Source organism: Tachyglossus aculeatus, chromosome 6, assembly GCF_015852505.1.
Source record: "Tachyglossus aculeatus isolate mTacAcu1 chromosome 6, mTacAcu1.pri, whole genome shotgun sequence".
NCBI classification, from domain to species: domain Eukaryota; kingdom Metazoa; phylum Chordata; class Mammalia; order Monotremata; family Tachyglossidae; genus Tachyglossus; species Tachyglossus aculeatus.
Window position 1 is genome coordinate 60,080,818 of NC_052071.1, and position 60,948 is coordinate 60,141,765.

Here is a 60,948-nt window from a genome sequence, read left to right on the forward strand (position 1 = left end):
TGTTGCCACCTTGTACTTCCTAAGCGCTTAGTACAGTGCTCTGCACACAGTAAGTGCTCAATAAATACGACTGACTGATTGATTGATTGGCTCCAAAGCCTGAGCTCTTTCCACTGAGCCACGCTGCTTCTCATACTTATGTACATATCTTTAAATTATGCATGATATATTATCAACTATTCATTTATTCATATTAATGTCTGCCCCCTCCTCTAGACTGTAGGCTCGTTATGGTGTCTGCCACTTCTCCTGTATTGTACTCTCCCAAGTGCTCAGTACAGCGCTCTGCACATAGCAAGCGCTCAATAAAAACTATTGATTGTTTAATGGACTGATCCCATCCAAATCCCAGCCGGAAAAGGGAACTCCAGCTGGGAGACTGACATCGGGGTGGGGTGGGCTCTTTTGCAACATAGCTTGCGTAAACATCCAAATTCACCCCGCCGTATGGAGCCCGGCTTTCTTTCCGTTTATGCAAATGTTTCAAACCGAGTCCAATTCTCCTTTTGCTTGTCCAGATTTTTCCTCCACGCCCTGGGAACTTCCACACGCTGTGCCCGGGCCCAATCTGACAGGCTTGTCCGGGGGCCAAGATGATCGAAATCCCTGTTTCCCAACAGGGCCCAGGGCAGAGTTCGGAGTAGAGGCAGCTTGGATTTCTCAGGAAGACCCCAGCCTCCTTTCCTAAAAGTCCAGGCCGGAGAACACTTAATTGACTGGTCAGTCGGTGGTATTTATTAATAATAATAATGGCATTTATTAAGCGCTTACTATGTGCAGAGCACTGTTCTAAGCGCTGGGGAAGTTACAAGGTGATCAGGTTGTCCCACGGGGGGCTCACAGTCTTCATCACCATTTTGCAGATGAGGGAACTGAGGCCCAGAGAAGTGAAGTGACTTGCCCAAAGTCACACAGTTGACAAGTGGTGGAGCCGGGATTTGAACCCGTGACCTCTGACTCCAAAGCCCGGGCTTTTTCCACTGAGCCACGCTGCTTCTCTAATTTATTGAGCGCTTACTGTGCGCAGAGCACTGTGCTTGGGGCTGGGGAGAGTACAGCAGTGGTAGCAGACCGGACCCGTGCTCTCGAGGAGCTGACCGTCAAATGGAGCGTGGCTCAGTGGAAAAAGAGCCCGGGCTTTGGAGTCAGAGGTCGTGGGTTCAAATCCCGGCTCCGCCACTTGTCCGCTGTGTGACTTTGGGCAAGTCACTTCACTTCTCTGGGCCTCGGTTCCCCCATCTGTAAAATGGGGATGAAGACTGTGAGCCCCACGTGGGACAACCCGATTACCTTGGATCTACCCCAGCGCTTAGAACAGTGCTTTGTACATAGTAAGCGCTTAACAAATACCAACATTATTATTATTATTAAATGGAGGGAAATATCCCTCGGGAAAGCCCTCGTTTCTCTAACTCACAGAGGAGGCCGAGGCTGGAAAGGGCTGGCAGTTAATCAATCGATCGATGGCATTTCCTGACCCTGAGCCCCATGCGGGACGGGGGGGACTGTGTCCGACTTAACTTGTAACTACTCCAGTGTTTAGAATGCCGCTTTATACATAGTAAGCACTTAACAAATGCCAGAATAATAATAATAATAATAATAATAATTATGGCATTTGTTAAGCGCTTACTACGTGCAAAGCACTGTTCTAAGCGCTGGGCGGGGTTTATTTATTTATTTATTTTGCTTGTACATAGCTATTCTATTTTATTTTGTTAGTATGTTTGGTTTTGATCTCTGTCTCCCCCTTTTAGACTGTGAGCCCACCGTTGGGTAGGGACTGTCTCTAGATGTTGCCAATTTGTACTTCCCAAGCGCTTAGTACAGTGCTCTGCACATAGTAAGCGCTCAATAAATACGATTGATGATGATGATGATCAAGTTGTCCCACGTGGGGCTCCCAGTCTTAATCCCCATTTTTACAGACGAGGTAACTGAGGCTCCGAGAAGTTAAGCGACTTGCCCGTGGTCACACAGCAGACTGGTGGTGGAGCCGGGATTCGAACCCACGACCTCTGACTCCAAAGCCCGGGCTCTTTCCACCGAGCCACGCTACTTTTCTAGAAGAATATTGAGCGCTTGCTATAGAGGGCTGGACTGAGAGATGGAGACAGCGCAGTCCGACAGGATCGGAAGACCCGTCCCCTGCCCGCAGTGTAGTTGGGGGGTCCTGACTTACCCTTCCGATGGTGTTTTTGGGGGGTGGGGGGCACCCACCAGCTCCAAGCTCACCCCACCGCCTCCGCCTCCTTCAGGGAAGACCACCCGAGGCCTGTCGTCTCCTCAGTTGACCCCGCTAGCCCTAGGCCTGCGGCCGCCGCGGATCTGAGCGGGCACCCGGTTCCCCTTCCGCCGGCCCGGCCCCCGGCAGTCCCTCGTCCGGGCCCCAGGATGTGGGGAGGGACGGACGGAGGGAAGTGTGGAGACGGACCCGGTTTCGGGGGGAAGAGAAAAGCAGCCCTGTGGCTGCGGCCTGGAGTGGGAACTTCTCATTTTGAGTGTCGGCCCAAACGGGGTGGGATGTTAGCTCCCGCAGTGGTGGCATAGGCCATCAATCGGTCAGTCAGTCGTTACTGCGTGCGGAGCGATAACCATAATCATAATATTAATTGCGGTGTTGGTTAAAGGCTTACTATGTGCCAATCACTATTCTAAGTACTGCGAAGCAGCGTGGCTCAGTGGAAAGAGCCCGGGCTTTGGAGTCAGAGGTCACAGGTTCAAATCCCAGCTCTGCCAATTGTCGGCTGGGTGACTTTGGGCAAGTCACTTTACTTCTCTCTGCCTCAGTTCCCTCATCTGGAAAATGAGGATTAAGACTGTGAGCCCCCCGTGGGACAACTTGATTAACATGTAACCTCCCCAGAGCTTAAAACAGTGCTTTGCACATAGTAAGCGCTTAATAAATGCCATCATCATTGTCACTGGGGTAGATACAGGATAATGGGGTTGGACAGAGTTCATGTCCCCCATGGGGCTCACATTCTTAATCCCCATTTTACAGGTGAGGTAACTGAGGCACAGAGAAGTTAAGCGACTTGCCCAAGGTCACGCAGCAGACAAGTGGCGGAGAAGGGATTAAAACCCTCGTCCTCCAACTCCCAGGCCTGGGCTCTTTCCTCTAGGCCATGCTGCTTCCTGGACTAAGTGCTGGGGAGAGTGCAATATAACAGACACAATCCCTGCCCACATCCCAAGAGCTTGGTACAGTGCTCTGCACACAGTAAGCGCTCAATAAATACAATTGATTGATTGATTCTCTGTCTCCCCCTTCTAGACTGTGAGCCCACTGTTGGGTAGGGACCGTCTCTATATGTTGCCACCTTGTACTTCCCAAGCGCTTAGTACAGTGCTCTGCACACAGTAAGCGCTCAATAAATACGATTGAATGAATGAATGAATGAACGAGCTTACAGTCTAGAGGGGGAGACAGGCAGTGATATAACTAAATAAAATTACAAATATTTCCATAAGGACTGTGGGCTGCGGGTGGGGGGACTAAAGTGAACAAGTCAACCAATCAATCATATTTTTTGAGAGCTTACTGTGTGCAGGGCACTATACTAAGCGCTTGAGAGGGTACAATATAATAAAGTTGGTAGACACATTTCCTGCCCACAGAGAGCTTATAGTCTAAAGGGCAATAGCTCTACCAATCAAGAGAAGCAGCGTGGCTCTGTGGAAAGAGCCCGGGCTTTGGAGTCAGAGGTCATGGGTTCAAATCCCGGCTCTGCCAATTGTCAGCTGGGTGACTTTGGGCAAGTCACTTCACTTCTCTGGGCCTCAGTTACCTCATCTGTAAAATGGGGATGAAGACCGTGAGCTCCTCCTGGGACAACCTGATCACCATGTAACCTCCCCAGAGCTTAGAACAGTGTTTTGCACATAGTAAGCGCTTAATAAATGCCATAAAAAATTAAAAAATCAATCAATTAATGATATTTATTGAATGCTTATTGTCTGCGGAGCCTGTACTAAGTGCTTGGGAGAGTACAACAGAGCACAACAATACAGTCTAGAGGAGGAGACAGGCATTACTATAAATATTGATATAAATATCAGCATGTTTAATAAGTGAATTTATTTATATTAATGACTCCTTGCTCACCCCCTCCCTTCTGCCCCCAGGAAGCCTGGAGAGGAAACAACGTGGCTCAATGGAAAAGAGCACGGGCTTTGGAGTCAGAGGTCATGAGTTCAAATCCTGGCTCCACCAATTGTCAGCTGTGTGCCTTTGGGCAAGTCACTTAACTTCTCTGTGCCTCAGTTCCCTCATCTGTAAAATGGGGATTAAGACTGTGAGCCCCCCGTGGGACAACCTGATCACCTTGTAACCCCCCCAACGCTTAGAACAGTGCTTTGCATATAGTAAGCGCTTAATAAATGCCATCATTATTATTATTATTATTATTACTGAAACTACTGAGGGCCTGCCTGGGAGTCAGGAGATATGGGTTCTAATTCTGACTCTGGCCCGTGCCTGCTGTATGACCTTGGACAAGTCACTTTGCTGTGCCTCAGATACCTCATCTGTAAGATGGGGATGAAACACTTCATTCATTCATTCATTCATGCATATTTATTGAGCTCTTACTGTGTACAGAGCACTGTACTAAGTGCTTTGGAAATACAAATCAGCAACATATCGAGACGGTCCCTACCCAACAACGGGCTCCCATCTCATCCTCATCTGTCAGGTGAACATAGCTCATCTTACGGCAGCGTGGCTTAGTGGGAAGAGCACGGGCTTGGGGGGCAGAGGTCATGGGTTCTAATCCGGCCTCTGCCACTTTGAGCTGTGCGACTTTGGGCAAGTCACTTAACTTCTCTGTGCCTCAGTTACCGCATCTAGAAAATGGGAATTAAGACTGTGAGCCCCATCTGGGGCAACCTGATAACTTTGTATCTCCCCCAGCACTTAGAACAGTGCTTAGCACATAGTAAGAGTTTAACAAAAACCATTATTATTATTATTAAACACTTGTTCTCCCTCTGCCTTGGACTGTGGGATTGGACTGTGTCCATTCTGCTTGTATTGTATCTATGTCTGTACCTTTCACATAGTGCTTAAGAAATGCTATTATCATTATTATTACTATTATTATTATTGAGCCTTCCCTGTCTAATCTCTCACCTCCTCACCCTATTCTCACTCCCTCTGTGTAATTTATGCTCTTGTCAGCCCCATTGAGCACTGTGATACTCACCCCTCCCTCACAGCACTTAAAAACAGCCTGGCTTAGTGGCCTGGACTGTGAGCCCGCTGTTGGGTAGGGACCGTCTCTAGATGTTGCCAACTTGGACTTCCCAAGAGCTTAGTCCAGTGCTCTGCACACCGGAAGCGCTCAATACATCCGATTGAATGAATGAAGCGTTTGGGAGAGGATATATAACAATGTATCGGACATTCCCTGTCCTTCCATCCCCTCCCCCGCCCTCAACTGTCCACTGAGCGAAGCGATTCATTCATTCATTCATTCAATCGTATTTAATGAGCGCTTACTATGTGCAGAGCACTGTACTAAGCGCTTGGAAAGTACAATTCAGCAACAGATAGAGACAGTCCCTACCCAACAACGGGCTCACAGTCTAGAAGGGGGAGACAGACAAAACAAAATAATAATAACAGTATCAAAATAGATTAGAGTTATAGATATAAACACATCATTAATAAAATAAATAGAATAATAAATATGTACAAATATACATAATCTGCGGGGTGGAGAAGGGGGTAGAGCAGAGGAAGGGAGTAGGGGAGATGGGGAGGGGAGGAGGAGCAGAGGTAAAGGGGCTCAATCTGGAAAGGCATCTGCTGTGTGACCTTGGGCAAGTCACCTCACCTCTCTGGGCCTCAGTTCCCTCATCTGTAACTCGATACTGTGTCCATCCTGATTAAACCGTATCTACCCCTGCATTTAGAACAGTGATTGGCACATAGTAGGCTCTTAACAAGTACCACTATTATTACTATTATCGTCATTATCATTATTATTATATTCATTTAGTGATTTGTGAATCATTGGTATCGATTTCAAATTCCAAAACCTGGAATAGACGCGAGCGGCCCGCCCCCTCGCAAAAGCGATGCGCGGGCGGGGCTCTCATCACCGCCCACTGTTGGGTAGGGACCGTCTCTAGATGTTGCCAATTTGTACTTCCCAAGCGCTTAGTACAGTGCTCTGCGCACAGTAAGCGCTCAATAGATACGATTGATTGATTGATTGATTGATTGATCACCGCCCCATCCCTCCTCCCAGATTTTTAGCCAATGAGCGGCTGCCTTCCCCTTCGGCCAATCGGGAGCTTCGGTTGGTTTCCCTTAGCAACCAGCTGGGTTTCCCGGAGCGGTCCTGCCGTTGCCCTGGCAACGGGAGGAGGGAGGAAGGGGAGGAGGAGGGGAAGGGAAGGAGGGGGAGAGGTCGTCACCCCACGACCCCCACCCCCACCCAGAGCTGGACCATGAGCCTTCGTGGCGGCGGCGACGACCCCAGCCACGGCATCAGGGTCTATTACAGCAGCGTGAGCGGCTCCCGGGAGGTGATGCTGATCATCATCATCACTCGTATTTATTGAGCGCTTACTATGTGCAGAGCACTGTACTAAGCGCTTGGGAAGTACAAATTGGCAACGGATGATGATGATGGTATTTGTTAAGCGCTTACTATGAGCCAAGCACTGTTCTAAGCGCTGGGGGGAGAGCCAAGGTAATCAGCCTGCCCCACGTGGGGCTCACAGTCTCAATCCCCATTTTCCAGATGAGGGAACTGAGGCACAGAGAATAATAATATAATAATGGTATTTGTTAAGCGCTTACTATGTGTAAAGCACTGTTCTAAGCACTGGGGGGAAACAAGGTGATCAGGTTGTGCCACGGGGGGCTCACAGTCTTAATCCCCATTTTCCAGGTGAGGGAACTGAGGCACAGAGAATAATAATATAATAATGGTTTTTGTTAAGCGCTTACTATGTGCAAAGCACTGTTCTAAGCACTGGGGGGCTACAAGGTGATCAGGTTGTGCCACGGGGGGGCTCACAGCCTTAATCCCCATTTTCCAGATGAGGGAACTGAGGCACAGAGAATAATAATATAATAATGGTTTTTGTTAAGCGCTTACTATGTGCAAAGCACTGTTCTAAGCACTGGGGGGATGCAAGGTGATCAGGTTGTCCCACGGGGGGCTCACAGTCTTAATCCCCATTTTCCAGATGAGGGAACTGAGGCCCAGAGAAGTGAAGTGACTTGCCCAAAGTCGCACAGCACACAAGTGGCGGAGCTGGGATTAGAACCCACGACCCCTGATTCCCAAACCCGGGATCTTTCCACTGAGTCACGCTGCTCAGGTGAGGGCCGGGGGGCGGATGGAAGCCCCCAGCCCCAATTTCCAAGCTTCTGAGCCTGGTGAAAAGGCCTCCCCCCCACCCCAGATCACCACCATCATCAGCAATCAATCGGGCAGTCAATCGACAGAATGAATGATGGCATTAAGCGCTTACTAGATGTCACACACTGTTCTAAGCGCTGGGGTAGATAGGAGCTAATTAGGTTGGACCCAATCCCCGTCCCACCTGGGGCTCGCAGTCTTGACCCCCATTTTACAGATGAGGGAACTGAGGCCCAGAGAAGTGACTTGTCCAAGGTCACATAGCAGACAAGTGGCAGAGCTGGGATTAGAACCTGGGTCCTTCTGACTCCCGGGCCTGTGTTCTATCCACTAGACCACGCTGCTTCTTGGTCGTATTTACTGAGCGCCTGGACTGTACTGAGCGCTAGCACCGAACTGAGGACTCTCGGGGAAACTGGACACCCCTTTGGCAACCGTGGAGCGAATGAGGCCACCTGCATGTGAACAATTCTTGGCGGACATCAAGATCAAGAGCTATTTGAAGTGTGCTACGTGGCTACTTTCATTCGATCGTATTTATTGAGCGCTTACTGTGTGCAGAGCACTGTCCGAAGCACTTGAAGTAGTCTGTTGAACGCGGGGGTGATGGTTAGAACAATTCAGCGTATTGATCGATCGGTTTGTGCAGAGTCCTGGTCAAATGCTTAGAACCGTGCTCTGGACTGTAAGTGCTCAATAAATACCTTTGATGATGATGAGAAAAGTCTGTAGACTGCAGGGTCGTCACCCACGTCACCTTATTGAGAATCTTACCTCCTTCCCTTCCCCACAGCACCTGTATATATATATACATATATATATATGGTATACAGAAATGCTCTGGGCATGTCACTCCCCTCCTCAAAAATCTCCAGTGGTTACCTATCAACCAATGAATCAAGCAAAAACTCCTCTCAATTTCAAGGCTGTCCATCCCTGTAAACATATATATATATATATAGATATATCTATGTATATATATATATCTATATATATATATGTTTGTACATATTTATTACTCTATTTATTTATTTATTTTACTTGTACCTATCTATTCTATTTATTTTATTTTGTTAGTATGTTTGGTTTTGTTCTCTGTCTCCCACTTCTAGACTGTGAGCCCACTGTTGGGTAGGGACTGTCTCTATATGTTGCCAGCTTGTACTTCCCAAGCGCTTAGTACAGTGCTCTGCACACAGTAAGTGCTCAATAAATACGATTGATTGATTGATTGATTGATTAAGCAGCGAGGGTTAGTGGAAAGAGCCCGGGCTTGGGAGTCAAAGGTCATGGGTTCTAATTCCGGGCCCAACACTTGTAGGCTGTGTGACCTTGGGCAAGTCACTTCGCTTCTCTGGGCCTCAGTTCCCTCATCTGTCAAATGGGGATGAAGACTGTGAGCTCCACGTGGGACAACCTGATCACCTTGCATCCTCCCCAGTGCTTAGAACAGTGCTTGACACCTAGTAAGTGCTTAACAAATACCACCATTATTATTATTATTATTATTATTACACTCTCTGTGGGCAGGGATGATATCCACCAACTCTAGTGTACTCTCCCAAGTGCTCGCTACAGTGCTCTACACACAATAAGCGCTCAGTAAATATCATTGATGATGATGACTGTGAGCCCGTTGTTGGGTAGGGACCGTCTCTATATGTCGCCAACTTGTACTTCCCAAGCGCTTAGTCCAGTGCTCTGCACACAGTAAGCGCTCAATAAATACGATTGAATGAATGGAATGAATGAATGATGATGGGAATGGTCTGTTAAAATGCAGGGTCGTGACCCACTAGACTGTACGCTCTTTGTGGACACGAATTATGTCTACCAACTCTAGCGTACTCTCCCAAGTGTTCACTACAGTGCTCTGCACACAGTAAGCTCTCAGTAAATACCACTGATGAAGGTGATGATGATCATGAGAATGGTCCATAGAATTCAGGGTCATTCATTCGGTCAGTCGTATTTATTGAGCGCTTACTGTGTGCCGAGCACTGTACTACGCCCTTGGAAAGTACCATGAACCACCAAACTGTACAATCTTTGTGGGCAGGGGTTGTGTCTACCAATTCTACCATACTCTCCCAAGCACTTACTACAATGCTCTGCACACAGTAAGCGCTCAGTAAATACTATCGATTGATTGATTGATCTTGAAGCATGGTGTGCTGCAGGGCAAACTTGATCAGTTATATAATGACTGATAAAAACCCTGTGGGGTTGATTATTCCAGGAGTTCTCTGGTTCTCACTTGGAGAACTAACAGACATAAGAAATGTCGAGGCCTCCCCTTTTCCCGGAATCACCCCGGCCCCTACAAGAGCGAGCGTTCCTTGCACCCTGAATTCATTCATTCATTCATTCATTCATTCAATCGTATTTATTGAGTGCTTACTGTGTGCAGAGCACTGTACTAAGCGCTTGGGAAGTACAAGTCGGCAACATGTAGAGACGGTCCCACCCAACAACGGGCTCACAGTCTAGAAGGGGGAGACAGACAACAAAACAAAACATGTAGACAGGTGTCAAAATCGTCAGAACAAATACCATTAAAGCAATATGCACATCATTAACAAAATAAATAGTAAATATGTACAAGTAATTAAATAGAGTAGTAAATCTGTACAAATATATGTACGGGTGCTGTGGAGAGGGGAAGGAGGTAGGGTTGGGGGGATGGAGAGGAGGAGGGGAAAAGGGAGTTTCAGTCTGGGAAGGCCTCCTGGAGGTGGTGAGCTCTCCATAGGACTTTGAAGGAAGGAAGAGAGCTAGCTTGGCGGATGTGTGGAGGGAGGGCATTCCAGGCCAGGGGAAGGACGTGGGGCGGGGGTTGACGGTGGGACAGGCAAGAACAAGACCCCGAGAGGAGGTTAGTGGCGGCAGAGGAGCGGAGGGTGCGGGCTGGGCTGGAGAAGGACAGAAGGGAGGTGAGATAGGAGCGGGTGAAGGGATGGACAGCCTTGAAACTGAGAAGAGTTTCTGCTTGATTTGTTGATTGACAGGCAACCACTGGAGATTTTTGAGGAGGGGAGTGACATGCCCAGAGCATTTCTGTACAAAAATAATCCAGGCAGCAGAGTGAAGTATAGATTGAAGTGGGGAGAGACAAGAGGATGGGAGATCAGAGAGGAGGCCGATGCAGTAATCCCGTCGGGATAGGACGAGAGATTGAACCAGCAAGATAGCGGTTTGGATGGAGAGGAAAGGGCGGATCTTGGCGATGTTGTGGAGGTGAGACCGTCAGGTTTTGGTGATGGATCGGATGTGAGGGGTGAAAGAGAGAGCGGAGTCGAGGATGACACCGAGGTTGCGGGCTTGTGAGACGGGAAGGATGGTAGTGCCGTCTACAGGGATGGGAAAGTCAGGGAGAGGGCAGGGTTTGGGAGGGAAGATAAGGAGTTCAGTCTTGGACATATTGAGTTTTAGTTGGTGGGCAGACATCCAGATGGAGATGTCCTGAAGGCAGGAGGAGACACCAGAGACCATGGCGGGGGTGGCATTGGGAGGAGCAGGTGGGCAGGACCACCAACCCCCCTCTCTCCCGGCTCGGGTAGGTGAAACAGCACCAGACGGAAGTGCTGCGGATCCTGGATGGGAACAGGACGCCGTATGAGCTGGTGGACGTGTCCATCAGCGACCTGGTGCTCCAGGAAATGAGAAAGAAGGCCGGGGACCCGGAGGCCGTGCCGCCACAGATCTTCAACGGAGAACAGTACTGCGGAGTAAGAGCGGCCGCCCGATGCCAGCTGGCACTGCCGAGGGGACGGGCATGGGGACTCCCGGCCGGAATGGCCCAGGCGCCCCGCTGTCTGCTGAGACGTCAGGGCCCAGGCCTCTCGCCCTTCCAGGAGTCGATTCGGGTGCCCCTGCCCAGCCTGTCCCTGCCGGGGCCTGGAGTGCAACGAGGCGGCAGGTGGGCAGGGGCAAGGCATGGGCCAGAAGCTCACAGCCGGTCACTCAGGTCCCTCTGGGGGCTTCTGGGGGGAACCGAGGGGTCAGAAGACTGTCACAGGCCATTCATTCATTGTCATATTTTTCCAGCGCTTTCTGTGTGCAGAGCACTGTACTAAGCGCTTGGGAGAGTTCATTATGACAATATGACAGACACGTTTCCTGCCCACAGTGAGCCTATCTTGCTTCCCTAGCCCCCAACTAGGGGGGCAACCCCTCCTGCATATAGAGAAGCAGCATGGCTCAGTGGAAAGTGCTCTGCACACAGTAAGCGCTCAATAAATACGATTGAATGAATGGAAAGAGCCCGGGCTTTGGAGTCAGAGTTCATGGGTTCAAATCCCAGCTCCACCAATTGTCAGCTGTGTGACTTTGAGCAAGTCATTTCACTTCTCTGGGCCTCAGTTACCTCATCGGTAAAATGGGGATTAAGACCGTGAGCCCCCCGTGGGACAACCTGATCACCTTGTAACCTCTCCAGCGCTTAGAACAGTGCTTTGCACATAGTAAGCACTTAATAAATGCCATTATTATTATCAGGGCTTCACCTCCAACCCATCATTTTCAAGGGAGAGGCCAGTTTTTCCCCCGGGGCCTTGGCTCCCCTTGGGGGAGAGGGGGAGGGTCAGGGGCTGGGGGGGGGACAGGGAGAGGCGTGGACACTTGTACCCCCAAATGGAAGGGGCTTCCCACCCAGGGATCGGTGGGGGCGGAGGGGAGGCCCTGGCCTTGGCTCATCCCAAAGGGTGGGTCCATCTTCCCTGTATCCAGGACTTCCAGAAGCTGTTCGAGGCCACAGAAAACAAAGAGGTCCTGAAGTTTCTGAAGGGGCCGTCAGTCAAGCTGCCCGAGCCCAAGAAATCCAAGAGCCATTTGGCGAGCGGCCCGTAGGAGCCGGACAGTGGGAGAGCTGCCGGTCAAATGCGTGGAATTAGCTTTGTAACGGGTGTCCGGCGGAAAGGCCCTATTAAAGTTGGACACGATCGTGAGGCCGTGGACACCTGTGGGTCATTGCAGGCCACCAAACTGGCTCTGTATGGCCCGGGACCCCTACACTGGTCCTGCCTTGGGTTCTCAGGTTAGGGGGGGGACCCTTCCAGGCCCCACGAGGCCGCAGTTTGAAACCATTCATTCATTCATTCATTCATTCAATCGTATTAATTGAGCACTTCCTCTGTGCAGGGCACCGTACTAAGCACTTGGGAAGTACAAGTTGGCAACCTATAGAGACGGTCCCTACCCAACAACGGGTTCACGGTCTAGAAGGGGGAGACAGACGACAAAACAAAACAAGTAGACAGGTGTCAATACCATCAGAATAAATAGAATTATAGCTATATACACATCATTAATAAAAATAAATAGAATAGTAAATATTCTAAATAAATATAAATATATATAAATTTAAATATAAATATACATTTATATAAATATAAAAATATATTTAGAATATAAATATGCTAAATAAATAGAGCAATAAATCTGTACAAGCATAAATACAGGTGCTGTGGGGAGGGGAAGGAGGTAGGGCGGGGGGATGGGGAGACTTTTAGACTTTTAGACTGTGAGCCCACTGTTGGGTAGGGACTGTCTCTATATGTTGCCAATTTGTACTTCCCAAGCGCTTAGTACAGTGCTCTGCACATAGTAAGCGCTCAATAAATACGATTGATGATGATGGGGAGGAGGAGAGGAAAAAGGGGGCTCAGTCTGGGAAGGCCTCTTGAAGGAGGTGAGCTCTTTTGCCGCCGAGACTGGGACCCAGTAAACGGGGAGGAGGAAGAGGAAGGAGGCCGGCACAGAGTGGCTCAATGGAAAGAGCCCGGGCTTTGGAGTCAGAGGTCATGGGTTCAAATCCCGGCTCCACCAATTGTCAGCTGTGTGACTTTGGGCAAGTCACTTAACTTCTCTGGGCCTCAGTTACCTCATCTGTAAAATGGGGATTAAGACTGTGAGCCCCCCGTGGGACAACCTGATCACCTTGTAACCTCCCCAGCACTTAGAACAGTGCTTTGCACATAGTAAGTGCTTAACAAATGCCATTATTATTCCCCCTCGTCCCCCTCTCCATCCCCCCATCTTACCTCCTTCCCTTCCCCACAGCACCTGTATATATGTCTGTACATATTTATTACTCTATTTATTCATTTATTTATTTTACTTGTACATATCTATTCATTTTATTTTGTTAGTATGCTTGGTTTTGTTCTCTGTCTCCCCCTTTTAGACTGTGAGCCCAATGTTGGGTAGGGACTGTCTCTATATGTTGCCAATTTGTACTTCCCAAGCGCTTAGTACAGTGCTCTGCACATAGTAAGCGCTCAATAAATATGATTGATTGATTGATTGTTAGCCATCAGCGGGGCACTTGGGTATGTCCGGAGGAGTCGGGTGGTGGGGGGGATTCCTAATTTCCCTAATTTCCACTTGCATCCAGGTCTCCCCCTCCCCACCAGCATGTGCTTGGGAAGGGGAAGGGGGCTAGGACCCCCTCTCTCCCCGGGACTAACAGATGGTGGGGCTGAGCCCAACGAGGCTTTGTTAAGCACAGCTGTGTGGGAGAAAACCAAATTTCCATCTGTGCCCTGTCGGGGAAGGGCCGGATGGACAGGAGGACCAGCCAGACCGGGAGGAGGAGGCGGACATCTCCAAGGATTGCCTGGGCAGCAGTGATTTTAGAAACAAAGAAACGCCTGATGGGTCCCTAGCTGGAGGAGGAGGAAGATTTGAGAAGCAGCGTGGCTCAGTGAAAAAGAGCCCGGGCTTTGGAGTCAGAGGTCATGGGATCAAATCCCGGCTCTGCCACTTGTCAGCTGTGTGACTTTGGACAAGTCACTTCACTTCTCTGGGCCTCAGTTCCCTCATCTGTAAAATGGGGGTTAAGACTGTGAGCCCCCCAGGGGACAACCTGATCACCTTGTAACCTCCCGAGCGCTTAGAACAGTGCTTTGCACATAGTAGGCGCTTAATAAAGTGCTTAGTACAGTTTTCTGCACACAGTAAGCGCTCAATAAGTACGATCGATTGATTAATAAATGCCATCGTTATTATTATTATTTGGGAATGGAAGCTTCCCCCGCTCACAGGGCGGTGCCGGCCGGCACCTGCTCCTACAATCCCAGCTATAAATTCTAGCGTCGGGGTCGGGAACCCAAGGCGGGCCCGGGGAATGACCAGTTCCAAGCAGCAGGACTCTGCCTCCCAAGAGACCCCCAGGCCAATAATAATAACAATGGCATTTATTAAGCGCTTACTATGTGCAGAGCACTGTTCTAAGCACTGGGGTGGTTACAAGGTGATCAAGTTATCCCACGGGGGGCTCACAGTCTTCATCCCCATTTTACCTATGGAGTAACTGAGGCACAGAGTAGTTAAGTGACACACAACGCCCACATGGAAGTTACACCTCCCTCACACTGTTCTCCCGGCCTGTAGTTCCCTCTCTCCCATCTGCCAGGACACCATCCCTTCCTTCCTCTCCCCCTCGTCCCCCTCTCCATCCCCCCCATCTTACCTCCTTCCCTTCCCCACAGCACCCGTATATATGTATATATGTTTGTACATATTTATTACTCTATTTATTTATTTATTTTACTTGTACATATCTATTCTATTTATTTTATTTTGTTAGTATGTTTGGTTTTGTCTCCCCCCTTTAGACTGTGAGCCCACTGTTGGGTAGGGACTGTCTCTATATGCTGCCAATTTGTACTTCCCAAGCGCTTAGTACAGTGCTCTGCACACAGTAAGCACTCAATAAATACGATTGATTGATTGATTAAGTGACACACAACGCCCACATGGAAGTTACACCTCCCTCACGCTGTTCTCCTGGCCTGTAGTTCCCTCTCCCCCATCTGCCAGGACACCATCCCTCCTCCACCAGGAAGTCTTCCCAGCTCAATTCCCATTGTACCGACATCCCTCCCCAAGCCTGTGTGTACACACACCCCTGTACAGGCCCCGTGCCTTTGTTCGCGGTTAGTCGGCCGTTTCACCCCGATTCACTTGGGTCACTCTGCTCTCCCGCCAGCCTCCACTGCAAATCATTTCCATCTCACGCAGCGCTTGTGAGTCCCCACTGGGACAACCAATCACCTTGTAACCTCCCCAGAGCTTAGAACAGTGCTTTGCACATAGTAAGTGCTTAATACATGCCATCATTACTAATAAATGCCATCATTACTTGAGGGTTGGGAATGTGCGTCGCTGCTGTTGTAATCTCCCAAGCACTCAGTTCAGTACCTGGCAGCTAGCAGGTGCCCAGTAATAATAAGAATAATGATGGCATTTGTTAAGCGCTTACTATGTGCAACTATGTACAGTGCTCTGCACATAGTAAGCGCTCAATAAATACGATTGATGATGCAAAGCACTGTTCTAAGCGCTGCAGAGGCTACAAGGTGATCAGGTTGTCCCACTTGGGGCTCACAGTCTTAATCCCCATTTTACAGATGAGGTAACTGAGGCCCAGAGAAGTTAAATGACTTGCCCAAAGTCACACAGCTGACAACTGGCGGAGCCGGGATTTGAACCCACGACCTCTGACTCTTTCCAATGAGCCACGCTACTTCTCTAGCAGCGTGTAGGTCCTAGTACAGCGCCTAGGAACCAGCAGGCGACCAATACAGTGTCCGAAAGCCAGATGTTGCCCAGAACGGTACCTGTGAGCCAGGAGGTGTCCAGCACAGTGCCTGAAAGCCAGCAGGTGCCCAGTACAGTGCAGGTTCCCACCTCCTCCAAGAGGCCTTCTTTGACTAAGCCCTCCTTTCCTTTTCTCTTACTCCCTTCTGTGACTTGCTCCTTTAATTCACCTCCCCCAGCACTTCGATACATATCTGTCATTTATTTATTCATTCAATCGTATTTTTCGAGTGCTGTACGGGGAGGGGTGACCACTGCACACCCAGTCCCCCATGACACGCACAGCCATTACAGGACAGACAAGCATCCGGCAAGCGCTTAGTACAGTGCTCTGCACACAGTAAGCGCTCAATAAATACGATTGATTGATTGATTGATTGTGTCTTTTATCATCATCATCATCATCATCAATCATATTTATTGAGCGCTTACTATGTGCAGAGCACTGTACTAAGCCCTTGGGAAGTACAAATTGGCAACATATAGAGACAGTCCCTACCCAACAGTGGGCTCACAGTCTAAAAGGGGGAGACAGAGAACAAAACCAAACATACTAACAAAATAAAATAAATAGAATAGATATGTACAAATAAAATAAATAAATAAATAGATAGAGTAAAAAATATGTACAAACATATATACAGATGCTGTGGGGAAGGGAAGGAGGTAAGATGGGGAGGACTTTTAGACTGTGAGCCCACTGTTGAGTAGGGACTGTCTCTATATGTTGTCAATTCGTACTTCCCAAGCACTTAGTCCAGTGCTCTGCACACAGTAAGCGCTCAATAAATACGATTGATTGATTGAGAGAAGAACCAGGCCAGAATTCAGCCGGTCGATCAGAGAGCCGAGTATCTGACTGCTTCCCTTCCAGTCGTCTGAGCTGTGAATGTTTTTGTTGGTATGTTTGGTTTTGTTCTCTGTCTCCCCCTTCTAGACTGTGAGCCCACTGTTGGGTAGGGACCGTCTCTATGTGTTGCCAATTTGTACTTCCCAAGCGCTTAGTACAGTGCTCTGCACATAGTAAGCGCTCAATAAATACGATTGATGATGATGATGATGAATGTTTCTCCCAAACTGCCACCATGGGTAGGGGCAGCAGGAAGGACGCCGTGTTCTTGGCAGTTGGCATCGCCCGATGGACACAGCACAGGGCTGAGAGTCGGGAGACCCATCTTCTAGTCCCAGTTCCGCTGCTGGCCCGCTGGGTGACCTGGGGCAAGTCACTTAACCTCTCTGTGCCTCCCTATTTATTTTACTTGGATCTGTAGATGAGCAGCGTGGCTCAGTGGAAAGAGCACGGGCTTTGGAGGCAGAGGGCGTGGGTTCAAATCCTGGCTCCGCCAATTATCAGCTGTGTGACTTTGGGCAAGTCACTTCTCTGGGCCTCAGTTACCTTATCTGTAAAATGGGGATTGACTGTGAGCCCCCTGTGGGACAACTTGATCACCTTGTAAATTCCCCAGTGCTTAGAACAGCGCTTTTTCTAGACTGTGAGCCCACTGTTGGGTAGGGACCGTCTCTATATGTTGCCAACTTGTACTTCCCAAGCGCTTAGTACAGTGCTCTGCACACAGTAAGTGCTCAATAAATACGATTGATTGGTTGATTTACTTTTACATATTTACTATTCTATTTATTTTGTTAATGATGTGCAATTAGCTTTAATTCTATTTGTTCTGACGACTTGACACCTGTCCACATGTTTTGTTTTGTTGTCTGTCTCCCCCTTCTAGACTGTGAGCCTGTTGTTGGGTAGGGACTGTCTATATGTTGCCAACTTGTACTTCCCAAGCGCTTAGTACAGTGCTCTGCACACAGTAAGCGCTCAATAGATATGATTGATTGATTTAATTTTACATATTTACTATTCTATTTATTTTGTTAATGATGTGCAATTAGCTTTAATTCTATTTGTTCTAACGACTTGACACCTGTCCACATGTTTCGTTTTGTTGTCTGTCTCCCCCTTCTAGACTGTGAGCCTGTTGTTGGGTAGGGACCGTCTATATGTTGCCAACTTGTACTTCCCAAGCGCTTAGTACAGTGCTCTGCACACAGTAAGCGCTCAATAAATATGATTGATTGATTGATTTACTTTTACATATTTACTATTCTATATATTTTGTTAATGATGTGCAATTAGCTTTAATTCTATTTGTTCTGACAACTTGACACCTGTCCACATGTTTTGTTTTGTTGTCTGTCTCCCCCTTCTAGACTGTGAGCCTGTTGTTGGGTAGGGACCGTCTATATGTTGCCAACTTGTACTTCCCAAGCGCTTAGTACAGTGCTCTGCACACAGTAAGTGCTCAATAAATACGATTGAATGACTGAATGAAAGTAGGGACCGCCTCTATAGGTTGCCGACTTGTACCTCCCAAGTGCTTAGTCCAATCAATCAATCAATCAATCGTATTTATTGAGCGCTTACTGTGTGCAGAGCACTGTACTAAGCGCTTGGGAAGTCCAAGTCGGCAACCTATAGAGGCGGACCCTACTTTCATTCATTCATTCAATCGTATTTATTGAGCACTTACTCAACATATAGAGAGGGTCCCTACCCAACAGTGGGCTCACAGTCTAGAAGGGGGAGACAGAGAACAAAACAGAACATATTAACAAAATAAAATAAACAGAATAGATATGTACAAGTAAAATAAATAAATAAATAGAGTAATAAATGCGTACAAACATATATACATATATACAGGTATATAGTCCAGTGCTCTGCACCCAGTAAGTGCTCAATAAATACGATTGAATGAATGAATGAATGAATGAATGAATGTGCCCCACTTCCCCCATCTTTAAAACGAGGGTAAGATCCTCCCTATTAGTCTTTGAGCCCAGGGGCGACCAGGACTGTGTCCAACCTGACTGCCCTCTCGCTACCCCAGCGCTGGCACCGAACTACTTAATAACTGGTTAATAATGACATTAGTTAGTATCAAAGAGCACTGCACCAGTCTAGAGCCCTGGCAAAGTCACAGAGTGCAACTGGCCGACATGGTGGGTATCCATCACTGGCCTTCCCCTCCTTTCTGCATCACCCCTTTATTCAACCCCTCTCCCAAGCCCCACAGCCTCTATGCCCGTATCTGTAATTGATTTATTTCTAATAATGATAATAATAATAATAATGTTGGTATTTGTTAAGCGCTTACTATACGCCAAGCACTGTTCTAAGCGCTGGGGTAGATACAAGGTAATCAGGTTGTCCCCCGTGGGGCACACAGTCCTCATCCCCATTTTGCAGATGAGGGAACTGAGGCACAGAGAAGTGAAGCGACTTGCCCAAAGTCACCCAGCTGACAAGTGGCAGAGCCGGGATTAGAACCCATGACCTCTGACTCCCAAGCCCGGGCTCTTTCCACTGAGCCACGCCGCTTCCCTATTAATGTCTGTCCCCCACTTTAGACTGCAAGCTCACTATGGGCAGGGAATATGTCTGTTTGCTGTTGTAAAGTACTCTAGCCAGCACTTAGTACAGTTCTCTGCTCACAGGGAGTGCTCAATAAATATAGTGTGGCTTAGTGGATAGAGCACCGGCCTGGAAATCAGAAGGTCTTGGGTTCTAATCCCAACTCCGCCACTCGTCTGCTGAGGTACCTTGGGCAAATCACTTCATTTCTCTGTGCCTCAGTTCCTTCATCTCTAAAATGGGGAAGAAGACTGTGAGCCCCATATGGGGCAACCTGATCACCTTGTATCCCCCCCAGCGCTTAGAACAGGGTTGTGTACATTGTAAACGCTTAATAAATGCCATCATCATCATTCTTTGGGCCTCAGATACCTCACCTCTAAAATAGGGATTAAGAGTGGGAGCTCCATGGGGGACAGGGACTGTATCCAACCTCACTGACTTGAATCCACCCCAGCACATAGAATATTGCCTGGCACCTTGTAAGCTCTTAACGAGTACAATAATAATAATAATAACATTTACTGTATATTTATCTAATTATGAATTTATTAAGTGTAATTTATGAAGTAATTTATTCTAGACTGTGAGCCCACTGTTGGGTAGGGACTGTCTCTATGTGTTGCTGACTTGTACTTCCCAAGCGCTTAGTACAGTGCTCTGCACACAGTAAGCGCTCAATAAATACGATTGATTGATTAATTGATAAGTGCTCACTATGTGCAAAACATTGTTCTAAGCGCTGGGGAGGTTACAAGGTGATCAGGTTGTCCCTCGGGGGGCTCACAGTCTTAATCCCCATTTTCCAGATGAGGTAACCGAGGCCCAGAGAAGTGAAGTGACTTGCCCAAAGTCACACAGCTGACAAGCGGTGGAGCCGGGGTTTGAACCCAGGACCTCTGCCTCCAAAGCCCGGGCTCTTTCCACTGAGCCACGCTGCTTCTCTAATAATAACAACAATAGTAGTAATAATACTACTATTAGTATTAATAGTATTAATACTATTAATACTATTAGTAGTAATAATACTACTATTGGCACTATTAATAGTGCCAATTTGTACTTCCCAAGCGCTTAGTACAGTGCTCTGCACATAGTAAGTGCTCAATAAATACGAATGATGATGATGATGATGATGATAATAATAAATACAATTGACTGCCTTATTCCAGAATGGGAGGCCGACTGTTTAAATATTTTCCCAAAGGGGCACCTGTCGGCTAGGGACACGACGACTCTACAGCCAATGTGTCCCTTTACTGAATTGAACATTGTGGACAGAAAGGAGTGACAGGAGGAATTAAACAGAGTGCGCATGTGTGTGTTTGTGTGAGAGAGAGAGAGGGAGAGAGAGAGTGTGTTAAAAGAACTGGTTTCTCTAGTCCAGCTTTCTCAGAAGGATGTCACCGCAGGCCGGACCTGGCCTATTGACGAGTACTTTTACCCACCAAGATACAAGTGTGTCCCCCTGTCCCCCCCGTGCTGCCCCAAATCCCATCCCCCTTGTCCTGTGAGCCCACTGTTGGGTAGGGACTGTCTCTATATGTTGCCAATTTGTACTTCCCAAGCGCTTAGTACAGTGCTCTGCACACAGTAAGCGCTCAATAAATACGATTGATGATGATCCCCCTTTCCCGCTGCTGCAGTGGTTTACTTGCTTTGATGGCTGCTTTCTCGTTTCTAGACTGTGAGCCTGTTGTTGGGCGGGGATTGTCTCTATCTGTGGCCAAATTGTACTTTCCAAGCGCTTAGTCCAGTGCTCTGCACACAGTAAGCGCTCAATAAATACGATTGATGATGATCCCCCTTTCCCGCTGCTGCAGTGGTTTACTTGCTTTGATGGCTGCTTTCTCGTTTCTAGACTGTGAGCCTGTTGTTGGGCGGGGATTGTCTCTATCTGTGGCCAAATTGTACTTTCCAAGCGCTTAGTCCAGTGCTCTGCACACAGTAAGCGCTCAATAAATACGATTGAATGAATGAATGAATGATGGATGGATGACCCACTGGCCGGCGCCCCCTGGTGGTCGAGACGAGTAAGTGCTGGAGCACCACTCATCATCATCATCATCATCATCAATTGTATTTATTGAGCGCTTACTATGTGCAGAGCACTGTACTAAGCGCTTGGGAAGTACAAATTGGCAACATATAGAGACAGTCCCTACCCAACAGTGGGCTCACAGTCTAAAAGGGGGAGACAGAGAACAAAGCCAAACAGACTAACAAAATAAAATAAATAGAATAGATATGTACAAATAAAATAAAAAAAATAATAAATAGAGTAATAAATATGTACAAACATATATCCATATATACAGGTGCTGTGGGGAAAGGAAGGAGGTAAGATGGGGGGGGATGGAGAGGGGGACGAGGGGGAGAGGAAGGAAGGGTCTCAGTGTGGGAAGGCCTCCTGGAGGAGGTGAGCTCTCAGCAGGGCCTTGAAGGGAGGAAGAGAGCTAGCTTGGCGGATGGGCAGAGGGAGAGTCACTCCCCCAAGAAGACCCGTTTTGAGGGGTTTCTGTGAGGGAAAAACCTGTTAATAATAATAATAATGGCATTTGTTAAGCGCTTACTATGTGCAAAGCACTGTTCTAAGCGCTGGGGGGGGATACAAGGTGATCAGGTTGCCCCACGTGGGGCTCACAGACTTAATCCCCATTTTCCAGGTGAGGGAACTGAGGCTCAGAGAAGTTAAGTGACTTGCCCAAGGTCACACAGCAGAAGCGTGGCGGAGCTGGGATTCGAACCCATGACCTCTGACTCCAAAGCCCCAGTTCTTTCCACCGAGCCACGCTGTTTTTGTTTCCTGGGGCTGTGCCCAGGGACAGCTGTACCTCAGAGCCCAGCCAATCTGTCCGGCAGAGTCAGGCAGGCAGGCAATCGTATTTATTAATTAATTAATAATAATGGTATTTGGGTTCTAATCCCCGCTCTGCCACTTGTCAGCTGGGTGACTCTGGGTAAGTCACTTCTTTTCTCTGGGCCTCAGTTCCCTCATCTGTAAAATGGGAATTAAGACTGTGAGCCCCATGTGGGACAACCTGATGACCTTGTATCTACCCCAGCGCTTAAAACAGTGCTTGGTACGTAGTAAGTGCTTAATAAATACCATCATTATTATTATGATAGTAAGCGCTTAACAAATGCCATTATTATTATTATTATTTGTTAAATGGTTACTACATGCCATGCACTGTTCTAAGCGCTGGGATAGATCCAAGGCAGGTTGTCCCCCGGGAGGCTCACAGTCTTAATCCCCATTTTACAGATCAGATAATTGAGGCCCAGAGAAGTGAAGTGACTTGTCCAAGGTCACACAGCAGACAAATGGCTGAGTTGGGATTAGAACCCACGTCCTCTGATCCCCAAGCCTGGGCTCTTGCCACTAAGAGAAGCAGCGTGGCTCAGTGGAAAGAGCCCGGGCTTTGGAGTCAGAGGTCATGGGTTCAAATCCCACCTCCACCAATTGTCAATTGTGTGACTTTGGGCAAGTCACTTAATTTCTCTGTGCCTCAGTTACCTCATCTGTAAAATGGGGATTAAGACTATGAGCCCCTCATGGGACAACCTGATCACCTTCTATCCTCCCTAGTGCTTAGAACAGTGCTTTGCACATAGTAAGTGCTTAATAAATGCCATCATTATTATTATTTTTATAGGTCATGGGTTCAAATCCCCAGCTCTGCCAATTGTCAGCTGTGTGACTTTGAGCAAGTCACTTAATTTCTCTGTGCCTCAGTTACCTCATCTGTAAAATGGGGATTAAGACTGTGAGCCCCCCGTGAGATGACCTGATCACCTTGTATCCTCCCCAGCACTTAGAACAGTGCTTTGCACATAGTAAGCACTTAATAAATTATTTTTTAAAATAATTTAAAAAAATAAATAAATACAAATAATAATAATAATGGCATTTATTAAGTGCTTACTATGTGCAAAGCACCGTTCTAAGTGCTGAAGCACTATCTGCACATAGTAAGCACTTAATAAATGCTATTAAAATAATTTAAAAAATAAATAAATACTAATAATAATAATAATGGCATTTATTAAGTGCATACTATGTGCAAAGCACCGTTCTAAGTGCTGAAGCACTGACTGCACATAGTAAGCACTTAATAAATGCTATTAAAATAATTTTAAAAAATAAATACAAATAATAATAATAATAACATTTATTAAGTGCTTACTATGTGCAAAGCACTGTTCTAAGTGCTGAAGCACTGTCTGCACATAGTAAGCACTTAATAAATGCTATTAAAATAATTTTAAAAAATAAATAAATACAAATAATAATAATAATGGCATTTATTAAGTGCTTACTATGTGCAAAGCACTGTTCTGAGTGCTGAAGCACTGTCTGCACATAGTAAGCACTTAATAAATGCTATTAAAATAATTTTAAAAAATAAATAAATGCAAATAATCATAATAATGGCATTTATTGAGTGCTTACCATGTGCAAAGCACTGTTCTAAGTGCTGAAGCACTGTCTGCACATAGTAAGCACTTAATAAATGCTATTAAAATAATTTTAAAAAATAAATAAATGCAAATAATCATAATAATGGCATTTATTAAGTGCTTACTATGTGCAAAGCACTGTTCTGAGTGCTGAAGCACTGTCTGCACATAGTAAGCACTTAATAAATGCTATTACAATAATTTAAAAAAATAAATACAAATAATAAGAATAATGGCATTTATTAAGTGCTTACTATGTGCAAAGCACTGTTCTGAGTGCTGAAGCACTGTCTGCACATAGTAAGCACTTAATAAATGCTATTAAAATAATTTTAAAAAATAAATAAATGCAAATAATCATAATAATGGCATTTATTGAGTGCTTACTATGTGCAAAGCACTGTCCTGAGTGCTGAAGCACTGTCTGCACATAGTAAGCACTTAATAAATGCTATTAAAATAATTTAAAAAAATTAATAAATGCAAATAATCGTAATAATGGCATTTATTAAGTGCTTACTATGTGCAAAGCACCGTTCTAAGTGCTGAAGCACTGTCTGCACATAGTAAGCACTTAACAAATGCTATTAAAATAATTAAAAAAAATAAATACAAATAATAATAATAATGGAATTTATTAAGTGCATACTATGTGCAAAGCACCGTTCTAAGTGCTGAAGCACTGACTGCACATAGTAAGCACTTAATAAATGCTATTAAAATAATTTTAAAAAATAAATAAATGCAAATAATCATAATAATGGCATTTATTAAGTGCATACTATGTGCAAAGCACCGTTCTAAGTGCTGAAGCACTGTCTGCACATAGTAAGCACTTAATAAATGCTATTAAAATAATTTAAAAAATAAGTAAATACTACTAATAATAATAATGGCATTTATTAAGTGCTTACTATATGCAAAGCACTGTTCTAAGCGCTGAGGCACTGTTCTAAGCGCTAATGACTGACCAACTGACTCCCAGGGCTGTGTCCAAACTGATCAGCTTGTAGCTTCCCCAAGCACTTAAACAAAAACACACAAAAAAGAAGCAGCGTGGCTCAGTGGAAAGAGCTTACGTTCTTATCTGTAGTTTTCTTTATTTATATTAATGTCTGTCTCCCCCTCATGACTGTAAGCTTTTAGATTGTGAGCCCACTGTTGGGTAGGGACTGTCTCTATATGTTGCCAACTTGTACTTCCCAAGCGCTTAGTACAGTGCTCTGCACACAGTAAGCGCTCAATAAATACGATTGATGATGATGATGGGCAGGGAATGTCTGTTTTATTAATAATAATAATAATAATGGCATTTATTAAGCGCTTACAATGTGCAAAGCACTGTTCTAAGCGCTGGGGAGGTTACAAGGTGATCAGGTTGTCCCACGGGGGGCTCACAGTCTTCATCCCCATTTTCCAGATGAGGTAACTGAGGCACAGAGAAGTTAAGTGACTTGCTCAACGTCACACAGCTGACACTTGGCGGAGCCGGGATTTGAACCCATGACCTCTGACTCCAAAGCCTGGACTCTTTCCACTGAGCCACGCTGCTTCTCTGTACTCTTTATTGTTATACTGTACTCTCCCAAATGCTTAGTACAGTGCTCTGCACACAGTAAGCGCTCAGTGGAAAGAGCCTGAGCTTTGGAGCCAGAGGCCATGGGTTCAAATCCCGGCTCCGCCGCTTGTCAGCTGTGTGACTTTGGGCAAGTCACCTCACTTCTCTGGGCCTCAGTTCCCTCATCTGCAAAATGGGGATGAAGACTGTGAACTCCACGCGGGACAACCTGATCACCTTGTATCCCCCCAGCGCTTAGAACAGTGCTTTGCACATAGTAAGGGCTTAATCGATGCCATTATTATGATTATTTGTATTTATTTATTTTTTTAAATTATTTTAATAGCATTTATTAAGTGCTTACTATGTGCAGACAGTGCTTCAGCACTTAGAACAGTGCTTTGCGCATAGTAAGCACTTAATCAGTGCCATTGTTATTATTATATGTATTTATTTATTTTTTTAAATTATTTTAATAGCATTGATTAAGTGCTTACTATGGGCAGACAGTGCTTCAGCACTTCACCATCATTATTATTATTAAAAAAGCGGGCCGGATTTCCCAGCAGGGTGACAATGAACCTCAGACCAAGAAGCACCTTCCAGCAGGTTTTTTCTTTTTTTAATCACAATCGAAACACATCAAAGAGGTACAATTTGTGTGGGGGGGGGGGCGATTCCTCGCCTTTCTCTCCCCTCTCTGAATGGCTGTAGGCGGGTGGGACTCAAACCATAATACAAAACCGTAATAATAAACCGAGTTGCCTTTTTGCGGTTGAGGTGGCAAACCCGGGCGACCCCCGCCCGGCCCCCTCCGCATCCCAGCGCCCTGGTCGCGGGAAATGCCCGTCTGTCGTCGGGATGTTTGGCTACAGAGGCGATGAATTGGTCAGGATTTGGGATGGCCAACCCATTTTTCTTGAAGCCGAGGTCGTGCTGCTTTTGGTTTTGCTGCTGCTGCTGCTGTAAATACGAAAAAGCCGTGGAAATTCCTCTTCCAGAAGGTTTAAGGCAGAATGGCGCGAGTTGCTTCAGTCTTGCTGCTGGGCCATGGCTTTGGCTTCCTGAGAATGGGAACAGAGGGAAATGGGAATGCGCGGAAAGCCGGACTTGCCCCACGACCCCTGACCCCGAAGGAGCGATGGTTGAGCGACGGGCCTGGGGTTTAAGGATGGAAACCCCCGGGCGGAGGAGTTGATTCTAGTGCTGGTGGCTGGCACGGTGCCCTCTGGTTATCATCAATCGTATTTATTGAGTGCTTACTAGGTGCAGAGCACCGTACTAAGCGCTTGTTTATAATGGCATTTATTAAGCGCTTACTATGTGCAAAGCACGGTTCTAAGCGCCGGGGGGGATACAAGGTCATGAGGTTGTCCCACGTGGGGCTCACAGTCTTCATCCCCATTTTACAGATGAGGGAACTGAGGCCCAGAGAAGTTAAGTGACTTGCCCAAAGTCACACAGCTGGCAAGTGGCGGAGCCGGGATTTGAACCCATGACCTCTGACTCCAAAGCCCGTGCTCTTTTCCACTGAGCCACACTGCTTCTCTTATATATGTTATATATATATATATATATGTTCTCTTATATATGGTTATATATGTTTGTACATATTTATTACTCCATTTATTTATTTTACTTGTACCTATCTATTCTATTTATTTTATTTTGTTAGTATGTTTGGTTTTGTTCTCTGTCTCCCCCTTCTAGACTGTGAGCCCACTGTTGGGTAGGGACCGTCTCTAGATGTTGCCAGCTTGTACTTCCCAAGCGCTTAGTACAGTGCTCTGCACTCAGTAAGTGCTCAATAAATACGATTGATTGATTGATTGATTGATTGGTCCCCCCAACCCATCATCTGCCCGTCGGGACCCTGAGCACCACGTGCGGGTTTGGGGTGAGGCAGGGGCGCCGTACGCGGCCTATTGCCCGCCGAGGCGTCTGAAACAGTGTAGCTTAGTGGATAGACTCCGGGCTTGGGAGTACAAAGGAGGTGGGTTCGAATCCAGACTCCGCTATATGTCTGCTGTGTGAGCTTGAGCAAGTCCCTCCTCCCCCTCTCCATCCCCCCCGCCTTACCTCCTTCCCCTCCCCACAGCCCCTGTATATATGTTTGTACCGATTTATTACTCTATTTATTTTAATTGTACATATTTACTATTCTATTTATTTTATTTTGTTAATATGTTTTGTTTTGTTGTCTGTCTCCCCCTTCTAGACTGTGAGCCCGCTGTTGGGGAGGGACCGTCTCTATATGTTCATTCATTCATTCAATCGTATTTATTGTTGCCAACTTGTACTTCCCAAGCGCTTAGTACAGTGCTCTGCACACAGTAAGCTCTCAATAAATACGATTGAATGAATGAATGAAGTCCCTTCACTTCTGTGCCTCAGTTCCCTCATCTGCACCTTCTAGACTGTAAGCCCACTGTTGGGTAGGGATTGTCTCTATATGTTGCCAGCCTGTACTTCCCAAGCACTTAGTACAGTGCTCTGCACACAGTAAGCGCTCAATAAATACGATTGATTGATTGATTGATTGATCTGCAGAACAGCGATTCAATCCCTGTTCTCCCTCCTAATTAAACTGTGAGCCCCATGTGGGACCCGATGACCTTGTACCTTCTCCAGCGCTTAGTACAATGCTTGACACATACTGAGCACTTGAAATGATGATGATGATGATGGCATTTATTAAGCGCTTACTATGTGCAAAGCACTGTTCTAAGCGCTGGGGAGGTTACAAGGTGATCAGGTTGTCCCACGGCGGGCTCACAGTCTTCATCCCCATTTTACAAATGAGGTCACTGAGGCCCAGAGAAGTTAAGTGACTTGCCCAAAGTAACCCAGCTGACATTTGGCAGATCTGGGGATTTGAACCCGTGACCGCTAATAATAATAATAATGATGGCATTTATTAAGCGCTTACTATGTGCAAAGCACTGTTCTAAGCGCTGGAGTAGATACAAGGTAATCAAGTTGTCCCACGTGGGACTCAAAGACTTAATCCCCATTTTCCAGATGAGGTAACTGAGGCCCAGAGAAGTTAAGTGACTTGTCCAGAGTCACCCAGCTGACAATTGGCGGAGCTGAGGATTTGAACCCGTGACCTATAATAATAATAATAATGATGGCATTTATTAAGCGCTTACTATGTGCAAAGCACTGTTCTAAGCACTGGGCTAGATACAAGGTAATCGAGTTGTCCCACGTGGGGCTCACAGACATAATCCCCATTTTCCAGATGAGGTAACTGAGGCACAGAGAAGTTAAGTGACTGGCCCAAAGTCACACAGCTGACAAGTGGCGGAGCCGGGATTTGAACCCATGACCTCTGACTCCAAAGCTTGTGCTCTTTCCACTGAGGCATGCTGAAATATATATTATTATAATTATTATTTTGTCCTGACGACTTGACACCTGTCATGTTTTGTTTTGTTGTCTGTCTCCCCTTTCTAGACTGTGAGCCCGATGTTGGGTAGGGACCGTCTCTAGATGTTGCCAACTTGGACTTCCCAAGCGCTTAGTACAGTGCTCTGCACACAGTAAGTGCTCAATAAATACGACTGAATGAATGAATGAATTATTATTAGTGTGACATGGTGGATAGAGCACAAGCCTGGGAGTCAGAAGGTCACAGGTTCTAATCCTGACTCCCCCACTTGTCTGCTGTGTGACCTTGGGTAAGTCACTTCACTTCTCTGGGCCTCAGTTACCCAGTGGGACAGGGACTACTGTGTCCAACCCGATTTGTTGTATCCACCCCCGCATTTAGAACGGTGCCTGGTACATAATAATAATAATAACGGCATTTATTAAGTGTTTACTATGTGCAGAGCACTGTTCTAAGCGCTGGGGAGGTTACAAGGCCATCAGGTTGCTCACAGTCTTCATCCCCATTTTCCAGATGAGGTAACTGAGGCACAGAGAAGTGACTAGTAAGCACTTAAGAAATAGCGTTATTATCATTACTGTTGCCAACTTGTACTTCCCAAGCGCTTAGAACAGTGCTCTGCACACAGTAAGCGCTCAATAAATACGATTGAATGAATGAATGAATTACTATTATTATATGGAAGAATAATCATAATAATGTGGAGGCCTTCCCAGACTGAGCCCCCTCCTTCCTCTCCCCCTCGTCCCCATCTCCATCCCCCCCATCTTACCTCCTTCCCTTCCCCACAGCACCTGTATATATGTATATATATTTGTACATATTTATTACTCTATTTATTTATTTATTTTACTTGTACATATATATTCTATTTATTTTATTTTATTAATATGTTTGGTTTTGTTCTCTGTCTCCCCCTTCTAGACTGTGAGCCCACTGTTGGGTAGGGACTGTCTCTAGATGTTGCCAACTTGTACTTCCCAAGCGCTTAGTACAGTGCTCTGCACACAGTAAGCGCTCAATAAATATGATTGATTGATTGATTAATAATTATGGTATTTGTTAAGTGCTTGCTATATGCCAAGCGCCGTTCTAAGCGCTGGGAGAGATGCAAGGTAATCAGGTTGTCCCACGTGGAGCTCACAGATTTTATCCCCATTTTCCAGATGAGGGAACTGAGGCCCAGAGAAGTGAAGTGAGCTGCCCAAAGTCACCCAGCTGACAAGTGGCGGGGCCGGGATTAGAACCCATGACCTCTGACTCCCAGGACGGTGCTCTGTCTACTGAGCCGAGCTGAAGCGGCACGGCCCAGTGGAAAGAGTTCAGGTTGGTGAGCCCCGAGAGCGCAGCGTCTTTAGAACTCAGTCCCAGGACGGTCTGCGCGCAGGCAGGGGAATGTCCAGTCCTACCTTTGAACCCGGCGGTGCGGTCAGTCCCAGGAAGGCGTATACGGCGTTGTTTTCCCTGGCTTCAAAGAAGGCTTCGTAGTCCTTGCGGGAAGACAGGGAAACGGAGACTGAGCACCCGCCAGACTGAGCCCCCTTTTTAATAATAATAATAATAATGATGTTGGTATTTGTGAAGCGCTTACTATGTGCGTAGCACTGTTCTAAGCGCTGGGGGAATACAAGGAGATCAATCAATCAATCAATCAATCGTATTTATTGAGTGCTTACTGTATGCAGAGCACTGTACTAAGCGCTTGGGAAGTACAAGTTGGCAACATATATAGAGACAGTCCCTACCCAACAGTGGGCTCACAGTCTAGAAGGAGATGAGCTTGTCCCACGTGGGGCTCACAGTCTTAATCCCCATTTTACAGATGAGGGAACTGAGGCACAGGGAAGTGAAGTGACTTGCCCAAGGTCACAGAGCAGACATGTGGGGGAGGTGGCATTCGAACCCATGACCTCTGACTCCAAAGCCCGGGCTCTTTCCACTGAGCCACGCTCCTCCACCCCACCCACCCTGCCCTACCTCCTTCCCCTCCCCACAGCACCTGGATATATGTTTGTACAGATTGATTACTCTATTGCGAGAAGTAATAAAGTAATAGAGTAATAGAGTCTATTGTACTTGTACATATTGACTATTCTATTTATTTTGTTAATGATGTCCATCTAGCTTTAATTCTATTTGTTCTGACGCCTTGACACCTGTCCACATGTTTTGTTTTGTTGTCTGCCTCCCATTTCTAGACTGTGAGCCCGTTGTTGGGTAGGGACCGTCTCTATATGTCGCCGACTTGTCCTTCCCAAGCGCTTAGTCCAGTGCTCTGCACACAGTAAGCGCTCAATAAATACGATTGAATGAATGAGGAGCGGTGAGCGGCGGGGAACGCAGGGACCCCGCAGGCTCACGAGGACGGGGAGGGGGACACATCTTGGAGAAGTGGGAAGGTGCTCTGCACACAGTAAGCGCTCAATAAATACGATTGAATGAATGAGGGGCGGTGAGCGGCGGGGAACGCAGGGACCCCGCAGGTTCACGAGGACGGGGAGGGGGACTCATCTTGGAGAAGTGGGAAGGGCAGTGGCAGCACCAAGCATCTCTCAGCCGGGGGGAAAACCCTGCCTGCTGCCAACTCACACGTTTCCCTTTCCTGAGGCGGGGGTGAGGGGGAAGGAGGGCGTCCACCGGGCTGGATGCCGCGCCTGCTTCCTGGACCAGTACAGTGCTCTGCATATAGTAAGCGCTCAATAAATACCATTGATTGATTGATTGATTGATTGACCATGCCTGGCCTGGCCCGGCCCGGCCTGGGCCTTCCCGGCTTCTCCCTCCTCTCCCCTCCCCAATCTCAGGAAAGGCCTGGGCCTGCAGGTCCACCAGACGAAGACGCTGCGTTGACCTTCTTCCCCCACTTCAGGCAAGCTAAAGGGCCAACAGAGTGGTTGGGGGCCACCCCCAAGTACTATCGCCCAACCCTCTTGACACCGAACACCGTGGGAGAAGTGGCCCTCTTCCTCCTCCTGTCCCCCCTGCTGCAGGGTCGGGGCCTGGGTTGCCACAGTGACCGGGCATCTGGATCCCCCCCATCCCCGGGTGACCCCACGGAGGAGGGCGGGGGGCTCTCACCCCACGGTACTGGCACCCGTTGAAGATCTGGGGGGGCAGAGGGTTCCCCTTGGCGGGCCGACTGTTCTCGGGGACGTTGTCCCTCATCCATTTGCGGTTCTCCTCGTTGGCCGCGATGTCCTTCTCCTCGAAGCCGATCTTGTTGGCTTCCAGGAAGCCCAGGACATCCTGCTGTTTCTTCTTGATCTGGAATGGGGGAGCGGGAGGGCGGGGGATCCCATGAGCAGAGGGGACGACATCCCGGGCAGCAGGGACCCTCTGCCCTCAGTCCCAGGAGCCTTGGGAGAGCTCTCTTTCCCCAGAAGCCACCCCAACACCCGACCCACCCACCCACCAAGCCCCCGAGGAGTCCTCAGGGAGCAGTATCGCTATTTAATAATAATAATAATGATGGTATTTATTAAGCGCTTATTACGTGAAAAGCACTGTTCTAAGCGCTGGGGGAGGTTACAAGGTGATCAGGTTGTCCCACGTGGGGCTCACAGTCTTAATCCCCATTTTACAGATGAGGTAACTGAGGCACAAAGAAGTGAAGTGACTTGCCCAAAGCTGGCAGTTGGCGGAGCCGGGATTTTAACCCATGACCTCTGACTCCAAAGCCCGTGCTCTTTCCACTGAGTTGATGCTGCTGTCAGCTGTGTGACTTTCGGCAAGTCACTTCACTTCTCTGGGCCTCAGTTACTCATCTGTAAAATGGGGGTTGAGATGGTGAGCCCCACGGGGGACAGCTTGTTCATCTTGTATCCTCCCCGGCGCTTAGAACAGCGCTTTGCACATAGTAAGCGCTTAACAAATACCATCATTATTATCATTATTACTGAGAGTTCACCTCCTCCAGGAAGCCTTCCCAGACTGAGCCCCCCTTAACAGTGCTTTGCACATAATAAATGCTTAATAAATGCCATCATTATTATTATCCTCTGCTCCTCCTCCCCTCCCCATTGCCCCCACTCCCTCCTTCTACTCCACCCCCTTCCCCGCCCCACAGCACTTGTGTATATTTGTACATATTTACCACTATTTTATTAATGATGTGTATATTACTCCCCTCGTCCCCCTCTCCATCCCCCCATCTTACCTCCTTCCCTTCCTCACAGCACCTGTACATATGTATATATGTTTGTACATATTTATTACTCTATTTATTTATTTACCTTACTTGTACATATCTATTCTATTTATTTTATTTTGTTAGCATGTTTGGTTTTTTTCTCTGTCTCCTCCTTCTAGACTGTGAGCCCGCTGTTGGGTAGGGACTGTCTCTATGTGTTGCCGACTTGTACTTCTCAAGCGCTTAGTACAGTGCTCTGCACACAGTAAGCGCTCAATAAATACGATTGATTGATTGATTGATATTATCTATTTTGATGCTATTGAGGCCTGTCTACTTGCTTTGTTGTCTGTCTCCCCCCTTCTAGACTGGGAGCCCGTTGCTGGGTCGGGATTGTCTCTATCTGTGGCCGAATTGGACTTTCCGAGTGCTTAGTCCAGTGCTCTGCACCCAGTGGCTCAGTGGAAAGAGCCCGGGCTTTGGAGTCAGAGGTCATGGGTTCAAATCCCTGCTTTCCCAGTTGTCAGCTGTGTGACCTTGGGCAAGTCATTTCACTTCTCTGGGCCTCAGTGACCTCAACTGTAAAATGGGGATTAAGACTGTGAGCCCCCCATGGGACAACCTGATCACCTTGTAACCTCCCCAGCGCTTAGAACGGTGCTTTGCACATAGTAAGTGCTTAATAAATGCCATCATCATCATCAGTAAGCGCTCTCTACATACGATTGAATGAACCCTTCAAAGCCCTACTGAGAGCTCACCTCCTCCAGGAGGACTTCCCAGAATGAGCCCCTTCCTTCCTCTCCCCCTAGCCCCCCTCTCCATCCCCCCATCTTACCTCCTTCCCTTCCCCACAGCTCCTGTATATATGTATATATGTTTGTACATATTTATTACTCTATTTATTTATTTATTTATTTTACTTATACATATCTATTCTATTTATTTTATTTTGTTAGTATGTTTGGTTTTGTTCTCTGTCTCCCCCTTTTAGACTGTGAGCCCACTGTTGGGTAGGGACCGTCTCTATATGTTGCCAACTTGTACTTCCCAAGCGCTTAGTACAGTGCTCTACACACAGTAAGCGCTCAATAAATACGATTGATTGATTGATTGACTGATTTTGTTAATATGTTTTGTCTTGTTGTCTGCCTCCCCCTTCTAGACTGTGAGCCCGCTGTTGGGTAGGGACCGTCTCTATACGTTGCCAACTTGTACTTCCCAAGCGCTTAGTACAGTGCTCTGCACACAGTAAGCACTCAATAAATATGATTGATTGATTAACTGATTTTGTTAATATTTTGTCTTGTTGTCTGCCTCCCCCTTCTAGACTGTGAGCCCACTGTTGGGTAGGGACCGTCTCTATACGTTGCCAACTTTTACTTCCCAAGCGCTTAGTACAGTGCTCTGCACACAGTAAGCGCTCAATAAACACGATTGAATGAATGAATGAATGAATGAATTGCAAACCAGCGCCCCCTATGGGTGGCCGTCCAATCGCACGGCGGCGGGCAGTCACGTGGTCCGGGGCTCGAGGGCGTCACAGCGCGCAGGCGCAGAGGGCGTCACGGCGCGCGGGCGCGGGCGGGGCCTCAGGGGGGGACTGGAAACCGCCGTTTCCCCAGGGTCTCCCCCCGCGGCCGCAGAGCCGGAGCGGGGTCACGGGGTCACGGGGGGGGAGGGGAATGGGGGGAAGAGGGAGGGGAAGGAGAACCTAATAATAACAATAATAATAATAATGACCGTATTTATTAAACGCTTACTATAACCATAATGATGGTATTTGTTAAGCGCTTATTATGTGCTTATTATCTCCCCCTTCTAGACTGTGAGCCCGTTGGTGGGTAAGGACCGTCTCCATATGTTGCCAACTTGTACTTCCCAAGTGCTTAGTACAGTGCCCTGCACACAGTAAGAGCTCAATAAATACGATTGAATGAATGAATGAATGTGCCTTCCCAGACTAAGCCCCTTCCTTCCTCTCCCCATCGTCCCCCTCTCCATCCCTCCCATCTTACCTCCTTCCCTTCCCCACAGCACCTGTATCTATGTATATATGTTTGTACAGATTTATTACTCTATTTATTTATTTTGCTTGTACATATCCATTCTATTTATTTTGTTAGTATGTTTGGTTTTGTTCTCCGTCTCCCCATTTTAAACTGTGAGCCCACTGTTGGGTAAGGACTGTCTCTATATGTTGCCAACTTGGACTTCCCAAGCGCTTAGTACAGTGCTCTGCACACAGTAGGCGCTCAATAAATACGATTGATTGATTGTGCCAGGCACTGCTCTATTTATTTATTTTACTTGCCAACTTGTCCTTCCCAAGTGCTTAATCCAGTGCTCTGCACACAGTCAGCGCTCAATAAATACGATTGAGTGAATGAATGAATGTGGCAAACATTGCTCTATCTATTTATTTTACTTGTACATATTTATTCTATTTATTTTATTTTGTTAACGTTGTTTTGTTGTCTGTCCCCCCCTTCTAGACTGTGAGCCCGCTGTTGGGTAGGGACTGTCTCCATATGTTGCCAACTTGCCCTTCCCAAGCGCTTAGTACAGCGCTCTGCACACAGTAAGCGCTCAATAAATACGATTGAATAAATGAATGAATGAATGGTCCAAGCACTGCTCTATTTATTTATTTTACTTGCCAACTTGTACTTCCCAAGCGCTTAGTACAGCGCTCTGCACACAGCGCTCAATAAATACGATTGAATGAATGAATGTACCAAGCACTGCTCTATTTATTTATTTATTTTACTTGTACATATTTACTATTCTATTTTATTTTGTTAGTATGTTTGGTTTTGTTTTCTGTCTCACCCTTCTAGACTGTGAGCCCGCTGTTGGGTAGGGACCGTCTCTACCTGTTGCCGACTTGGACTTCCCAAGCGCTTAGTACAGTGCTCTGCACACAGTAAGCACTCAATAAATACGATTGAATGAATGAATGTGCCAAGCACTGCTCTATTTATTTATTTATTTTATTTTGTTAAGATGTTTTGCTGTCTGTCTCCCCCTTCTAGACTGTGAGCCTGCTGTAGGGTAGGGACCGTCTCTATATGTTGCCAACTTGGACTTCCCAAGCGCTTAGTACAGTGCTGTGCACACAGTAAGCACTCAATAAATACGATTGAATGAATGAATGTTGCCAACTTGTCCTTCCCAAGCGCTTAGTCCAGTGCTCTGCACACAGTAAGTGCTCAATAAATACGATTGAATGAATGAATGAATGAATGTGCCAAGCACTGCTCTAAGTGGAGAAGCAGCCCGGGCTTGGGAGTCAGAGGTCATGGGTTCTAATGCCGAATATAGCTTTAATTCTATTTGTTATAGCTTTAATTCTATTTGTTCTCAGAGCTTTAATTCTATTTGTTCTTATAGCTTTAATTTTGTTTGTCCTATTTGTTCTGACGATTGACACCTGTCTCCATGTTTTGTTTTAACATGTATAAGTGTTATAAACAATGTATAAGCAATGTATAAACAATAAACAATTGTTTAAACAATGTATGTTATACTTCCCAACTTTTACTTCCTAAGCGTTTAGTACAGTGCTCTGCACACAGTAAGTGCTCAATAAATACGATTGATTGAATGAATGAATAGCTTTAATTCTGTTTGTTCTAATAGCTTTATTTCTGTTTGTTCTTACAGCTTTAATTCTGTTTGTCCTATTTGTTCTGACGATTTTGACACCTGTCTACATGTTTTGTTTTAATAATCATGGTATTTACTAAGCGCTTACTATGCACAAAGCACTGTTCTAAGCGCTGGGGAGGTGACAAGGTGATCAGGTTGTCCCCGGGGGGGCTCACAGTCTTCATCCCCATTTTCCAGATGAGGGAACTGAGGCCCAGGGAAGTGAAGTGAGTTGCCCAAAGTCACCCAGCTGACAATTGGCAGAGTTGGGATTTGAACCCATGACCTCTGCCTCCCAAGCCCGGGCTCCTGTCCACTGAGCCACACTGCTCTCTGAAGTTGGTTCCGAGCGAGTGCGGGCCCTTCGTCACCCCGCCCCTGTCTTCCGTCCGTCCTCCTCCCCTCCTCCCTCATCCTCTCCTTGCCCCTCTCCTCCTCCTGCTTCCCTCCTCCCCTTCCGGGCCCCTGTCCTCCTCCTCCTCCCTCCTCCCCTATACTCCTCCTCCTTCCCTGTCCTGTCCTCCTCCCTCCTCCTCCCTTCTCCCCTCCCCTGTCTTCCTCCTCCTCCCTCCTCCCTCCTCCTCTCCTCCCCTCCCCTCTCCATCTCTTCCCTCCTCCCCTCCCCAGCCCGATCCTCCTCCTCCTCCCTCCTCCTCCCCTCTCCATCTCTTCCCTCCTCCCCTATCCTGTCCTATCCTCCTCCTCCTCCCTCCTCCCCCCCTCCCCATCTCTTCCCTCCTCCCCTCCCCCGCCCTCTCCTTCCCTTCCTTTCCCTTCCCTCCCCTCCTCCCGGGCCCTGTTTTCCTCCTCTTCCCCCTCCCCGGCCCTGTCCTCCCCCTCCTCCCCCTCCCCCGTCTCCCTCTTCCCCCCTTCCCCGCAGGCCAGGACAGGAAGCGCGGGTGCCATGGCAACGGCGCCCTGCCCTCCCCCCGCCAGATGTGCGCGCGCCGCCGTCCTGGCCGACCACCGGACCCCCGCCCCCCCATTCCTCAGCCCCCCAGCCTCCCACCCCCTCGGCCCCCATCCTCCCAGCCCCTCGGCCCCCCATCCTCCCACCCCCTCAGGCCCCCCATCCTCCCACCCCCTCGACCCCCCATCCTCCCAGCCCCTCGACCCCCATCCTCCCAGCCCCTCGGCCCCCCATCCTCCCACCCCTTCTGAACCCCCATCCTCCCACCCCCTCGGAACCCCCATCCTCCCACCCCCTCAGGCCCCCCATCCTCCCACCCCCTCGGCCCCCCATCCTCCCACCCCCTCGGCCCCCATGCTCCCATCCCCTCAGCCCCCCATGCTCCCACCCCCTCAGCCCCCCATCCTCCCACGCCCCCATGCCCTCAGCCCCCCCCATGCTCCCACCCCCTCAGCGCCCCCCCCATGCTCCCAGGCCCTCAGCCCCCACCCCGCCATCCCCCAGCCGGGCCATATAAGGCCCCAAACTCCCAAATGTGGGAGCGGCGGCGGCTGGTGTGGTCCCAGCGGGCGGACGGATGGATGGACGGACGGATGGACAGCTGGGGCCCAAATAAGGGAAAACTCTGGTCTGGACCCAGACCAGCCACAAACCAACCCAACCGGGCCAAACCGAGCCCAACCGAGCCGAACGGCGCCGGGCACCCAGGGGCTACAGCCCAGGGCCCGCCACTTCCAAGGCCGGCCTGCCCATCCCGGCCTGCCAATCCGACCCCCATCCGTCCATCCGTCCGCCGGCTGCCCTCGCCCAACTCACTAAATTCCCCTGGGCCGCCCTCACCGCATCGGGAAAACTCGGATTAAGACTGTGATTCCCATGTGGGACACGGATTTTGCCTAACCTAGTTAGCTCCTTCTAGACTGTGAGCCCACTGTTGGGTAGGGACCGTCTCTATATGTTGCCAACTTGTACTTCCCAAGCGCTTAGTACAGTGCTCTGCACACAGTAAGCGCTCAATAAATACGATTGATTACCGCAGCGGTTACTACAGTGCCCCGCACACATTAACTGCTCAATAAATACGACTGATTGAGCACCGGTGCCTACGGTGTGCAGGGAACTGGATTGGGTGTCTACTACGGGGCGAGCACTGTGCTACATGTCTAGTTTCTGCAGGGTCCAGGACTGAGCCCCTATTGTGAGAAGCAGCGTGGCTCAGTGGAAAGAGCCCAGGCTTGGGAGTCAGAGGTCATGGGTTCAAATCCCGGCTCCACCAATTGTCAGCTGTGTGACTTGGGGCAAGTCGCTTCACTTCTCTGGGCCTCAGTTCCCTCATCGGTAAAATGGGGATGAGCCCCACGTGGGTCAACCTGATCACCTTGTAACCCCCCAGCGCTTAGAACAGTGCTTTGCACATAGTAAGCGCTTAACAAATACCATCATTATTAGTGTCTGCGGGGTCCCAGACTGAGTCCCTACTGTGTACAGGATGTGGCTTGGGACACACGCATGTATCAATCAATTGCTATTATTTATTCATTCAATTCATTCAATCGTATTTATTGAGTGCTTACTGTGTGCAGAGCACTGTATTAAGCGCTGAATGAATTTATTGAGCACTTTTTGTGTGCAGAGCAGAGAAGCAGCGTGGCTCAGTGGAACAAGCCTGGGCTTTGGAGTCGGAGGTCATGGGTTCAAATCCCGGCTCCGCCAATTGTCAGCTGTGTGACTTTTTGGGCAAATCTCTCCCCCTTCTAGACTGTGAGCCCACTGTTGGGTAGGGACCGTCTCTACATGTTGCCAACTTGGACTTCCCAAGCGCTTAGTACAGTGCTCTGCACACAGTCAGCGCTCAATAAATACGATTGAATGAATGAATGAATAAATTCGTCCACTCCGCAGCACCTGTATATACGTTTGTACATATTTATTACTCTATCTTACTTGTACATGTTTACTATTCTATTTATTTTATTTTGTTAATATGTTTTGTTTTGTTGTCTGTCTCCCCCTTCTAGACTGTGAGCCCGCTGTTGGGTAGGGACCGTCTCTACATGTTGCCAACTTGGACTTCCCAAGCGCTTAGTACAGTGCTCTGCACACAGTCAGCGCTCAATAAATACGATTGAATGAATGAATGAATAAATTCGTCCACTCCGCAGCACCTGTATATATGTTTGTACATATTTATTACTCTATTTATTTTACTTGTACATATTTACTATTCTATTTATTTTATTTTGTTAATATGTTTTGTTTTGTTGTCCGTCTCCCCCTTCTCGACTGTGAGCCCGCTGTTGCGTAGGGACCGTCTTTATATGTTGCCAACTTGTACTTCCCAAGCGGTTAGTACAGTGCTCTGCACACAGTAAGTGCTCAATAAATACGATTGAATGACTGAATGAATAAATTAATCCACTCCGCAGCACCTGTATATATGTTTGTACATATTTATTACTCTATTTTACCTGTACATATTTACTATTCCATTTATTTTATTTTGTTAATATGTTTTGTTTTGTTGTCCGTCTCCCCCTTCTTGACTGTGAGCCCGCTGTTGGGTAGGGACAGTCTCTATAAGTTGCCAACTTGGACTTCCCAAGCACTTAGTCCAGTGCTCTGCACACAGTAAGCGCTCAATAAATACGATTGAATGAATGAACAGCCACACAATAGTCCTTGTCGTCGTGGGCGAGGCCATCGGCTGGGAGTGCCAAGCAGACAGCGGGGCCCACTGGGTGCCCGCTGGGAGCCACCCACCTTCCCATGGGCGAGGGGCTTTGTGGTGTCTCATGCTTTTCGCACACACGTTCCCAATGAGGCTGACTGGAATCAAGCCCCTCGGACCAACTTACTACACACCGGGCACTGTACTAAGCACTTCTCTGCAGCTGCTGGGCAGAAAACTGTGCCAGCTGCCAAGGTGTGTAAACCGCCTCCGGCGTCCAGAGCCCCAAACTCCACTTTCAGGGGCCATTCCTGGGGCTCTGGGCATCTACCATCATCATCATCATCATCAATCGTATTTATTGAGCGCTTACTGTGTGCAGAGCACTGTACTAAGCGCTTGGGAAGTACAAATTGGCAACACCTGGGTCCGTTCATTCGATCGTATTTACTGAGCGCTTACTGTGGGCAGAGCACTGTACTAAGCGCTTGGAAAGCAGAGAAGCGGAACGGCTCGGTGGAAAGAGCGCGGGCTTTGGAGTCAGAGGTCGTGGGTTCGAATCCCGGTTCCGCCACATGTCTGCTGTGTGACCTTGGGCAAGTCACTACACTTCTCTGAGCCTCAGTTCCCTCATCTGGAAAATGGGGGTGAAAACTGTGAGCCCCACGTGGGACAACCTGATCACTTTGTAGCCCCCCGCCAGTGCTTAGAACAGTGCTTCGTGCATAGTAAGCGCTTAACAAATGCCAACATTATTATTATTATTCTCTGCCCCTCAGTTCCCTCATCTGTAAAATGGGGATTAAGACTGTGAACCCCCCGTGGGACAACCTGATCGCCTTGTAACCTCCCCAGCGCTTAGAACAGTGCTCTGCACATAGTAAGTGCTTGACAATCAATCAATCGTATTTATTGAGCGCTTACTGTGTGCAGAGCACTGTACTAAGCGCTTGGGAAGTACAAGTCGGCAACACATACAGTCCCTACCCAACAGCGGGCTGACAGTCTAGAAGTCTAGAAGACAAATACCATTATTATTATTATTATTATTATTACAATTCGGCAACAGAAAGAGACAATCGCTCCCCAACAACGGGACCCCCCGGGGCAGCTTTCTGACATCCAGAAACCTTCATTTATTTATTCTTTAAGGTTTTCGTTAAGCGCTTCCTATGTGCCAGGCACTGTACTAAGCACTGGGGTAGATACCAGCTAATCAGGTTGGACACCATCCCTGCCCACCCTGGGGCTCGCAGTCTTAATCTCCATTGACCAGATAAAGGAAACGGAGGCCCAGAGAAGTGAAGTGACTTGTCCAAGGTCACACAGCAGGCAAAGGTGCGGAGCCGGGATCAGAACCCAGGTCCTTGTGGCTCACAGGCCCGGGCTCTAGCCACTGGGCAGTACTGCTTCATCCGCCAACGTGAGCTTGGTTTCCTGCCCTCGGCCAAACCCACTGGCCGGTGGGGAGAATCGGCATCACGGCAACTGACAGGAAGATACAACCTGATTAACTTGTATCCCCCCCAGCGCTTAGTACAGTGCCTGGCACACAGTAAGAGCTTAACTGAGAGCTCACCTCCTCCAGGAGGCCTTCCCAGACTGAGCCCCTTCCTTCCTCTCCCCCTCGTCCCCCTCTCCATCCCCCCCTTCTTACCTCCTTCCCTTCCCCACAGCACCTGTATATATGTATATATGTTTGTACATATTTATTGCTCTATTTATTTTACTTGTACATATCTATTCTATTTATTTTATTTTGTTAGTATGTTTGGTTTTGTTCTCTGTCTCCCCCTTCTAGACTGTGAGCCCACTGTTGGGTAGGGACTGTCTCTATATGTTGCCAACTTGTACTTCCCAAGCGCTTAGTACAGTGCTCTGCACACAGTAAGCGCTCAATAAATACGATTGATGATGATGCTGATGATGTATATATGTTTGTACATATTTGTTACTCTACTTTACTTGTACATATCTATTCTATTTATTTTATTTTGTTAGTATGTTTGGTTTTGTTCTCTGTCTCCCCCTTTTAGACTGTGAGCCCACTGTTGGGTAGGGACTGTCTCTATATGTTGCCAATTTGTACTTCCCAAGCACTTAGTACAGTGCTCTGCACACAGTCAGCGCTCAATAAATACAATTGATGATGATGATGTATATATGTTTGTACATATTTATTACTCTATTTTACTTGTACATATCTATTCTATTTATTTTATTTTGTTAGTATGTTTGGTTTTGTTCTCTGTGTCCCCCTTTTAGACTGTGAGCCCACTGTTGGGTAGGGACTGTCTCTATATGTTGCCAACTTGTACTTCCCAAGCGCTTAGTACAGTGCTCTGCACACAGTAAGCGCTCAGTAAATACGATTGATGATGATGATGATGATGTATATATGTTTGTACATATTTATTACTCTATTTTACTTGTACATATCTATTCTATTTATTTTATTTTGTTGTATATTTGGTTTTGTTCTCTGTCTCCCCCTTTTAGACCATGAGCCCACTGTTGGGTAGGGACTGTCTCTGTATGTTGCCAACTTGTACTTCCCAAGCGCTTAGTACAGTGCTCTGCACACAGTAAGAGCTCAATAAATCATCATCATCATCAATCGTATTTATTGAGCACTTACTGTGTACAGAGCACTGTACTAAGCGCTTGGGAAGTACAAGTTGGCAACATATAATAAATAAAATAAATACGATTGATTGATTTATTGATTGATTGATTGATTTTAAAAAACAGAGACCAGATAAGCGTCCCTAGGGAATAATCCCTTCGCTCCGATCTTAAACCACGGAGGGCATCCATCCGCTTTTGTGGCTTATCCGCGACAGAATTCAGGCCAGATTTTCACCCTCGAGGTTCCTTCGAGGTGAAAACGATGCCCACAAAGGAGCCTTTCTACAAGAAATCCAGGCTTTGCAACTTTGAATGTCACTGGGGCCTCCTCTTCCCGGGAAGCCGAAGCTTCCTCCTAGGCAAATTCACTCATTCAGGCGTATTTATTGAGCGCTTACTGTGTGCGGACCACTGTACTGAGCGCTTGGAAAGTACAAATCAGTAACATATAGAGACGGTCCCTACCCAACATCAGGCTCACAGCCTAGAAATAACTTCCCCCTCAGGGCAGGGGGGCTTATCCAGATCCCAACCTCGTCCAACCTGGTCAACTTGTATCTTCCCCAGCGCTCAGTACAGTGCCTGGCACATAGTAAGCACTTAACAAAGAAGCAGCGTGGCTCAGTGGAAAGAGCTCGGGCTTTGGAGTCAGAGGTCGTGGGTTCAAATCCTGGCTCCACCACAAGTCTGCTGCGTGACCTTGGGCAAGTCACTTCACTTCTCTGAGCCTCAGTGACCGCATCTGTAAAAATGGGGGTTAAGACTGTGAGCCCCACGTGGGACAACTTGATCACACTGTATCCCCCCCAGCGCTTAGAACAGTGCTTTGCACATAGTAAGCGCTTAACAAATGCCATCATTATTATTATTATTATTATTAACAAACACCATAAAAATAAATAAAACTGTAGGAGGCCGGGTGGGACCTCCCAGGACCTCCCGTTGTCCCCGCTCTCCACTATCTACGCCCCACTGGAAGAACGGGGGTCCTGGCGGTTGGGGGAGCCGCTCAGAACAGTGCTTTGCACATAGTAAGCGCTTAACAAACCCTAGGAAATAATCCCTTCTCTCCGATCTCCAGGAGGCCTTCCCACACTGAGCCCCCTCCTTCCTCTCCCCCTCGTCCCCCTCTCCATCCCCCCATCTTACCTCCTTCCCTTCCCCACAGCACCTGTATATATGTATATATGTTTGTACAGATTTATTACTCATTTATTTATTTATTTTACTTGTCCATATCTATTCTATTTATTTTATTTTGTTAGTATGTTTGGTTTTGTTCTCTGTCCCCCCCTTTTAGACTGTGAGCCCACTGTTGGGTAGGGACTGTCTCTGTATGTTGCCAACTTGTCCTTCCCAAGCGCTTAGTACAGTGCTTTGCACACAGCGCTCAATAAATATGATTGATTGATTGATCTTAAACCTCAGAGTGCTTAGGTTTGTGCTTAGTGCACCTTAGTGCTCCCCACTAAGCCCTGGGGAGGTCACAAAGTGATCAGGTTGTCCCACGTGGGGCTCACAGTCTTCATCCCCATTTTCCAGATGGGGGAACTGAGGCCCAGAGAAGTCAAGTGATTTGCCCAAAGTCACCCAGCTGACAGGTGGAGGAGCCGGGATTTGAACCCGTGACCTCTGACTCCAAAGCCCGGGCTCTTTCCACTGAGCCATTTGCTCTTAAAATAAAGCTCCCGGACGCTGAAAACTCACGAGCCGAAAGATTATAGTTTCAACGCAAGCTCTACGAGCGGAACCGGGGACCGATCTGGCGCTGACATTGATGAGGTCGTAGTGATTATTCGTTCACTCATTCAGTTGTATTTATGGGGCGCTTACTGGGTACAGAGCACTATATTAAGCGCTTGGGAGAGTATAATAGAACAATAAACAGGCATATTCCCCACCCACCATGTGCTTACAAGAAATCTAGAGGGAGAGACAGACATTAATACAGCCCACTGTTGGGTAGGGACCGTCTCTAGATGTTGCCAACTTGTACTTCCCAAGCGCTTAGTACAGTGCTCTGCACACAGTAATCGCTCAATAAATACGATTGATTGATTGATTAATAGAAATGAATAAATGACAGGGATGGACCAAAGTGGTGTGGGGCCGAGAGTGGGGGGAAGAACAAAGGGAGCAAGTTGGGCGATGCAGAAGGGAGTGGGAGAAGAGGAAAGGGGGGCTTTTTTTTTAATGACATTTATTAAGCGCTTACTATGTGCAGAGCACTATTCTAAGCGCTGGGGAAGTTACAAGGTGATCAGGTTGTCCCACAGGGGGCTCACAGTCTTCATCCCCATTTTACAGATGAGGTAACTGAGGCCCAGAGAAGTTAAGTGACTTGCCCAGAGTCACACAGCTGACAATTGGTGGAGCTGGGATTTGAACCCATGACCTCTGACTCCAAAGCCGGGGCTCTTTACCACTGAGCCACACTGCTTCTCTAATGCTGCTTCTCTGAAGGGAGGGGCTTCCTCCCTTCAAATCCCTACTGAGAGCTCACCTCCTCCAGGAGGCCTTCCCAGACTGAGCCCCCTTTTTCCTCTCCTCCTCCCCATCCCCCATCCTACCTCCTTCCCCTCCCCACAGCACCTGTATATACGTTTGAACAGATTTATTACTCTATTTTACTTGTACATATTTACTATTCTCTTTATTTTGTTAATGTTGTGCATCTAGCTGTACTTCTTTTTGTTCTGATGACCTGACACCTGTACTTTATTTATTTATTTTATTTGTACATGTTTATTCTATTTATTTTATTTTGTTAATATGTTTTGTTTTGTTGTCTGTCTCCCCCTTCTAGACTGTGAGCCCACTGTTGGGTAGGGACCGTCTCTATCTGTTGCCAACTTGTACTTCCCAAGCGCTTAGTCCAGTGCTCTGCACACCGTAAGCGCTCAATAAATACAACTGAATGAATGAATCTAGCTTTACTTCTTTTTGTTCTGATTACTTGACACCTGTCCTTTATTTATTCATTTTATTTGTACATGTTTATTCTATTCATTTTATTTTGTTAATATGTTTTGTTTTGTTCTCTGTCTCCCCCTTCTAGACTGTGAGCCCGTTATTGGGTAAGGACCGTCTCTATCTGTTGCCAAATTGTCCTTCCCAAGCGCTTAGTCCAGTGCTCTGCACACAGTAAGCGCTCAATAAATACGATTGAATGAATGAATGAATGTCCATATGTTTTGTTTTGTTGTCTGTCTCCCCCTTCTAGACTGTGAGCCCACTGTTGGGTAGGGATTTTCTCTATCTGTTGCCAAATTGTACTTCCCAAGCGCTTAGTCCAGTGCTCTGCACACAGTAAGCGCTCAATAAATACGATTGAATGAATGAACAAATGTCCACATGTTTTGTTTTGTTGTCTGTCTCCCCCTTCTAGACTGTGAGCCCGTTATTGGGTAGGGACCGTCTCTATCTGTTGCCCAATTGTACTTTCCAAGCGCTTAGTCCAGTGCTCTGCACACAGTAAGCGCTCAATAAATACGATTGAATGAATGAACAAATGTCCACATGTTTGGTTTTGTTCTCTGCCTCCCCCTTCTAGACTGTGAGCCCGTTGTTGGGTGGGGACCGTCTCTAGATGTTGCCGACTTGTACTTCCCAGGCGCTTAGTACAGTGCTCTGCACACAGTAAGCGCTCAATAAATACAATTGAATGAATGAATGAATGAATGAATGAATGAATGAGGAGATGTGCCTTCGGTAATCAATCAATCGTATTTGTTGAGCGCTTACTGTGTGCAGAGCACTGTACTAAGTAGGCTTTGAAGGGGTGGGAGCAATTGTCGGATTTGAGGAGGGAGGGCGATTAAGCATGGGCTCTGCACGGAGCGCTGTGCTAAACGCTGGGGGAGATCTAAGATGCTCAGATCGACCAAGGTCCCTGTCCCCCATGGGATTCCTGGGCTAAGAAGAGGAGCAGGAGTCTTCTCGGCATTTTACAGAGGAGGAAGCGGAGGCCACACAGCAAGACGGACCACAGCTGGAACTGGGAACACTGGGAAAAGGCCCGTTGGCCTTCTCCTCACCCCCTCCCCCGGGACTCGCTGGGAAACTCTCCCAAAGCAGGCCTTCCTTCTTTTTTTCTTTCTCTTCAAACGGCATGCGGTTAGCGCTGACTCTGTGGCAGGCACTGTACTGAGCGCCGGAGTAGACGCAAGGTAACCACGTTGGACGTAGCCCAAGTCCCACATGGGGCTCACGGCCTGAATCCCCATTTTACAGGCGAGGGAACTGAGGCCCAGGGAAGTGGCTTGCCCAAGGTCATACAGCAGACAAGTGGCGGAGCCGGGATTAGAACCCAGGTCCTCCTGAATCCCAGGCCTGGGCTCTATCCATTAGGCCACACCGCTTCTCTTGAGCGGAAATTTCGGCCCCGCTAAATTCATTCATTCATTCAATCATATTTGTTGAGCACCTATAATAATAATAATAATAACGGTACTTATTAAGCGCTTACTATGTGCAAGACACTGTTCTAAGCGCTGGGGAGGTTACAAGGTGATCAGGTTGCCCCACGGGGGGCTCACAATCTTAATCCCCATTTTCCAGATGAGGGAACTGAGGCCCAGAGAAGGCCCCCCCCCACTTTTAGACTGTGAGCCCATTATATGTTGCCAACTTGTACTTCCCAAGCGCTTAGTACAGTGCTCTGCACACAGTAAGCGCTCAATAAATACGATTGATTGATTGATTGATTGAAGTGACTTGCCCAAAGTCACACAGCTGACAATTGGCGGAGCCGGGATTCGAACCCATGAACTCTGACTCCAAAGCCCGGGCTCTTTCCACTGAGCCATGCTGCTTACTGTGCGCAGAGCGCTGTACTAAGCGCTTGACGTAAACCCGACCCGGCCTCCGGGTCCAGCTAACAGTGAGAAGCGGCCGGGGGGGATGGGAGGCCGTGGGAATCACCGCAGTGAAAACCCGGATCATTTCCCGTGGCCACCACCACCGGCTGGCCGGGGAACGTCTGGAGCTCCACGTGGGGCTGAAGCAGCGTGGCTCAGTGGAAAGAGCCCGGGCTTTGGAGTCCGTGGTCGTGGGTTCAAATCCCGGCTCTGCCAATTGTCAGCTGTGTGATCTTGGGCAAGCCACTTAACTTCTCTGGGCCTCAGTTCCCTCATCTGTGAAATGGGGGTTGACTGAGAGCCCCCTGTGGGACAACCTGATCACCTTGTAACCCCCCAGCGCTTAGAACAGTGCTTTGCACAGAGTAAGCGCTTAATAAATGCCATCATTATTATTATTATTATTATCCACCTCCTCCAGGAGGTCTTCCCTGATTGACTCCCACCTTCCCGGTCACGTCGGTCCTGGGCCACCTCTTCCAGGAGGCCTTCCCTGACCGATCCCCGCCATCCCGCCAGTCCTCAACCGCCCCCCTGATTGACCCCATCTTCCTGGTCACAGAGGTCTTCAGCCACCTCCTCCAGGGAATATAAGTAGGGACCGTCTCTCTATGTTGCCAACTTGTACTTCCCGAGCGCTTAGTACAGTGCTCTGCACACAGTAAGCGCTCAATAAATACGACTGAATGAATGAATATGTCTACCGTTTCTGCTATATCGTGCTCTACCACGAGCTTAGACAGGAAGCACTCAATAAATACAACTGATTGACCCCTCTGCAACCATCCTAATTCTATCGGTAAATCAATCGTATTTATTGGGCACTTATTATGTGCAGCGCACTGTATTAAACATTTGGGAGAGTACAATATAATACTAATTGTGGTACTTGTTATGCACTTATTATGCAACAAACACCGTTCTAAGGGCTGGGGTTGATACAAATTCATCAGGTTGGGCAAAGGCCCGATCCCCCATGGGGCTCACAGTCTCAGCAGGAGGAAGGATTGGGATCGAAGCCCCATTTTCTAGACTGTGGGCCCGCTGTTGGGTAGGGTCCGTCTCTATATGTTGCCGACTTGTACTTCCCAAGCGCTTAGTACAGTGCTCTGCACACAGGAAGCGCTCAGTAAATACGATTGAATGAATGAATTTTACAGATGGGGAAACTGGGCCACAGAAGTGACTTGCCCAGCGTCACCCGGGAGGCAAGTGGCAGAGCTGGAATATATGTTCAACCACTTTTTATATATATATATTTATAATATATAGTATAATATATAATATAATAATATAATCATAATATTAATATTGATGTTATATTAATAATATATGATAATATAATATATTATAATGTATAATTATATGCAATATAATATCATGTAATATAATATGATATTATATTATAATATGATATAATATGATATATATATAGTTTGGGCAGGGCACCTTTCTCTGCCTCCTTTTTCTTATCTGTAAAATGGGGCTAAAATCCCTGCAGTCCCCCCTCTTAGCCTGGGGGAGGGCCTGTTTCTGATCTGATAATAATAATAATGGTGTTTGTTAAGCCCACTGTTGGGTAGGGACTGTCTCTATACGTTGCCAACTTGTACTTCCCAAGCGCTTAGTACAGTGCTCTGCACACAGTAAGCACTCAATAAATACGATTGATTGATTGATTGATTAAGCGCTTACTATATATATCATTTTATATCTATATCTATATAGAGATATATAAATATATTTATATATATAGTAAGCGCTTAACAGATATGTATAGATATATTTATATCGTTTCACATATATAGGAGAAGCAGAGTGGCTTAGAGGAAAGAGCACAGACTTGGGAGTCAGAGGTCATGGGTTCAAATCCCGACTCGGCCACGTGTCTGCTGTGTGACTTTGGGCAAGTCACTTAACTTCTCTGTGCCTCAGTTCCCTCACCTGTAAAAGGGGGATTAAGACTGTGAGCCCCACGTGGGACAACCTGGTCACTTTGTATCCTCCCAAGAGCTTAGAACGGTGCTTTGCACATAGTAAGTGCCCTGCCCACAAGGAGCTTACAATCGAGATAGAGGGGGAGACAGACATTAATATTTGCAAATGCCACTATTATTATTATTATTATTATTATTATTATTATTATTATATATCCCTGGGTATATGAGTAGGTAGACCTGTTCCCTGCCCTCAAGGAGCTTACGATCGAGATAGAGGGGGGGACAGACATTAATATTCGCAAATGTCATTATTATTATTATTATTATTATATATCCCTGGGTATATCAGAGTAGGTAGACCTGTTCCCTGCCCACAAGGAGCTTACAATCGAGACAGAGGGGGAGACAGACATTAATATTTGCAAATGCCATAATTATTATTATTATTATTATTATTATTAACATTAATGGCATTTATTAAGCGCTTACTCTGTGCAAAACACTGTTCTAAGTGCTGGGAAGGTTACAAGGTGATAAGGTTGTCCCACAGGGGGCTCACGGTCTTAATCCCCATTTTACAGATGAGGTAACTGAGGCACAGAGAAGTGAAGTGACTTGCCCAAAGTCACACAGCTGACAATCGGCAGAGCCAGGATTTGAACCCATGACCTTTGACTCTAAAGTCTGGGCTCTTTCCACCGAGCCACGCTGCTTCTCTTCTATATTATTATTATATATCCCTGGGTATATCAGAGTAGGTAGACCTGTTCCGTGCCCACAAGGAGCTTACAATCGAGATAGAGGGGGAGACAGACATTAACATTTCCAAATGCCATTGTTATTATTATTGTTGTTGTTATTGTTATTATTATTATTATTATTATTATTATTTTATTATTATTATATATCCCTGGGTATACCAGAGTAGGTAGACCTGTTCCCTGCCCACAAGGAGCTTACAATCTAGATAGAGGGAGAGACAGACATTAATATTCGCAAATACAGTACAGCCTGCAGCCACCTCTTCAAGAGCCCTCCGTGACTGACACCTCACCCTGCCCCCCTGTCATTCATTCATTCATTCATTCAATGGTATTTATTGAGCGCTTACTGTGTGCAGAGCACTGTACTAAGCGCTTGGGAAATCCAAGTTGGCAACATCTAGAGACGGTCCCTACCCAACAGCGGGCTCACAGTCTCGACTTGTGCTTCCCAAGCGCTTAGTACAGTGCTCTGCACACAGTAAGCGCTCAGTAAATATGATTGATTGATTGATAGAAGGGGGAGACAGGCACAACAGCACCCTCAGCCACCTCCTCCAGGAAGCCTTCCCTGACTGAGCCCCACCTTCCTGGGAATGGTATTCTTTGTCCCCCCCTCCTCAAGGAGCCTTCCTTTTCAGGCCATCCCTCAGCCACCTCGGCCCTGATGAATTTGTTATGTCCTTGGAGAGCTTATTTATCATAGCTCTATTCTCCTTTTCAGTTACAGCGCATTCATCAGAGAAGCAGTGCGGCGCAGTAGGAAGAGCCCGGGTTTACAGTGCTCTGCACACAGTAAGCGCTCAATAAATACGATTGATTGATTGATTGATTGGGAGTCAGAGTTCATGGGTTCAAATCCCGGCTCTGCCAATTGTCAGCCGTGCGACTTTGGGCACCTCATCTGTAAAACGGGGATGAAGACTGTGAGCCCCACGTGGGACAACCTGATTAGCTTGTCTAATAATAACACTAATGGCATTTATTAAGCGCTTACTATGTGCAAAGCACTGTTCTAAGCGCTGGGAAGGTTACAAGGTGATCAGGTTGTCCCACAGGGGGCTCACAGTCTTCATCCCCATTTGACAGAGGAGGTAACTGAGGCCCAGAGAAGTGAAGTGACTTGCCCAAAGTCACCCAGATGACAAGCGGCGGAGCCGGGATTAGAACCCACGACCTCTGACTCCCAAACCCGGGCTCTTTCCGCTGAGCCACGCTGCTTTCTCTGCACCTCGCTCACCTCATCTGTAAAATGGGGATTAAGACCGCGACGTCGCCCCTCCCCATCCCGTGGGATGGGGCCTGTATCCACCCAGCGCTTAGTGGTCAGCACTCAACCGATACCATAAAAATAAAATAAAATAAACAATCCTAACAGGCCAGATGACGATGGGAAGGAGAGAGGGAGGGAGGAAGGAATGCAGTCAGAGGGCCAAAGCAGCTGTGGCCGGGTGCTCCGGCTTGGCCGAGGCGGGGGATGGAGATGGATGGGTGGGCGAGTGGTGTGGGGGTCTTCCCACCCCTGTCGCTGACACGTTCATTCATTTATTCACTCAATCGTATTTATCGAGCGCTTACTGTGTGCAGAGCACTGGACTAAGCGCTCGGGAAGTCCGAGTCAGCAACATACAGAGACGGTCCCTGTCCAACAGCGGGCTCACAGTCTAGAAGGGGGAGACAGACGACAAAACAAAACATATTAACAAAATAAAATGGAATAAGTATGTACAAATAAAATAGAGTTATAAATACGTTTAAGCATATGCATTCAATCGTATTTATTGAGCGCTTACTGTGTGCAGAGCCCTGAACTAAGCGCTTGGGAAATCCAAGTTGGCAACACCTAGAGATGGTCCCTACCCAACAGCAGGCTCACAGTCTAGAAGGGGGAGACAGATGACAAAACAAATTAACAAAATAAAATGGAATAAATATGTACAAATAAAATAGAGTTATAAATACATTTAAGCATATGCATTCATATTTATTGAGCTCTCACTGTGTGCAGAGCACTGTACTAAGCGCTTGGGAAGTCCGAGTTGGCAACATCCTAGAGATGGTCCCTACCCAACAGCAGGCTCACAGTCTAGAAGGGGGAGGCAGACGACAAAACAAAACATATTAACAAAATAAAATGGAATAAATATGTACAAATAAAATAACTGGAGTAATAAATATGTACAAACATATTCATTAAATCGTATTTATTGAGCACTTACTGTGTGCAGAGCACTGTACTAAGCGCTCGGGAAGTCCAAGTTGGCAACATCTAGAGACGGTCCCTACCCAACAGCGGGCTCACAGTACCGCACACACCATGCATGGACACACACACACACACACACACACACACACACACACACACACACACACACAAAATCCAGATTTGGTCACTTTAGGGAGAAAGACAAGAGGAGCTGCGTGGCTCAGTGAAAAGAGCCCGGGCTTTGGAGTCAGAGGTCATGGGTTCGAATCCCGGCTCCGCCACTTGTCAGCTGTGTGACTTTGGGCAAGTTACTTGACTTCTCTGTGCCTCAGTTCCCTCATCTGTAAAATGGGGATTAAGTCTGTGAGCCCCACGTGGGACAACCTAATCACTTTGTATCCTCCCCAGCGCTTAGAACAGTGCTTTGCACATAGTAAGCGCTTAATAAATGCCATTATTATTATTATTATTATGGGTTCGAATCCCGGCTCCGCCACCTGTCTGCTGTGTGACCTTGGGCAAGCCACTTCCCTTCTCTGAGCCTCAGTTCTCTCATCTGGAAAATGGGGATGGGGACTGTGAGCCCCCCGTGGGACAACCTGATCACCTTGTATCCTGCCCAGCGCTTAGAACAGTGCTTTGCACGTAGTAAGCGCTTAAGAAATGCCAACATTATTATTATTATTATTATTAAATGACTGCCAGGCAGGCGGGCGGGCCTACCTACCCACATACCCAGGCATCCTCCTCCACACATCCCGGCCACACAGGGCTGGCCCACGGTGCATTCCACGGCCCCCACCCCAACACACACACACACACACACACACACACACACACACACACACACACACACACACACCCCCATCCCGGGGGCGCGGAGGACCCGTTCTAGACCGTGAGCCCACTGTTGGGTAGGGGCCGTCTCTATATGTTGCCAACTTGGACTTCCCAAGCGCTTAGTACAGTGCTCTGCACACAGTAATTGCTCAATAAATACCATTGATTGATTGGTTGATTGATTGACCCGGGCCAGGGGTCTTGGGGAGAAAAAGACAAGGAATGTCCGGACCCCAGGGAGACACACACACACACACACTGCTTTGTTGTCTGTCTCCCCCTCCTCGCCTGTGAACCCGTTGTTGGGGAGGGACCGTCTCTATCTGTGGCCGACTTGGACTGCCCAAGCGTCTAGTCCAGTGCTCTGCACACAGTCAGCGCTCAATAAATACGACTGAATGAATCACACACACACACACACACTGCTGTGTTGTCTGCCTCCCCCTTCTAGCCTGTGAGCCCGTTGTTGGGGAGGGACCGTCTCTAACTGCGGCCGACTTGTCCTTCCCAAGCGCTCAGTTCAGTGCTCTGCACACAGTCAGCGCTCAATAAACACGATGGAATGAATCACACACACACACACACACACACACACACAGTTGTATTGTCTGTCTCCCCCTTCTAGACTGTGAGCCCACTGTTGGGTAGGGACCGTCTCTACATGTTGCCAACTTGTCCTTCCCAAGCGCTTAGTCCAGTGCTCTGCACACAGTCAGCGCTCAATAAATACGATGGAATGAATCACACACACACACACACACACACACACACACACACTGTTGTGTTGTCTGCCTCCCCCATCTAGCCGATGAGCCCGTTGTTGGGGAGGGACCGTCTCTGCGGCCGACTTGTCCTTCCCAAGCGCTCAGTCCAGTGCTCTGCACACTGGAAGCGCTCAATCAATCAATCAATCGTATTTATTGAGCGCTTACTGTGTGCAGAGCACTGTACTAAGCTCTGGGGAAGTACAAGTTGGAGTACAAGTACAAGCTCAATAAATGCAATTGAATGAATCACACACACACACACACACACACACACACACACAGTGTTGTGTTGTTTGTCTCCCCCTTCTAGCCTGTGAGCCCGCTGTTGGGTAGGGACCGTCTCTAGATGTTGCCAACTTGTCCTTCCCAAGCGCTTAGTCCAGTGCTCTGCACACAGTCAGCGCTCAAGAAATACGATGGAATGAATCACCCACCCCCCCACACACACACACACTGTTGTATTGTCTGCCTCCCCCTTCTAGCCTGTGAGCCCGTTGTTGGGGAGGGACCGTCTCTGCGGCCGACTTGTCCTTCCCAAGCGCTCAGTCCAGTGCTCTGCACACAGTCAGCGCTCAATAAATACGATGGAATGAATCACACACACACACACACACACACACACACACACACACACACACACACACTGTGGTGTTGTCCGTCTCCCCCTTCTAGCCTGTGAGCCCGTCGTTGGGGAGGGACCGTCTCCAACTGCGGCCGACTTGTCCTTCCCAAGCGCTCAGTCCAGTGCTCAGCACACAGTCAGCGCTCAATAAATACGATGGAATGAATCACACACACACACACACACACACACACACACACACACACACACACACACTGCTGTGTTGTCCGCCTCCCCCTTCTAGCCTGTGAGCCCGTCGTTGGGGAGGGACCGTCTCCAACTGCGGCCGACTTGTTCTTCCCAAGCGCTCAGTCCAGTGCTCTGCACACAGTCAGCGCTCAATAAATACGGTGGAATGAATGACCCACGCACACACACACAGGGACACACACACACACACACACACAGGGACACACACATATATAAAGGCACACACATATATAAAGGCACACACATTTTCTTTGTGTGTCTCTCTCTCTCTCTCTCTCTTTCTCTCTCTCTCTCTGTGTGTGTGTGTGGCCCCTTACCTCCATCATTGGGGGAGGGGGAGGGGGCGGGGGGTGGGAGGGAAACCATGGACAGACCCTCCCCCCCATCCCCATCCCCTCCCCCCCACCGACCACCCTAACAGCCCCCCGCCCCCCGGCCGGGTTGGGCCCCCCCAGGATGGTGGGGAGGGGTTTGGGGGGCTTTCTCACCGCGGTGGAGCCGGAGGAGGAGGCGATGTAGACGCGGATGACCATGGTGGCCCGGGTTCGGGGGAGCGGGCTAGACGCCCACCGGCGGGCCCACCCCCTCCCCAAACCGGGACCCCCCCCCGGGAGACGCCCCCGACCACCGACCACCGACCGAGAGAGCGCAGAGGGGCCCAGGGAGGCCGGAGGAGGAGCTGGGATGGGGATGGGGATGGGGATGGGAATGGGAATGGGGGTGGGACGCGACAGGGGGGAGGGGAGGGTCTCCCGAGCACCGCCCCCACCCCAGCAACGTCACTCACTCACTCACTCACACATTCAGCCATTCCATCGTCTTCATGGAGCGCCTACTATGTGCACAGCACTGGACTGAGCGCTTGGGAAGGACAAGTCGGCCACAGGCAGAGGCGGTCCCTCCCCAGCAACGGGCTCGCAGTCTAGAAGGGGGAGACGGACAACAAAACAGAACAAGTAGAATGTGTCTAGTTGTTCAATCAATCAATCAACCGTATTTATTGAGCGCTTACTATGTGCAGAGCACTGTACTAAGCGCTTGGGAAGTACAAATTGGCAACACATAGAGACAGTCCCTACCCAACAGTGGGCTCACAGTCTAAAAGACTGTAGTTGTTGTTAGACTATACTCTCCCAAGCGCTTGGTACAGTACCTGGCACACAGGAGACACCTAACAACAAAACAAAACACGCAGACAGGTGTCCAGATCGTCAGAACAGATAGAATTATAGCTATATTCATTCATTCCATCGTATTTATTGAGCGCTTACTGTGTGCAGAGCACTGGACTGAGCAGTTGGACAGTCCAACTGGACCCCAGACAGAGACAGTCCCTGCCCCAACACGGACTCACGTTCCAGAAGGGGAGTTCATTCCTTCATCTAGTCAATCATATTTATTGAGCGCTTACAGTGTGCAGAGCACTGTACTAAGCGCTTGAGAAGTAGAAGTCGGCAAAATAGGAAGACGGGCCCTACCCAACAACGGGCTCACTGTCTAGAAGGGGGAGACAGACAACAAAACAAGACATGTAGACAGGTGTCAAAATCATCATTAGTGTCCAAGAACCGACTGGGGAATTCATTCATTCATTCAATTGTGTTTATTGAGCAATAAATACGATTGATTGATTGATTGAGCACTTACTGTGTGCAGAGCACTGTACTAAGCCCCTGGGAAGTACAAGTTGGCAACATATAGAGACGGTCCCTACCCAACAGTGGGCTCACAGTCTAGAAGGAGGAGACGGACTACAAAACAAAACATATGAACAAAACAAAATAAATAGAATAAATATGTGCAAGTAAAATAGAGTCATTCATTCATTCATGCATTCAATCGTATTTATTGAGCGCTTACTGTGTGCAGAGCACTGTACTAAGCGCTTGGGAAGTACAAGTCAGCAACATCTAGAGACGGTCCCTACCCAACAGCGGGCTCACAGTCTAGAAGGGGGAGACAGACAACAAAACAAAACATAATGAACAAAATAAATAGAATAAATATGTGCAAGTAAAATAGAGTAATTCATTCATTCATTCATGCATTCAATCGTATTTATTGAGGGCTTACTGTGTGCAGAGCACTGGACTAAGCGCTTGGGAAGTACAAGTCAGCAACATCTAGAGACGGTCCCTACCCAACAGCGGGCTCACAGTCTAGAAGGGGGAGCTGGACAACAAAACAAAACATATGAACGAAATAAAATAAATAGAATAAATACGTACAAGGAAAATAAATAGAGTAATTCCCAGGAGGCTACAGACTTCCAGCCCGTTGGGTGTCACCAAGCCCACTTTTTAGGATGAGACCCCCCCAACACACATTTCTCTGGGTGGAGGTGCCTGGAACATAGTGCTCTGCACACAGTGGACTGGAGGCTCCTTGAGGGCAGGGATCATGTCTATCACATGGATAGAGCACAGGTCTAGGAGTCAAAAGGTCATTAATTAATTCATTCAATCGTATTTATTGAGCACCTACTGTGCACAGAGCACTGTACTAAGTGCTTGGGAAGTCCAAGTTGGCAACATATAGAGACGGTCCCTACTCAACAGTGGGCTCACAGTCTAGAAGAGGGAGACAGACATAAAAACAGAACAAAACAAGTAGACAGGCATCAGTAGCATTAATATAAATAAATGGAATTATAGCTACATATGCATCAAAACAAGTAAACAGGTATCAATATAAATGAAAAAGAATTATAGATATATACATATATACATAAGTGCTGTGGGGAGGGGAGGAGCGAAGGGCAAAGGGAGCGAGTGGAGGTGATGAGGAAGGGAGGGGGAACTGAGAAAAAGGGGGCTTAGTCTGGGAAGGCCTCTTGGAGGAGGAGAGCCTTCGGTAGGGCTTTGAAGGGAGGAAGAGAGCTAGTTTGGCCGATGTGCGGAGGGAGGGCATTCAGGGCCAGGGGGAGGATGTGGGCCGGGGGTCGATGGTGGGACGGGCGAGAATGAGGCCCAGTGAGGAGGTGAGCGTCAGCAGAGGAGCAGAGGGTGCGGGCTGATCTGGAGAAGGAAAGAAGGGAGGTGAGGTAGGAGGGGGCGAGGTGATGGACAGCCTTGAAGCCGAGAGTGAGGAGTTTTTGCCTGATGAGTAAGTTGACAGGAAACCACTAGAGATTTTTGAGGAGGGGGGTGACACGCCCTGAACATTTCTGTACAAAGATGATCCGGGCAGCGGCGTGAAGTATGGATTGAAGCGGGGAGAGACAGGAGGATGGGAGATCAGAGAGGAGGCTGATGCAGTAATCCAGTCGGGAGAGGATGAGAGACTGAACCAGCAAGGGAGCGGTTTGGATGGAGAGGAAAGGGCGGATCTTGGCAGTGTTGCGGAGGTGAGACCGGCAGGTTTTGATGACGGATTGGATGTGAGGGGTGAACGAGACAGCGGAGTCGAGGGTGACGCCGAGGTTGCAGGTCTGTGAGACGGGAAGGATGGTAGTGCCGTCTACAGTGCCATCTACAGTGATGGGAAAGTCAGGGAGAGGGCAGGGTTTGGGAGGAAAGACAAGGAGTTCAGTCTTGGACATGTTGAGTTTTAGGTGGCGGGCAGACATCCAGATGGAGATGTCCTGAAGGCAGGAGGAAATGCGAGCCTGGAGGGAGGGAGAGAGAGCAGGGGCAGAGATGGAGATCTGGGTGTCATCAGCGTAGAGATGATAGTTGAAGCTGTGGTACTTCTTGGTCCCCTTCTAAACTGAACCTTGAGGGACCCCTACAGTTACACACACATAGACACACTCATATAAACATGTACTCGCAGACTTGTACGCAGTCACACATTCACACTTGCAATCAAACCCACAGAGATTCATTCAGTCGTATTTATTGAGCACTAACTGCGTGCAGAGCACTGTACTAAGCGCTTGCAAACAAACATAAGACACACACAAGCACAAACACAGCCGCACAAACACCCCCACAGACAGACCATCACCAAGACCCACACAGAGACACACGGGCACAAGATCCCGGCAGATGAGCTCACACAGACACAAAGACACATCATCGGTAAGACCCACCCCAACTCACAGTCCCACAGATGCACAAACACAGTCCCGCCTTCACAACATGGCTAAAATCCATCCTTTCCTCTCCCTCCAAACCGTGGCTCAGGGGAAAGAGCACAGGCTTTGGAGTCAGAGGTCAGGGGTTCAAATCCCGGCTCCTCCAACTGTCAGCTCTGTGACTTTGGGCAAGTCACTTAACTTCTCTTGCCCTCAGTTACCTCATCTGTAAAATGGGGATTCAGACTGTGAGGCCCCTCATGGGACAACCTGATCACCTTGTAACCTCCCCAGTGCTTAGAACAGTGCTTTTATTCTATTCTATTCTATTCAATCGTATTTATTGAGCGCTTACTGTGTGCAGAGCACTGTACTAAGCGCTTGGGAAGTACAAGTTGGCAACATATGTGCTTTGCACATAGTAAGAGCTTAACAAATACCATCATTATTATTTTAGAGAAGCAGCGTGGCTCAGTGGAAAGAGCCTGGGCTTTGGAGTCAGAGGTCATGTGTTCAAATCCTGAACACATGAGAGCCTTACCGAGGGCACATCTCCTCCAAGGGGCCCTCCCAGACTAAGGTGATCAGGTTGTCCCACAGGGGGCTCACAGTATTAATCCCCGTTTTACAATTGAGGTAACTGAGGCATTTATTAAGCGCTTACTATGTGCTTACTATGTACTGTTCTAAGTGCTGGGGAGGTTACAAGGTGATCAGGTTGTCCCACAGGGGGCTCACAGTATTAATCCCCATTTGACAGTTGAGGTAACTGAGGCCCAGAGGAGTTAAGTGACTTGCCCAAGGTCACACAGCTGACAATTGGAGGAGCCGGGATTTGAACCCATGACCTCTGACTCCAAAGCCCAGGCTCTTTCCACCGAGCCACGCTGCTTCTCACTGTTCTGAGCTCTGGGGAGGTTACAAGGTAATCAGGTTGCCCTATGCAGGGCTCACTGTCTTTTCCCCATTTTACAAATGAGGTAAGTGAGGCAAAGAGAATACCATTATTATTATGTCATTATTAATCATCATCATCATCAATCGTATTTATTGAGCGCTTACTGTGTGCAGAGCACTGTACTAAGCGCTTGGGAAGTACAAATTGGCAACACATAGAGACAGTCCCTACCCAACAGTGGGCTCACAGTCTAAAAGGGGGAGACAAAACCAGACATACTACAAAATAAAATAGAATAGATATGTACAAGTAAAGTAAATAGAGTAATAAATATGTACAAACATGCATACATATATATAGGTGCTGTGGGGAAGGGAAGGAGGTAAGGTGGGGGGGATGGAGAGGGGGCGAGGGGGAGAGGAAGGAAAGAACTCAGTCTGGGAAGTCCTCCTGGAGGAGGTGAAATCCTCATCCTGGCCTTCCCAGACTGATCCCCCGTTTTCCTCTCCTCCTCCCCATTATTAATAATAATTCATAATTCATTCATTCAATCCTATTTATTGAGAGATGATTTTGTGCAAAGCACTGTACTAAGAACTTGGGAGAGTACACCATAACATCAAACACCTTCCCTGCCCACAGTGAGCTCACAGTCTAGGGGAGGGGACAGATATCGATATAAATAGATACATGGATAATATCAATAAATTATCAATAAATGTATTACAAAGACATTCCCACACACCCAGTCCAGAGGTCAAGCAGGCTAGTAGGAGCAGGATCTGAGCTCATCAGTGACTTCCATCCAGGAACCAGATTCCCATTTCGGAGCATCTTGGCATAGTAGACAGAGCCCTGGCTTAGGAGTCAGAAGGTTGTGGGTTCTAATCCTGGCCTTCCCAGACTGATCCCCCGTTTTCCTCTCCTCCTCCCCATCCCCCCCATCCTACCTCCTTCCCCTCCCCATAGCACCTGGATATATGTTTGTACAGATTTATTACTCTATTTTACTTGTACA

At 47.8% G+C, this 60,948-nt stretch overlaps 2 protein-coding genes across 2 annotated transcripts; one reads left to right on the forward strand and one right to left on the reverse strand.

Moving 5' to 3' along the window:
* Positions 1–6,440: 6,440 nt before the first annotated feature.
* Positions 6,441–12,317, forward strand: LOC119930072 (SH3 domain-binding glutamic acid-rich-like protein 3). Its single transcript, XM_038748522.1, has 3 exons — positions 6,441–6,537; positions 10,943–11,110; positions 12,111–12,317. The coding sequence occupies exons 1-3, from the start codon at positions 6,460–6,462 to the stop codon at positions 12,228–12,230; spliced, it is 366 nt and encodes a 121-aa protein (XP_038604450.1). The 5' UTR covers positions 6,441–6,459; the 3' UTR covers positions 12,231–12,317.
* Positions 12,318–26,029: 13,712 nt separating this feature from the next.
* On the reverse strand, positions 26,030–55,595 carry SH3BGRL (SH3 domain binding glutamate rich protein like). The gene is made up of 4 exons (XM_038748229.1): positions 55,503–55,595; positions 31,902–32,087; positions 30,233–30,313; positions 26,030–26,493 (listed from the first exon to the last, which is right to left on the reverse strand). The coding sequence occupies exons 1-4, from the start codon at positions 55,545–55,547 to the stop codon at positions 26,461–26,463; spliced, it is 345 nt and encodes a 114-aa protein (XP_038604157.1). The 5' UTR covers positions 55,548–55,595; the 3' UTR covers positions 26,030–26,460.
* Between the last annotated feature and the right edge of the window lie 5,353 nt (positions 55,596–60,948).

Bases quoted from the DNA above. Each gene is read 5' to 3' on its own strand.
- LOC119930072 (XM_038748522.1), top strand. From the start codon at position 6,460: ATGAGCCTTCGTGGCGGCGGCGACGACCCCAGCCACGGCATCAGGGTC. The intron at 6,538-10,942 runs GTGATGCTGATC...CGGCTCGGGTAG, and splicing joins GCGTGAGCGGCTCCCGGGAG to GTGAAACAGCACCAGACGGA. The intron at 11,111-12,110 runs GTAAGAGCGGCC...CCCTGTATCCAG, and splicing joins ACGGAGAACAGTACTGCGGA to GACTTCCAGAAGCTGTTCGA.
- SH3BGRL (XM_038748229.1), bottom strand. From the start codon at position 55,547: ATGGTCATCCGCGTCTACATCGCCTCCTCCTCCGGCTCCACCGCG. The intron at 32,088-55,502 runs GTGAGAAAGCCC...CCCCCATTCCAG, and splicing joins CCTCCTCCGGCTCCACCGCG to ATCAAGAAGAAACAGCAGGA. The intron at 30,314-31,901 runs GTGAGAGCCCCC...TCTTCCCGCAAG, and splicing joins ACGGGTGCCAGTACCGTGGG to GACTACGAAGCCTTCTTTGA.